We start from the raw sequence: 72089 nt of genomic DNA on the forward strand, positions 1-72089 counted from the left end.
GAAACAGAAACTATGACCAAGGGAAAAGGATATTTTGGAAGTGCTGGTATAAATGGTGATAACATAAGAATGGATGTTATAGAATTAGAGAAACTAGGAGAGTTTCAAGACTTAGTGGGATGTGTAGTTAGGGTAGCCACGACAATCCATGGTCTTGTGATGAATGCTGGTCATGAATGAAATGGAAATTTAGTTGATGAGAATGTGTAAGCAAAATTCAGTCCATTCAGGGAGAAAATCGATAGGCAAGGTGATGAAACATTTGAGTTTGTGACAATTACTGTCAATTACTGACAATTATTGAAATTTAAATATTACATGTGCAGTTTCAAATCAAGAAATGTTGTTGAAATGAAAATTAATTCTGCCTTATTCCTTTTGCAATTTTCCTCTTGCCCAGTGTTTTCTTTTTATATGTGACTTAAACTATGTTTCATATATCCTATTTTAAACTTTTTGGCTCAGTCTGTGGCCTGGTTATCAATTGGGGCATGTTACGTGAGTCGAGGGCTTGGGGGAATGGTTTGATGTTTACAGGAAAAGCCAGAAGGCAGATTCACAATGTTCATCACTTGAACTGGAATTCCGCCTGGGATAACAATTATATTTGGGGTGAAGGGCAGGTGATCAAGTAAGGTATGTCTGATTCATAAATCTTTGGGGGGGGGGGGGGTAAGATTATTACTCAGGGGAAAGGTGGTCTAATCCTAACCATTTACAGATTCTTCACCTACTGTAGATTCAGACCTGCAGTCAATGACCATTCCTTTACCATGTAATGGGTCTCTGTGCATGGGTTTTATGCAAGTTAAGGGCCTGTCCCACTGTACGAGGTAATTCAAGAGCTCTCCCAAGTTTAAAAAAAATCAAATTCATGGTAAGTACGTAGAATGTATGTAGCGGCTACGTCAGAGCTCGTGGATGTCTCGTAGTGGCTCGTAATGCTAACGGCAGGTACTCGGGAAAAGCGGTAACTCATGCAGTTTTTTCAGCATTGTGAAAAATGTCCACGAGAGCCCCAAGTACCTCCAAACGGCTCTCGTGGACGGCTATAATTCTCCGAGTTCGAATCAGGGGAAATTCAGGAGAACTCTTGAATTACCTCGTACAGTGGGACAGGCCCTTTAAGGTCTGCTCATTAATTATGAGGCTTTTCATGATGTGTGACTAGAATGAACTTAGCCAGTAGAGGGGAAGACAATTAGAATATATTAGGCTGATGTTATAACTGTTAGTGAAAGGAAAAAAAAAGTTACATACCCTCCGGCCTTAAGGAAGTGTTCACCTGGATTAAATTTGAAACGAATTACCAGGGAATTGTTAGCATTACATTATCAATTAAGCACAAGTTTTGGCTTGGTAATTGTTTGTAACCAACTGACAATTCATCACTTAAAAATTATTGGATAACAATGCTGCTTATGCAAGTTTTGTGAACGTTGATATCAGTAGTCCTTCTTGAACAGGTCAATTTTAAAATGCTAATCACTGACTTAACTAGGTCCGATATCCTCACACAATATAGGCCAGGTCAAACTGTTTTTCTTGATACAATAACTGTGAGTTATAGTGCCATAGAGTAATTGGCAATTGGTGTATATACTGTACATAGGAAAGAGAAAGGAGCTGAAACTTAATTAATTTTTAAAATCCATTAATCTATCCCAAATGTGTGAAAAGGTAATGGGTCTATGCTGTACTCTGCTTCCATTAGGATGATATTCTGAAAAGGAGTATAATCAGAAGACCCCTGGTTATCAAATGCTGCTGATGAGAGGTGCAAATGCTATATATAAATGTCTATTTGAGAGTACAATACATCATATATTAGGTTATTTAGTCAGAATAATTAATATACTGTATATTAAGCCAATAATTGTGTGATTATGTAGAGCACAATATGTAAGTACCTTCAATGCATTGATTTCTGGAGATGTCCACAAAACTGTAGCTTGGTGAGAGGCAGGGAATCACTCCCAGTCACTCCCTATATGTGTTTCTGTGCATTTGAACCTGTAGTTTCTGTTAGATTTGAAGGGTGATGTAGATAATTCCACACCATTGCAAAAATTTAATTGGGGTCCCAGGAATTGCACCTCTCACCAGAAGATTTCCTATCTCTCTCCTAAATGCTGTTAAAATGTTTATATGTAAAGTTATTTTTGAACACAAGACTGTTAGCTGAGTCCCTGGTCTTGACTTGACAGTTTTCATTTTTATTCAAAGGTAGACAAAAAATGCTGGAGTAACTCAACGGGTGATGCAGCATCTATGGAGAGAAGGAATGGGTGACGTTTCCGGTCGAAACCCTTCTTCAGACTGATGTCGGGGAGGGGATGGGACAAAGATAGAAAGTAGGCGGAGATACTGGGACCAGTAGGGGAACTGGGAAGGGGAGGGGAGGGAGTGAGAAAGCAAGGGCTATCTGATATTAGAGAAGTCAACGTTCATACTGCTGGGGTGCAAACTAGAGACGTTAACGTTCATACTGCTGGGGTGTAAACTACCCAAGCAAAATATGAAGTGCTATTCCTCCAATTAGCACTGGACCTCACTTTGACAATGGAGGAGGCCCAGGCAGAAAGGTCAGATTGGGAATGGGAGGATGAGTGTTGAAGTGCTGAGCAACCAGGCGATCAGGTAGGTTTATGACGGACTGAGCGGAGGTGTTCAGCGAAACGATCGCCGAGCCTGCACTTGATCTTTTTATTCATCGGTCTTTTATTCTTTTTATTCCAGCCACTAAAATCAATTTAGCAAATTGAAGCAATTAGACTTGAAAATAATAGCAATAAAATAACTTAATATTTAATAGCTTTTCACTGTACCTCTGTACATATAACAATAAATTAAACTAAACTAGACTATTAACCAAAATGTCTTGTTATAGAAATAACTATGAGAACACAAACATGAAACAAATTTGTTGTTGGACTATGGAGTCCTCTGCTCCTTCTCCATACACTTGGACATCAAAGCTTAAGATTTTCCACAAGATTATATTGTACAAAATATGATTAATTTAAAATGGCTGTTTTGTTTGAAAAGTGATTTCATAATTCATGAAATGTATCTTTGTATTGCAGGCCGTTTGGAACTTCACCACCTGCTGGTAATTAACACTAATATAAGTGTTTGTATGATGACAGATAGGACTGACAATATAGTCACCATTATTTAAAAATTATTATATTTTAACAGGCAATGTTGTGTTTACTTACTTTAGTGCTATATGCATGTTTTTATGTGCTTTTATTTAAGTGATACCAAAGATTAACAGTGCACAAATAATTCCATGAATCTTTTGCAAAAAATAACATATTTCAAAATTTAACATCGTTTTTTTGAGTTCCTTTACCTCAATGAACACTTGAGGGAAAGCTTTAATAAACACAATATTTTTTCACATTGCGACTTTTTTGCATAATGAATGAAATGCAAAATATTCTGATGTATGTCTGATACCACAGATCCGTGACGACTGATAGCAAGATCAAATTTCAAACTGTTTAAGGAAGAATGTGGCAATGCTTCAGACAGACCATGAAGCATGTGTAAGAAGGAATTGGTTTACACCAAAGATAGACACAAAATGTTAGAGTAACTCAGCGGCTCAAGCAGCATCTCTGGAGAAAAGGAATAGGTGACATTTCAAGTCGAGACCCATGAAGCATTTTTAGTTACTAGAAATCCCAGCAGTCTCTGATGGTGAGCAGCACCTATAGGCTTGCATAAATATATTATATTAAGTTATGCATAATATTTTAATCCCACGGCTTGGTGCAGTTATGTAGTTATAAGATCAAAAGGTCTAATTGCTGTGAATAGGTAGATCCTGCTGTGAGCAGTTCTGCTTGGGAACATCCCAAGGACAATTTTATATTGAGTAGGTTACAATTTTCTAGGGCAACCTCTTAAAGTCAAAAGAAGAAAATAAGTTGCTTTCATTTCTGCATCTTTTATAAAATCTAATACTTTGAAATTTGAGATACACATGAGTTGGGCTTCAAGTTTAAAATAGGTTGAGTGCTAAGATCTTGAATATTTCTGTCCTTTGCAACTATTTCACACAGCTGTGGCATTAGACAATGCTTAATACAATTAAATTGTAATAAAAACATGTTTTTAATTGTGTTAAACAAATTAAATTTTAATTGGTGTTGTACAGTCCTCCCCTGTTGAAGATAATGAAATTTGAATCAACAAATTTCACAGTGCTTTCTTTATTCCTCCAATTTCCAGTACTTAATGTGTAGGTTTTTGAGAACATTTATGCTTTACTTATTATATCATTATGACTAATTTAGCTTCATCCCTATAGATGTATCTTTCTGACAAATCATTAACAACATGAGATCAGTTTTGCTGTTACCACTCATTGCCCCTATATTTTTAGTTTTTAGTTTAGCTTAGAGATATAGTGTGGAAACAGGCCCTTCGACCCACTGAGTCCACACCAACTAGCGATCCCTGCACATTAGCACTATCCTACACACACTAGGGACAATTTACATTTATTCCAAAGCCAATTACCTACAAACCTGTATGTCTTTGGAGTATGGGACAAAACTGAAGATCTCGGAGGAAACCCATATGGTCACGGGGGAGAACGTACAAACTCTCAACAGAACAGCACACTTCGTTGGGATTGAACCCGGGTCTCTGGCGCTGCAAGCGCTGTAAGGCAGCAACAATACAACTGTGCCACCATGCTGCAACTATTTATATGCAAGCTATTGGGAAGCAAAGATATTTTTCTTAGCACTTGGACTTCTCACTTTATTCCATGCTGACTTCAACCTCAAAAATAATTATCTCCAGTTTCGGTAAATGATTGCTTGTCTCCACTTAGACATTCTTTGTGTCAAGAATTATTTTGACATTTCAGGTCAAGACGCCTCTTCAGACAGAAGAAGGGTCTCGACCCGAAATATTACCCATTCCTTAGCTCCAGAGATGCTGCCTGACCTGTTGAGTTACTCCAGTGTTGTGTGTCTATCTGCAGTGTATACCAGTATCTGCAGTTCCTTCCTACACACAAGGTATTTTAATGAAAGATTTAAAAGAGAAGGAGACAATAGCTGAGGATAAAGAACTGCCTGCGAGGATTAATGAGAAATTAAAATGAGAAAGGAAAATATCAGAGAAGGCTAGGTCCAGAGTCACAGCAAAATGGTCCATGGAAATGAATATGGATGAACATAGGCACAGTTACAAGCAAGCTGTAGATTATACAGTCTTCAGAATGCATTGAGCCACAGCATATACATCCAAAGCAGGATATTGATAGAAAGTAGCAATGTTACAACATTTTGAGATTTAAAAAATCAAGTCTGCAATTTATCCCATCAGATAAAGCATAAAAAGAAGTTTATTTTGACACCTAATTCACTTTCATATCTTCAGTATTAAAAAAGTTGGCCATTTTCATACTCGGAAATTAGCATCTTGTTCCTTATTGCTTTTCCATTAACATAAAAGCTGTGATCGAGGACAGTCAAAAGCCCATAACTTTCTTAAAAATTAAGAGAACTGAATGAAACTTTCAGTTATTATAGATTGAAGCATTCTGAAATAAATATAAAACATCTTACTTGGATGACGTGAAATTAAAGCATATAATTAGTTAATTACCTAATTGTACCTAATTACAAAATTAACTGTTGTGACGGAAATAGCAATAAACACCCAGACTGCCTTGAAAATTCAAAAATGTGATATTCTCAAGATCAGAACTTTAATATTATTGTATTATATGCTGTAAGTCTGTAACAGATAGGTAAATAAATTACAATTTCTAGGTGTGTGTGTGTGTGTGTGTGTGTGAGTGTGTGAGTGTGTGTGTGTGTGTGTGTGTGTGTGTGTGCGTGCGTGTGCGTGTGTGTGTGTGTGTGTGACGTATCTTCTCGAAAACGAGACGCAAAATCGCAGATATTTTTACAATTTCGGTAGGGATTGAACTTACGAGTTCAGAAATCCACTCTTCTCTAGATTTCGTCAATTATTTCCCCAGATTTTTAATAAAATTGTTCACAAAACATAAAAAAAAAATAAAATCAAACTGCTGCATGAGTCAGTGCCACCTCACAGATGTCCAATCACAATGGATCTCATTTACATATATGACATCACAATGGGACAGGTGTGGGAGATTGGAACCTTCACATGGTCCCACTAAAACCAAACTGCTGCATGAGTCACAGTGCCATCTCACAGATATCACAATGGGACAGGGGTGGGAGATCTCTCCCCCTCCCTCCCTCCCTTCCACCCCCGTGCCTTTCCCCCACCCCCTTCTCTCTCTCCCCTCCTTCCTCCCTCCCTCCCCTTTCTCTCTCTCTCCCCCTCTCTCTCCCCCTCTCTCTCCCCCTCTCTCTCCCTCTCTCTCCCCCTCTCTCCCCTCCACTCCCTCTCCACCTCTCCACTCCCCCTCTTCCCTCTCCCCCCTCCTCCCCTCTTCTCCCACCTCCCCCTCTTCCCCTCTCCTCTCTACCCCCCTCACCCACACTCCCCCCCCACTCCACCCCCTTCCCCTGTCTCCCCCTTCACCCTCCCCGCTCTGCTCCCCTCCCCCCGTCCTCATCCCCCTCTCTATCCTCATCCCTCCTCCCCGCTCCTCCCCCTCCCCACCCTCTTCCCATCTCCCCCTCCCCACTCTCTCCCCATTGCCCCCTCCCCACTCTCTCCCCATCGCCCCCTCCCCACTCTCTCCCCATCTTCCTCTCCCCTCCTCGTCCACCCTCCCCCCCTCACCCGCCCATCCTCTCCTCCTCCCCTCCACCCCCCTCTCCCTATGTCTCTTGCACTTCTGTCTCTGCCCTTCTCTCTGTCTCTCCCCATTCTCTCTCTGCCATCAATCTCTACCCCCCCCCCTGGGTGTTGGGGGCTATGCGTCAGTGGATAGGGCGGTTATGGGGTAAAAGGAGCAAATTAATAAAATTAATATAATATCAAGGAAGGTAGTTAGCGTGTGTGCGGGGTGGTAGTTAGTGTGTGTGATGCCACATGCCCGCCCCCCATGCAACCGCACGTTGGGGGAACAGACCCAACAGGTCTGCACTTAGTCTAGTAACTATTATAAGACTTGTGTTCGAATGTTCGTTCACAAATTTTGCCATAACGGAGAAATTTTTAGATATTCCTGTAGGGTTTTTCCTCATGAACACTGTGTCTTGAAAATTAGAAAATTTGGTTGATTATTTCCCCACTTTTTCAGTAAAAAAGATAAAATATATCAAAATGTTAAAAAAAATCCAACTACTTCTCACCCATAGAACTTTGAAGCATGTTCCAACGTGTGATGTCACAATGCCCAATGCTCACAGATGTCTCTCTCTCTCCCCCTCTCTCTCCCCCATATCTCCCCCCTCTCTCTCCCTCCCCCTCTCTCTCGCTCCCCGCTCTCTCCCTCTCTCCCCCTCTCTCTCCCCCTCTCTCTCTATCTCTCCCCCCTCTATCTCGCTCCCCACTCTCTCTCTCCCCCCTCCCTCTCACTCCCCTCCCTCTCCCACTCTCTCTCTCTCTCGCCCCTCTCTCTCTCCCCCCCTCTCTCCCCTCCTCTCTCTCTCCCTTCCTCTCTCTCTTCCCCTTCCTCTCCCCCAAACTGCCTCCCCTCCCCCACCCTTCCATCCCTAAACCCCCCTCCACACCCTCCTCTTCACCCCTCCCCTACCCACTTCGCCCCCTCCCCACATTCCCTCTCCTCCCCATCCCTTCCGCCCCCTCCCCATCCCCTCCCCACATTCCCTCTCCTCCCCATCCCTTCTGCCCCCTCCCTTCTCCGTTCTAAATGGCTTACTCCTTATTCTTAAACTGTGGCCCCTGGTTCTGGACGCCCCCAACATCGGGAACATGTTTCCTGCCTCTAGCGGTCCAAACCCTTAACAATCTTATATGTTTCAATTGGATCCGCTCTCATCCTTCTAAACTCCAGAGTGTACAAGCCCAGCTGCTCCATTCTCTCAGCATATGACTGTCCCGCCATCTCGGGAATTAACCTTGTAAACCTATGCTGCACTCCCTCAATAGTAAGAATGTCCTTCCTCAAATCAGGGGACCAAAACTGTACACAATACTCCAGGTGTTGTCTCACTAGGGCTCTGTACAACTGCAGAAGGACCTCTTTGTTCCTATATTCGATTCCTCCTGTTATAAAGGCCAACGTGCTGGATTTTAATCCCCCCCCTCAAAGGTGCCAAAGTCGCGCGCACGGCCAGTGGCAGAACTGCAGAGCTGCTGAAGGTAGGTATTGTAACATCGCTATAGAAACGAAGATTTACTTTTCAGATGTTGATTTTTTGTGACTTGCTGAAAAAGTCTGAAACCATCACAGTGTTTGAGATGTCACCACATCACAGGAATTTACTGTCTAATAGGATCACAGTACATAAGCAGAGAAAATGGTGCATTCCAACCATAAAGATATTGTGTGAAATTTGGTTTATTCTGGTGATAAACGTGCAACAGAGGAAATATAACTGGAGGGAATAATGTAGATTAGGTGGATGAAATAACCACCTAAGCTAACCACTACATTGATGTCCGGTTGTAGGTGTAGTGTCCAGAAGGTACTTGAAGGACATAGCATTTCAAACATTCTTCTGGCCTTGTTGTAAAGCTGCTGTTGGTGGCTCTTCTTCCACATGAAGAAGTGGTCAGTGACACTCTGAAGAACCACTTATTCCTGTGGGTGGAAACTTTGGAGATCATTGCCAATTAATTGAAATGCTGACACAATAAAGCACCATTCCTGCCACCATTGTTCCAACCGTGAAATTGAGAATCAGGAAACATTTCAGTGGAGAAATTCCTATTGATTTTAAAAGCCTGTAAGTTGTAGAATTGTGGGCTGATTCCCCAGGAGTTGCTGTTGGTTGATTAAAAGCCAGGTCAGCAAAACACATTTCCAATCACCTTTGTTCAGATTGCTGGTAAGATAAATGGTGATTTGCGAACTGGTTCTCTGGAGCTTGTTTCTCAGTGACTGTCTCTATTGCCCAGTCTTGTACACAAGAAATATGGTGTTCAGAACACACCAGCTATCAACTCCTGTGGAATGATCTTCCAAGAGTCAGTGCCAAAATACAAACTGATTGTCAGTCCCTTTTGACAACATTCCTGTTGTCTCATTCCTATATATTTTTAATTAATCTTCATTCTTTAAACTGATATGCACAGAATACTTAAATCACCCTTGATATTATACCAAACGTTTCCATGGTCATTTGGTGAGTGATGCAGCAGGGAATTGTTTTTAATCCTGCTTGTTTGAAAGGGTGCAGAAGAGGTTCATCTGAATGTTGCCTGAATAGGGGATTTAGCTACAAAGAGTGGTTGTATAAACTTCTTCATATGGGCAGCACAGTGCCACAGCTCTGAGAACTGCTGCATTACAGCAACAGAGACCCTGGTTCGATCCTGACCTCCGGCGTTGTATGTTTGGAGATTGGACCTTCTCCCTGTGAGTATGTGGGTTTCCACTGGGTGCTCCAGTTTTTATTCTACATCCAAAAGATGTTTATAGGTTAATTACCCTCTGTAAATTGTTGCTAGTGTGTAGGGAGTGGACACTATAGCGAGATAGCAAAGAAGTAGTGTGAATGGGCGATCAATGGTCCTTGGTGGGCCAAAGGACCTGTTTTCATGCTGTTTCTTTAATTCAATCAACCAAACTTGGATTGTTTTCTCCAAAATGCTGAAGGTTGACGGGCAACATAAAATGCTGGAGAAACTCTGCGGAACAGGCAGCATCCCTGGAGAGACGGAATGGGTGACGTTTTGAGTCAAGACCCTTCTTCAGACTGATATCAGGGGAGTGGGTGGGATAGAGATAGAATGTAGTCGGAGACAATAAGACTTGTGGGAGAATTGGGAAGGGGGAGGGGATGGAGTGAAAGGGAAAGCAAGGGCTATTTGAAGTTAGAGAAGTCGATGTTCATACTGCTGGGGTCTAAGCTACCCAAGCAAAATATGAGGTGCTGTTCCTCCAATTTGCGCTGGGCCTCACTTTAACAATGGAGGAGGTGAAACGATCGCTGAGCCTGTGCTTGGTCTCGCCAATGTACAGAAGTTGACACCAGGAACAGCAGATACAGTAGATGAGGTTGGAGGAGGTGCAAATTAACCTACGCCTCTCCTGAAAAGACTGTCGGGGTCCTTGGACAGAGTCGAGGGGGGAGGTAAAGGAACAGGTGTTGCATCTCCTGCGGTTGCAGGGGAAAGTACCTGGGGAGGGGGTGGTTTGGGTAGGAAGGGAAGTGTTGGCCAGGGAGTTGTGGAAGGAACGGTCTCTGCGAAATGCAGAAAGGGGTGGAGATGGGAAGATGTGGCCAGTATTGTGATCGCATTGGAGGTGGATTTGATTATCAAGTCGGGGTTGCTGCAGAGTTAGCCTTGATTGGAGTAAATGAATTATGGGAGACATTGATATGATAGATATTTAGAACCTGTGAAATGTCATAGACTAGAGGGCATAGATTTAAGGTGAGTTTGGTAAAGTTTAAAGGAGAAGTTTTTACATAGAGGATGGAGGATGCCTGTAATGGAGGTGGTGTTGGAGGCAGATACAATTGTGGCATTTATGAGGCTTTTAGATAAACACATGGATATGTTGGCAATGGAGAGGTATCTCTTGTGTGGGCAGATGAGATTGTATATCTTGGCATTATGTTCGACACAGACATTGTGGGCCGAAGAGTTTGTTCCTGTGCTGCACCTTTCCATTTCCTATATTCTATGTTAACAAATCAATAAAAGTCAAGTTTCCAAGTTTGTCTCTCCAGGGATTCCCCTTTGAAGAACTGATATCTTTATCACTTTATTATTTCTACTATAACTAGCTAATTTGTTTCCTATTTGATTCTATAATAATTCATAGGGGAAAAAAACCAATTTTTAGCACTGCGTAACAGCCAAGGATGTTAAAAAATCCATACGATTTAGAATCAGCACTGTTAGGTGACAACAATATTAAGGCATAACAGTTAATATTAGATATAATCACATACTTTTATCCAAGGTTTGTGAAGGATGAATATTATAATTTTTCCTCATTTGTGACTTTCAAAAGAAAGCACACCTGTATTGCTTTAAGTTCTGGGGTAGACACAAAATGCTGGAGTAACTCAGGCAGCATCTCAGGAGAGAAGGAATGAGTGATGTTTCGGGTCGAGACTCTACTTCAGGCTAAAGTTCTGATATGCATTCATATTACAATGCTATTATGCCATAAACAATGATGAACAAAAACTATTTAAGCAATATTAATCTTTATCAATTTACCATTTGTTAATTATACATTTTTAGAGATAAATGAAACAGGATTTCTCCAACTCAATTATTACCATTCAAGTTTGAACCTGTGCATTCAGATGGAAATGGAGACAATTTCTCTTTTGAATGATTCATTCTAGTAAAAGTAAAATCATTTATTCTCTATGAATTATTTCTATATTATTCCCAGACAAAGCAATTATGAAGCTTTTAAAAAAAGTTCTACCTCCTTGGTAAAAAAAAAAGGTCACTAAATTGATTGCAGTTGGAATTATAAATCTGGTGCCTGGAATACAACATGAATTCAATCTGCATATTGAATTTAAAAAAATCTTTTTTATTTAGTTTAGTTTAGAGATGCAGCGCGAAAACAGGCCCTTCAGCCCACCAAGCCTGCACTGACCAGCTATCCCCGCATATTAATATTATCCTGCACATACTAGGTTACACTTTTATATTCATACCAAGCCAATTAACCTACAAACCTCAACGTTTTAGGAGTGTGGGAGGAAACCGAAGATCTCGGAGAAATCTCGCAGTCACGGGGAACACTACAAACTCCGTACAGACAGCACCCGTAGTCGGGATAGAACCCAGGTCGTTGATGCTGCAAGCGCCGTAAGGCAGCAACTCTACCGCTGCGCCACCGTGTCACCCTTTTTCTTCCCTAGTGTGTAGGACAGTGTTAATGTGCCTATTTTGGCTCTGTATCTCTAAACTAAACTAAACTAATTTGAAAGTAAGCATTTTATTCCCATTACAATTGTGCAAATATTTATAGAAAAGTGTCTCGGGCTGTATTACTGTGACCTGATATTTAAGACGTATTGAATATGCCAATTCATATAATGTCTACCATTTCCTTGCTAAATTTTGAAATTTGAAATTTTGTAAGTCATGTATTTGTAAAAAATGTATTTGCAGCAAAGTCAACTTTATGGATATTTTAAATGTCCAGTTTGTGTCTCCCTTCAGCATTGGGTCATTTAACTGCATATAGGTTAAATAGCACCTGATACTAAAGAAAGTGTAAACCAATCAATGCAAGTTGTCCATTAAGTGTGGGGCCTTAGAGATATTGATCTCTCTTTGATGCAATTATGATACAATTTGCAGATTGTAATACATGCAATGAAAATTGGTTGCAATCACGTTACCATAAGCAATACCATTGCTATTTGGTGTAGATAAGAGTATGAACATTGGGTATGGAATACCTCCATTGCCTAACGGAATAACTTTGACTAACAGAAAAATCCATATAGATCTGTTTAAATAAACAACTCATTGTAGCATTTGCCAGATACATTTTGCATCTGCAGTATCAGTAGTGCACCAATTTCTAAGCTGTGACCAGCACTATAAAGGTGAACAATGCCGAAGTATGACTTTAGAGAAAGTAAACATATTTATTAAGATTATCAAGAAAATCAAGTGATCAAGTTTCAACTCTGATCCAGACTTGAAGAGCTGTATTTTTACATTCTATTGTATTTGCAGAGTGTTAGATGAAATGATGCATATGGTCTCCATAAAAATATTTGCTGGTCTGATTAGTGCCACAGAAGGCCACTGGACTTTAATTGTTTAAATTCTGTGTCCTGTGATCTTTTGACAGTATGGCCACCAAGGTCATCTCTGGAATTCTCCAGAGGATGGTGGAGACCAGATCATGAGATATACTTAAGGAAGAGTAGAGGGGTCAAGAGAGATTCCTCTAAAGTAACTGAAGATACCGCCACCTCTCGACACGAGGCTAGATAAGGAAGAATTGACAATTGGAAACATTGTTGAAGGTCAATGATGGGGAGTAGGGAATGCTGAGTTGAAGATATGCTATGTAACAAATTTACTCTCAGGCCTTAAACTTTACCCAATACAGTAGATTTCACACCTCCTCAAATTATTTTATACATGCCATTTGAGCTATGATTAGAATTAAATGTTCAGAAATGTCACTGAGTGCTTAAAGGCCAAAGCTGAAATGTGTAAACTGTCTTACAGACATGTTCATTCCTCTGATCCAAAGAGCAATGCCCAGCACTAACATTTAATGTTAGCTTTAATGTGCTCTTGGCTTTATTATAAGAAAATACCAATGGATTAATTGTAATTAATAGCAGAATATGTTCAAATTATTGATCAGGATTCCGCGCATAAATGCAGTTAATTCCGAACATAGAATACAATCTGATGCAGCATTCATGATCCCACCATTCCTGGCTTGTTGAATAATTGTAATCATTCAGTGACATTTTCAACTGTTAAGATTGATTTCATTTTATTAGTATTCAATCTATTATCAATTGATTATTATAATTAGTTCCATACACCCACCGCCCTTTGAGTAAAAAAGATACCCCTCAGGTTCCTATTAAATCTTTCCCGCCTCACCTTAAACCTATTTCCTCTGGTTTTCGATTACTCTACTTTGGGCAAATGGATAATAGACAAGAGACAATAGGTGCAGGAGTAGGCCATTCGGCTCTTCGAGCCAGCACCATTATTCAATGTGATCATGGCTGATCATCCCCAATAAGTACCCCGTTCCTGCCTTCTCCCCATTTCCCCCCCCCTTTAAGAGCCCTATCTAGCTCACTCTTGAAAGTATCCCGAGAACCGGCCTCCACCGCCCCCTGAGGCAGAGAATTCCACACTCACAACTCTCTGTGAGAAAAATTGTTTCCTCGTCTCCGTTCTAAATGGCTTACCCCTTATTCTTAAACTGTGGCCCCTGGTTCTGGACCCTCCCAACATCAGGAACATATTTCCTGCCTCTAGCGTGTCCAAACCCTTGATAATCTTATATGTTTCAATAAGATACCCTCTCATCCTTCTAAACTCCAGAGTGTACAAGCCCAGCCGCTCCATTCTCTCAGCTTATGACAGTCCCGCCATCCCGGGAATTAACCTTGTAAACCTACGCTGCACTCCTTCAATAGCAAGAATGTCCGTCCTCAAATTAGGGGACGAAAACTGCACACAATACTCCAGGTGTGGTCTCACTAGGGCTCTGTACACCAGCAGAAGGACCTCTTTGCTCCTATATTCAACTCTTCTTGTTATAAAGGCCAACATGCCATTCGCTTTCTTCACTGTCTATTGTAGCTGCATTTAACATTTATTTTCATTGACTGATGAACAAGGACCCCCAGATCCTGTTGTACTTCCACATTTCCCAACTTGACACCATTTAGATAGTAATCAGCCTTCCTGTTTTTGCTACCAAAGTGGATACCCTCACATTTATCCACATTAAATTGCATCTGCCATGCATCTACCCACTAACCCAACCTGTCCAAGTCACCTTGCATTCTTATAGCATCCTCCTTGCAGTTCACACTGCCACCCAGCTTTGTGTCATCTGAAAATTTGCTAATGCTACTTTGAATCAATTCATCTAAATAATTGATGTATATTGTAAATAGCTGCGGTCCCAGCACCAAGACTTGCGGTACCCCACTAGTCACTGCCTGCCATTTTGAAAGGGACCCGTTAATCCCTACTCTTTGTTTCCTGTCTGCCAACCAATTTTCTATCCATGTCAACACTCTACCCCCAATACCATGTGCCCTAATTTTGCCCACTAATCTCCTATGTGTTTAATCTTATCAAATGCTTTCTGAAAGTCCAGGTACACTACATCCACTGAATCTCCCTTGTCCATTTTCCTGGTTACATCCTCAAAACATTCCAGAAGATTTGTCAAGCATGATTTCCCCTTCGTAAATCCATGTTGACTCGGACTGATCCTGTTACTGCTATCCAAATGTGCCGCTATTTCATCTTTTATAATTGACTACAGCATCTTCCCCACCACCGATGTCAGGCTAACTGGTCTATAATTCCCTGTTTTCTCTCTCCCACCTTTCTTAAATAGTGGGATAACATTAGCTACCCTCCAATCCACAGGAACTGATCCTGCATCTATAGAACATTGGAAAATTATCACCAAAGCGTCCACGATTTCTAGAGCCATTTCCTTATGTACCCTGGGATGCAGACCATCAGGCCCTGGGGATTTATCAGCCTTCAATCCCATCAGTCTACCCACCACATTTCCTGCCTAATGTGGATTTTCTTCAGTTCCTCCGTCATCCCAGATCCTCTTGCCACCAGTACATCAGGAAGATTGTTTGTGTCCTCCTTAGTGAAGACGGATCCAAAGTACCTGTTCAACCCATCTGCCATTTCCTTGTTCCCCATAATAAATTCACCTTTTTCAGTCTTCAAGGGTCCAACTTTGGTCTTTACTAATTTTAACTAATTTTTTCCTCTTCACATACATAAAGAGGGTTTTACTATTCTCCTTTATATACTTGGCTAGCTTACCTTCGTACCTCATCTTTTCTTCCCGTATTGCCTTTTAATTTATCTTCTGTTGCTCTTTAAACATTACCCAATCCTTTTGCTTCCCACTCATCTTTGCTATGTTGTACTACGTTGCTACGTTGTACTATGTTGTACTTCTTCTCTTTTATACTCTATTTATATTTTTACTGTCCTTGATGTCCCTTGTCAGCCATGGTCACCCCTTACTCCCCTTGGAATCTTTCTTCCTCTTTGGAATGAACTGATCCTGCACCTTCTGTATTATTTCCAGAAATACCTGTTGTTCCACTGTCATCCCTGCTCGGGCATCTTTCCAATTAACTTTGGCCTCATGGCTCCATAGTCCCCTTTATTCAACTGTAACACCGACACCTCCGATTTACCATAAATGACTGCATTTACGCGATAAATTACTCTCATGATTTTGTACACCTCTATAAGATCACCCTTCATCATTATAAATACAATTATATTAATAACTTTATTTAATTTTTATTAGTTTATAAGGGATGGATTTTGGTGGTTGCCAAATAATGTTGGTGGTGGTCAGCATAGACTGAAGGGGCTGAAGGGCCGGTTTCCACAATGTATCTCTAAATTAAATAAAACTACACAGAAGGAAATGCTACAATAGTTTTAATATTTTTATTTTATACCTCTTTCTATTGTCTACCTCTTTGGTGACTCGTGGATTATCCTTGAACGGACTTTGCTGGCTTTACCTTGCACTAATCATTATTCCCTTATCATGTATCTGTACACTGTAAATGGCTCGATTGTAATGATGTATTGTCTTTCTGCTGACTGGATAGCACACAACAAAAGCTTTTCACTGTACATTTGACAATAAACTAAATTGAACTGCATTAATATTTTGCTTATCTCAGTGCTAATGTGGAATAAATGGTTTACGTTAATAATCTGTTGGTTCTCTTATATTTTATATCCTCAACATCATCATTACAAACTGAATATAGACAAGTAAATTGAATCAAAGCGTCTACCATGATAAATTAATTCTGCAGTTGTTTAGTCAGGTCTACTGAAATTGTTTAGTTATGTAAGGATGCTGTTACATTGAATGACAAATTTACCAGACTGCAGTTTGGAGATTAACTTCAAAACTGTAATTCCAATTTCCCACAATGTGTCAATTGAGCATGATTTTTCTGTTGAAAGCGCTGGTTTAGCCCACTGTGACAGCTGTCTGCCTCAGATTCTCTGCCGGTCATTGATTTTTGTTGACTATTATGGAATGCCTTGTAGTGAATTACTGATTAACTTTGAAAGACCATGGATGGTTTCAATATTAAACATTATGGACATTGGGAAGGGATTAGATGATGTTATGCCTGACCTTTATAAGGCAATGCATGTGGAATGTAAAGACTTCAACAGATTGGGGTTTTCAGGCAGAAGGCAAGTTAGTGAAGCAGACAAAACAGGAGTACTGGCTTGAATCTGATGATGATGATGAGTGGAGCAGTTGTGTATCGAGTGGTGTATTTGGATTCAGGATTCAAATAGACTAGATAAGCATAGAGAAGTAGTAGGATGGTGAAAGAAAGCAAATGATTACAGTAGACACAAATTTGTAACTATAGATGACAAAAGGATTATCCTTGAAAGGTAAATCAACAAACTATTGGAGGAACTCAGCAGGTCAGGCAGCACCTCTCATGATTTTGTAGACATCTCTTAGATAGCCCCTCATCCTCCTGCACTCCAAGAAATAAAATCCCAGCCTGCTCAACCTCTCCCTGCAACTTAGGCCCTTGACTCCTGGCAACAACCTCGTAAATCTTCTCTGCACCCTTTCCAGCTTGACAACATATTTCTTATAGCATGGTGACCAAAACAGAACACAATTCTCCAAATGCGCCCTCGCCAATGTCATACAACTGTAACTCCCAGCTTCTACACTTGATACTCTGACTGATGAAGGCCAAAAGCCTTTATGACCATCCTATCTACCTGTGATGCCACAAAAATTGAACATGTTTCTATAACAAAAGGAACAATTTTCACATCTTCTGTTGACCAGCTGGATGGTCTTCTTCTCTCCAAGTCTTCTATTCTTTTGGGCATGTCGCTAGACTCAGTCGTCTGCCAGTTGATTGTTGAGAGCCACCACATGCAAGTCCTTACTCATCATTAAAGACAGGCTTTGAAGCAGGACTGCCTTGTCTGGAATTAAGCCTTACCCCAAGGCTCAACAGCCATCAGCTGTTTTTTTAAATGTAAGAACAGACCGATTGACCCCCTTTTTTAATTGCATCTCTATAATACTAAAACTCTTCCTATTGTTTGTGCTGATGATGTGTCAATCTGCTTTTCCTATCTTCTTCCAAACGCTAGGCCACGGCGTTCCCATTTTCATATATCCTACTCACATTTTCCCCGTCGTAGCGATAAACATCTTCCCGTCGCATTCCCATCTATATTTCCGATGATATTAATACTTTAAATTTAAAAAACAGCCCCAAAAACTCACACATTTCGAAAAAAAAATCGAAGTGACATCACAATGCACTCGCAAGGCAGGATGAGACACTCCGAGAGGGACGGGCACTCCAGCACTCATGCGGCGGTTGCCGACGCCCGTCACCTGGTGGTGAGGGTGGTGCCGCGGGCCCTGCATGGAGCCGAGCCTGGTGCTCGAGCTGGAGTGAGAGCCGAGTCCGGGGCTTGGGATGGGGCCGAGAAAGAAGCCGCCACTGGAACTAAGGATGAGCCTGGGTCCGGGGTCCGGGGTCTGGGTCAAGCCCGGAGATGAAGTCAGGGCATGCAGTGGAGCCCAGGCGGCAGCCGAGCTGATGGCTGGAGTCTACAGCCAGGGCCGGGGCGAGTACGAGAATTAGGCCGAGTTCCGGGTACGATCTGGGTAGGACTTAGGCAAGGAATGGGAGTGATGGGAGGAGGATGAGGGAAATGAGGTGGGAGATGGGGTGGGGAGTGGGGGGGGGGGGGAGGTAGAGAGAGATGGGGTGAGTGTGGAGGAGGGAGATGGGGAGGGGTGGAGGAGGGAGATGGCCCCTCCCTATCTACCCTCACTCCCACCCTCTCTACCCCCCTCCCACTCTATCCCTTCCTCGCCCTCTCTGTACCCTCCCTCTCCCCCCACTCTACCCCCCTCCCTCTCTACCCCGCTCCCCCTTCCCTCTCCATCACCCCTCCCTCTCTATCACCCCTCCATCTCTACCCCCCTCCCTCTCTACCACCCCTCCCTCTCTACCCCCTTTCCTCTAGGGGCGCTGCACTGGCAGCAGCCTCTGCCTACAGCCTGTCTGTCATTTCTATCTTTTTTAAAATTTTCAGTTAGTCCAAAGTCTGTTTTAGGGGGAAACTTTTACTTTTCTACGTGGGGGAGGGGGTCAGGGTAAGGGGGAAACCGTCTCCCAGTCTCTTCCTGGCGGGGACGCGACTATTTCTCCGAGTCTCGTCCTCGCCCCCCACCTCGCGGCCTACCAGCTGGATCGGAGCGGCCTTTCCTGCCGGGGACCAAGTACCGGACCAGGGCTGCTACAGCGGCGGCGCAGCGCTAGATTCACCGTGGAGCGGGCGATGCCGACCTGGGTCGCCGTGTGGAGGTCCGGAGCGTTGAGCCGCTGCTCCAACATCGTGGAGCTCTGGTGCGGAGAGCTTCCAACGCGGGCGGCGCTGAACAACATCGTGGAGTCCTGGGGCTCCTTGCAGAGGGTCTACAGCAGCAGTCTCCACCCGGCGCGGCCTTCGGACTTTGGAAGCCGCCGACTCCGGTAGGAGGGGGCCGACTCTGGTGTCCACACCGCTGAGGACGTCCCGCAGTCCCGACGTTGGACTTGTATCACCCCGGCGAGCGGTCCTGGACATCGGGCCGCCCGTAGCTGCAACTGCGGAGGGCTTGGGGAGGCCCTGACCACGAGGAACAGTGGAGGAAGAGACTGACTTTGGTGCCTTCCCACACAGTGGGAAACTTTGATTGTGTTCTTTATTTTTATTGTATGGCTGTATGGGAATTTCATTTCACTGTGCCATCTGGCACATGTGACAATTAAATGTATCTTGTATCTTGTATCTCTCTAGGGATTGACGAGGGAGGGTGAAGAGGAGGAGGGGGAGGGAGTGCTGGGGGATGAGGATAAATGAGCCGCGCCTCTGCAGTTGGGGGCTATGCATGAATGGTGCAATATTGCGTTGGGGGAATGGCTTGCGTTGGGGGACCGGGTGAGTGGTGGAATTTTGCGTTGTGGAAGCAGATCCAACGGGTCTGCACTTGGTCTAGTTGCCCTTAAATTTATTTATCTGAAGGAAATATAATTGTTGAAACAGAATTAGAACCTTAGAGGGTTAATTATGGCTTAATCCATTATGGCTAACTTACTTCTCTTATTACAAGAAATACCATTCGTCATTTGTTTTGCAGTGAGAATAATTTATAAATAAATGCTTTTTATTAATTCTTAACTTACTAAACATTACACTGGAGAAGACTGCAAAACAATGCAGGAAACCAAAGAATCACTAATCGTAACGTCCAAATTTCCACATTTAAGCAGAAATTACAAACAGTTTCACAGAGAATGCTTTAGTGAACGTAGTGAATCCATTACTTCAGCCACAAAATCTGGACATAACATAAAAATAATTACTAATAAATTGGATATGTTCAAAACCTTATTGATGATGACTATTAGGTTAAGTTTCAAGGTAGTGGATAATTTAAGGAAAAAGTTACTGCCAAGCTGATATTGATGCAAAATAGCTTTTGATTCCATTGTTTCAAAAGTGCCAGAATGATTCAGTAAACTGTCTAAATCACAACTAAAAGGCCATCTCGTACCAGTGAGCTTATTACAAATGTATCATATTGGTAGCCGAAGGGTTAAACTAGTTTCCAAATGTTCAGATAGTGAAGCACTGAGATCGATACACAGAAAATTGGAAATGTTAGAGGGGCTGCTTTTCTTTGGGACAACAAAATAATGACAGATAATCAGTTCAACCAGGAGTAAAATACATTGAAATTATGACAGAAAGTAAGCCTGGAAGCACATTTTTTGATAATATTAATAGCGACCATAGTAACAAGGGATTATTGGATTCAAAAGTGTACAAGAGAAAAAAATAAAACTTAATGCTGTGGAAAGTAATAGAGCACAATTAAAAAATAGGTGGAATTTTCGAGAGTCAAGTAAGTTTAATTACCACATATACCAGCAACAGAACAATAGAATTCCAACTTGCTGCAGCTTAACAAGCCCAGGAATGCAATAACATATTAATAAATATACTATAATCAATACTACAATAAATTAATAATCAGTAATACTGGGCTACCAGGTCATATTAGTGAAAAACCAAAGTCTATAGTGCCACCAAAACAAAGTCCAATGTTGATCATTGTTGCTGGAGTAGTGTTGTGGTTAATGCTGTGCAGTGTTCAAGAGTTTGATGGTTGCTGAGCAGAAGATGTTCTTGAAGGTGGAGGTCATATTTTAAAGACTCCTCTAGCTTCTTCCCAATGGTAATAATGAGATGAGAAAACATGACCAGGGTGGCATGAGTCTTTGACGATATTAGCTGTCTTTTTCAGGCACACCTCCTGGGATCCTTCAATGATGGGTTGGTCAGTACTTGTGATGGACCAGACTGTTTGTCCACCACATTCTACAGCCTCCTTCATTTCTGGCTGTTCAAGTTAACAAACCAGGCAATCATGCAATTAATCAGTGTGCTCTTTACGGTACCCTTGTAGAAGTTTTAAAGATGTAAATACATTGATGAGTTTTCTTTGTGATATCATCAATGTGCTGGTTCCATGTCAGATCTTCAGCGATATGCACACCCAGGAACTTGAAGCTGTTGACTCTCTCCACTGTTCTGTCGATTAAGACAGGTTCATGGATCCCGAGATTTCCCCTCCTGTAGCTAGCTCTTTGGAAACTAGATTGTTGTCTAGCCTCATGGATTTGTGGCTTCTTTAGAACATGTACCAAGGTACAGCAAAATACTGTTTTTTTGCATTCAACTAAGCAAGTCTATCACCATACAAAAACACAATCCCATGGTTAGTAGAAAATGTACAGCACAGCCCACTGACTCTGAATGCAAGAGGCACCATTTTACAGTCCCAGCTGTAGTCGGTCACAAAGGCCTGTTGCAGCTGTCACCTCCATTCTGGTCATCCTGCAAACGTCATCCCTCTCCTTACATGGCCCAGGAAGATAAGACCCCCACCGGTTCTTCTTACATGGTCCAACATCTCTTTGTCCAACATCCGCTGCCGTCTCCCTCCATTCTCCTCTTGAACATCCCTCTCCGGGCGGGTTCTCGGTTCTGCGGCGGGCGAGCCAGGCCTGCCGTTGGGATACAACCACAGCTCGTGGGAGCCCTTTCACCAGCAGGTCACTGACAAACCTGGTGTAATTCCCAATGTCATAATATAGAGTCATGAGTGCAGAGAGAAAGAAGAGCAGGAGGCTGACCACACAGCTTTGAGATACTCCTGTCCGATGGTCATTGAGGAAGCAGTGCTGTTAATTCACACTGATTGTGATTTGCTGATGAGAAAGTTGAGAAAACAAATTGCATATGGATGAGCAGAAACCCATTTCTCTAAGATAAGTTTAGAGGGGATGATGATGTTTTAGTCAATCAACAACAGCATGATCTTTGTGCTTTTATTGTTCAAATGCTCTAGTGCAGAGTGGAGACACAGCAAGATCGAATTGCCTATTGATCTGTAATGGCCGGAGGTGAATTGAAGTGATCCCAGGTCCTTTCTAAGACAGGAGTTGATATGCATCATAACCAACCCTTCAAAGCACTTCATCACCACAGTTGTTAGTGTCACTGGTCAGTAATCATTGAGGCATATCACCTTTCTCTTCATGAGCACTATGGCCAATATTGGCAAGAGACTATCAGATTAAGAAGAGCAAGGGAAATGCAGTTGATGCTTCTTTTCAATTATTTACATTCAACAGTTCTAATGGTTGCTTGCAGAGATTTTGAGCAGAAATTAAACTAGCATATCATTCACAAGGCTATCATGCAGGGATACATGATTGGATCAAGATGAAGTGCTAGATACATGTTTTATGACTGATTTCAGGATGGTTCAATCGAGAGACAGGAGGGGTGCATAACACAAGTTAAGGGCCTGTCCCACTTCGCCGTCATTTGCAACTCATTTACGCGTCATATGTAAAATAGATCGATGTGTCGTGACGCGTGTGGTGTGCGTGGGTGACGCATGCATTGCGCATGGTGAGGCATGGAATCGCATGCGGTGGCGCACGGTATCGCGCGGCACTCCAGGATTTCAGAGTGTAACTAAATCCTTGTGCTCCACCTGCATGACATATTGCATAAGCATACTGACGCATTGGCTACGCACGCTGACGCATTGGTGTCGCATGCTGACATCCTGACATCTCACATGTATTGCGTGGTGACGCATGGTTATGTCACCGTGCGTCAACGTCCGTAACCATGCGTCGCCACGCGCCACAAGGTATTCAAATAACGCAACGCGCACCAGACGGCTGTGCTGGCACGTGATTTGCCCGTGTCGTCGCCTATCACGATGCGTCCATCTATTTTACATATGATGCGTAAATGAGGCGCAAAGGATGGCCAAGTGGGACAAGCCCTTTGGTCACATTACTATTTTGATAACATCAGCAATGAATTAGCTGTGAAAGGTACTTGAGTGGGACCATTTATTGTAGTTTTCTATCAATGCACCTCAGTACTGCAAAAGTGTAATTATATTTTACAAGGCAGAATAGAGAGTAATACAAGCTGGTAGTGGAAGCTCCTATATCAACGCCTTCAACATTGTTGTGTGAAATGGGCAAACCAGAAAAGGAAGTAAGATCCATCCTGGCTTTTAACACAAGCATTCAAATACATGTAAATCCTTCATGTTTTTGAATAAAATATTACAGGTACATGGAAAAATGTAGAGGGTATAATATGCGTCTGCTACAAATCGCAATAATAGACACACACACTTTAGTTTTTTTAGCCAAATACATTTACAATTTGATATAGTCAAAGCAGAGAATTAGGGGGTGAAAGTTAGCAGCCCATTAATTGTGAATCAAACTGATGGATTTCTATAATCTCCTCTGCTGGGCAGATATATCTTGCCTGAAAAAGGAATCTTGCCAGTCTGAAGAAGGGCCTCGACCCAAAACGTCACCTATCCATGTTCTCCAGGGATGCTGCCTGACATGCTGAGTTACTCCAGCAATTTGCATCTTTTTTTTTATAATCCAGCACCTGCAGTTCCTTGTTTCGAAATAAATCTTGCAGTTAATATCTCACTAAAAAACTGATTTGTCCAATAGTATGACACATTTAGAAGTAATCCCAGGATATAATATTTAGAATGAATCCTCTTTTCTAAAAGTTAATCAAAGAGTCTATATTTACGTGGCTAACTTAATGTGTTATTTTGTGGAATATTTTCAAGACATTAGCACCAGACTTTTATCATCCAATTTCCTGGAAAAATTGGTGACTGACAATTATGGGCTTTTGTTTTATTTTGGTTTGTAATGCCCAGACACCAGACATATGCAATGGCTTCAAACTCATTCTCACTCTATTACAAATCTGTTTGGTCTGTAATTGTACTTCTTCACTACATTCGGTACTGCAACAGGTGACTTTAATGATCTTTGTGATCTTTCAGATGTCAAATATGACAAATTCCAGAACTCCCCTCCACTTGCCTTTGGCTCCAACTTTCTCCCTAACCTCCTCACATGCCATGTTTGCACTATCCCTTTGGATCTTCCCACAGTGGAGGTGTAGCTTTGTTACCCCTCTGTACTCACCTTAGCCTGGCATGACTTTAAACTTTGAGCCATCAGATCCATCTCTGTGCTCCTTTTGTTTTGCCAAGGGTTTTCCCTCCAGAATGTAGATCCTATCTTTTTTTAGTTTAGAGGTACTGTGCGGAAACATGCCCTTCAGGCCACCGGGTCCTCGTCGACCAACGATCCCCGCACATTAACACTATCCTACACCCACTAGGGACAATTTTTACATTTACCAAGCCAATTAACCTACAAACCTGTACGTCTTTGGAGTGTGGGAGGAAACTGAAGATCTTGGAGAAAACCTACGCAGTCACGGGGAGAACGTACAAACTCCCTATAGACATCACCCGTAGTAGGGATCGAACCCGGGTCTCCGGCACTGCATTCGCTGTAAGGCAGCAACTACCGCTGCGCCACCATGACTGCCCATCCACTGTCTCCAAAATTCCTATCCACCTGGACCCCTCCATCTGGCATCATTCTCTAGATCTATTTATTGCTAATTGACGAAGCTACATTGACCACCTTGATTTTTCCACTAACCTCACTTGCTCTAAACTAACATCTAAACTTGCAGAACTCCATTAAATAAGAATAACATATACCATCAGCAGAGCAGCTGTAAAGGTATTGGTATGGTTTGGCAAACCAATCTCTGCCTTGTCATGGCCAAGCTTCAGCTCTCAGTCATCTCCTCACACTTCCCTCTGGATCATGAACAACAGGCTGTTGTCTCCAGGACAGTAACATACCTCATTGCTCAGAATATCCCTCCACCACTGCTTCCAGCCTTGTCGTCTCCCCGTCCTTTACAGCTAACTTTTACTTTTATCCATCGTCAACAAGCAGGACTGTTCCAACAGATCCATTCAATCACAGCTTGCCATACCAAAATAATTTATTCAAGGTGAAGAATTGATTCACTTGCTTTTCTTCCAGTCTAGTCCACTGCACTGCATTCAGTTTACATCATCTGGCCTCGGCTTCATCGGACAAACTAATGTCCAATCAAGAAGACATTGTTGGATGATTACCTTGTAAAACATTTGCATTCTGTCTGCGTGTGACCCTGATCTTCACTTTAATTCTCCATTCTACCCCCACTCTGATAAATCTTCTAAAATTATGCTCAATGATAGCTTGAAAAACACACCTCAACTTCTGTTTTGCATTTGCATCCTTCAGATTCAATGTCAACGTTTGCAGCTTCAGGCAACTTACTTCCTCTCTCTGCATTAGAACGGACCATACCTCCTATTTATGACGTTGATGTAGTTTTTTCTCTACATTAGCACACTAACCTACCAGGCTTGAGCATCCCTGCATTTTGCATTTCTGACATTCCTTTGTCTCACTTCTAACTCTCATCTCATAGCCTTTACAATAAAGGGCCACCCTTGTTCCCACTCTTTATCAACCCCCATTCACCCATCAACCAGTTGACTTTGTCTACAGTTTATCCCCAAGGCAACCTGCCTTATAAAGTAAAGTAAAGTAAAGTAAAGTAGCCTTTATTGTCATTCAGACCTTGCGGTCTGAACAAAATTTTGTTGCCTTGCAGTCCTACATATAGTTAAAAAATGGCAAAAACACACACAAAAAACACAAATTAACATCCACCACAGTGAGGTGAATACTCCTCACTGTGATGGAAGGCAAAAGTCTTAAGTCTTTGTCTCTTCCCTTCTTATTCTCCCTCTGCGCCGAGGCGATCCAGGCTTCGGATGTTGTGACCCCGCCGGGCGATGGTAAGTAATGTCAGTCCCGCAGCTGAATCCAAGCTCCGCGAACGGGCCCGGGGTGGTCGAAGCCGCCGAAGCTGCGGCCCTCCAGTCCAGAGGACACAGCTGTTGTCGCGGGAGCTCCGGAGAACAGGTCACCAACCTGCGAGCTCCCAACGATGTCGTCCACCGGGCCCGCGGCCGGTCCTCCGAGGTCGGATCGCTGCTGCCGCTGCCTCTGCCCCCTCCGAGGTCTGGTGGCCGCTGCCGCTGCCTGCTCCGGGGTAGGGTCGCCACTGCCGCTGCCCGCTCCGAGTTCGGGTCGCCACTGCCCGCTCCGGGTTCGGGTCGCCACTGCCGCTGCCCGCTCCGGGTTCAGGTCGCCACTGCCGCTGCCCGCTCCGGGGTCGGGTCGCCGCTGCCCCAGCTCCGAGGCCGCCAGCTCCACTATTAGGCCTCGGCACAGGCGGAGACGGAGACGGGGGATACGACAAGAGAAGTCGCATCCCCCCGAAATAAGAGACCAAAACCATGTTTACTCCCCCCCACCCACACACATACACAATAAACCAAAAATGAACTCAAACAGGATAAAAGAACAACACAAAAAAGAAAAAAAACAGACGGACTGCAGGCGAGCCGCAGCTGCTAAGGCAGCGCCGCCATCTTAATATGCTATCAGAAAGTCACCCACTGTCTCATACATCCCGTCTCCACCATGTCGCTTGAAAGTCTGGTACTCTTTGGAATGGCAAATTTTCTGATTGCTGGATATTACTCCTATTACTACCCCCAAATAAACATTTAAAATATATGAATGGTACACAATACTACAATAAATTAACTTTAAAGGGAGTTCAAGAAACAGGGCCTCAGTGAGTTTAAATGAAGTGTTGGGGAGGGGATGAGATGAAAGCAACAATGGGAAATGGGTCCCAATAAGTTTAAATGGAGGGCTGGAAATGGTCAATGATGAGTTTAAAAGGACAGGAAACAGGGCCCTATGATTTTTAAAGGATTATAGGGAAAATTGACATATATGTGCCAGATGCTGAACAACTGGAATTTCTGAATAATGGGTTAGCAAATGATGGGAATTCTACTGTAAGTTGACTTGTCTCTTTACCAGTTCTGACAGTAGGGCATCAATTTCAATCATTAACTGTTTTCTCTTTCCACAGAAACTTGCCCGAGCGGTGGAGTGTTTCATGCATTACCTACCTTTATTCCATATTTCCAGCATCTGCATTTTTTTTGGGTTTTCATTGACATAGAATGCACTTCTGGCTGTCACTTCCATGATTTGTATCAGCTTTGGCCTGGCTTGCAACATCTGCCAGTCACTTGTGCAGTATCTCCATTGCATGTGACTTAGAGGGACTTTCCTTGAGCAGGCCCATCCCAACTTAAGAGAACTGACTTTATTTCCCTAATGCATGGACTTTACTTTAACTCCTTCCATCATCCCTCATTAGTACTGATATACCAAGCTCTTACCTCATGCCGATTGTCCAACCATCCACCAATCACCCACACCCTCACCAGCACACTGACCACTTGAGCAGTCTCTCAACCCTCCCATCACCTAACCCAACCCAATCTATCCATCCATTTAACAGTAGACATTCCATTTATCAACCATCTAATAGCCTTCATCCACCTATCCCCCAACCTATTCCCTCATTGAACAGTGACTGAATGCTCCCTCCGCCTTTACATTTACTGACAGACAGATACCAGTTGTTCCTCCCCCTGGACAATCTGTGATTCCTTTCCTCCTTGATTGTCACCCTGGTGACCAATCTTATCCATCAAACATCCCGTCCTCTATCCTCCCTCCCACAAAATCATGCTAGATCCTGGTGCAGCTTGATAAGAGAACGCCTGTTTGATAGCACTCGGTGTCTTGAGCATATGACAACATCTGATTTGCAAGCCGTAGGTCCTGTGCTGAAAAGTCCAAGGAAATTCAAGGTCAATGTTTTTGGATGGTGCATAAATGGTATCACAATGTAATCTCTCACTGAGGGCACCTTTTCCTCTGTCAAATTCTCAATGCTTTATTGTTGATCTCATCCCTTCCCACCCAAACCACCCCCTACTCAGGTACCTTCCCTTCAACCGCTGAAGATGCAACATCTGCCCCTATACCTCCTCCCTTGACTCTGTCCAGGGATCCCAACAGTCCTTTCAGGTTAGGCAGAGGTTCACTCGCACCTCCTCCAACCTCATCTACTGTATCCGTTGTTCATGATGTTGAATCTTATACATCAGCGAGACTAAACGCTGACTGGGCTATTGTTTCGCGGAACACCTTCGCTCAGTCCACCTGAACCTACCTGATCTCACGATTGCTAAACACTTTAATTCTCCTTCCCATTCCCACACAGATCTTTCTGTCCTAGGTCTCCTCCGTTGTCAGAGTGAGGTTAAACGCATATTGGAGGTACAACATCTCATATTTCGCTTAGGCAGCTTACAGCCTAGTTGTACCAATATTGATTGTTCTAACTTCAAGTAACCCCGGCATTCCCTCTCTCTCTCTATCCCTACCCCATCCAAGTCACACCAGTTTCTCATTTTCACCTAACAAACACCTAACAATGGCTTTTTTCCCTTTATCATCGTTACTTTATTACATATTTTTCATTCATTGTTCGCTCTACATCATCATCTATATCTCTCATTTCCCTTATTCCTAAACAGTCTGAAGAAGGGTCTAGACCCAAAACGTCATCCATTCCTTCTCTCCATAGATGCTGCCTGTCCTGCTAAATTACTGCAGCTTTTTGGTTCTATCTTTGCATTATTGTCGATGTCAGCCTTAATCGGTTGGCAGGACCGGCATTTGCGAGTCTGCAGTCTTAAATTATACTTTAGCCTTTATGCTAGCTTATGTTAGAGCACAGAACTAAAGATATGAAATTCAGATGATGATGGAATAAAAGTTTTAGCTTTCACTCGAACGAGAGCTAAACCTCATGGTATAATTTGCAGGAGAAGCAGGGATTATTTCTTGTGCACTCTTCCGTGGGCTGACAGCAGATTTTCTTTCCAGTTCTTGAATAATTGCCTTGTTGATTAATTAAACTACAAAATCATTGCAACAGCTCCTATTCTAACCTTTTGTTATAAAACATTATGTAAATACCAAGGACAAGAGAGACTTTTAAAAGTACAAGTTTTTAATTGTTTATTCATTAAAATTTCCCCTTGCTTTAATGTGCACTCAATACATAAATGTTTGAGTCATGTCCCTTACATTGATGCAGAACTCTATCCATTCTTGATAGGGGAATGGCCTGCAAGAGTAAGATTGCCTTGTGTGAACTAGATAAATCTTTGACGAGGTCACACTTGGATTGTTACATTTATTACGGCCCCCATTTTTAATGAAGGATATGGTTTCCTGCCGTACAGTGCAATGAAGATGCGCTGGATTGATTCCAGTGAATCGAAAGACTGAGTGAACATGAACGTTTGAAAGAGGAACATTTAGCAACCCTGTGTGCTTTCCCCACCTTTGTACGAGATTATATCAGATTTTCTTCCTCTGTGCCTTTCTCCTGAATGTAAGGATAATAGGAATATGAGTTGGCCACTCAGCCCCTCAAGCCTGCCTTCCTATTGATCTGTCCTGAATCATGTCTTCTCTGCTGGTCCCCAATAGCCTTTATTTCTTTAATCTTGCACAAGATTCCCAAGAAGGCTTAGCTGGAGTGAATGTGGAGAGGATGTTTCTACTAGTGGGAGAGTCGAGGACCAGAGGGCACAGCCTCAGAATAAAATAACTTACTTTTAAGAAGGAGATGAGGATGAATTTCTATGGTCAGAGGGTGGTGAATCTGTGGAATTCATTAGCCACAGACGGCTGTGGAGGCCAAGTTAATAGTAAGATTAAACGAGAACTTACCAGTTTGAAGTTTGATCTTTATTTTATGAGGAGTAACGTTGAGGGAATACGTGAAGAACCCCGCCAGGACGCATGCGTGTCATTCTTCAAAGCAGCGGTGTGAAATCACAGATAACTGTAATGACTAAACATAGTAAGATTAGAGAAGAGATACCAGTTCAGGATATGATCAAGGGTGGGAGCGGAGGGCACGTATTCCCTCAACGTTACTCCTCATAAAATAAAGATCAAACTTCAAACTGGTAAGTTCTCATTTAATCTTACTATTTTACTTCGGAGTCACGTGAGTGACTACGTGAAGATTTTAAAGCTCTGTGATTTCATGCCGTGGAATGAGTCCATGCATCCCATCTGCCTTGATTTTGGGGAGAATAGAGTTAACATCATTAGACATCAATACGATATTGAAACCCAACGGTAAAAATATTAACACCAATTATTGCCCCTATTTATGGGGTAAATTATATTACAGAACTTAAAGTTGTTTCTGCAAATGTTCCAGGTTCAATGACTGGTTTGTTATAAAGTCGTTGGAAAGTTTCCTCCGTTGACCATCCTGCTGTCTTGAGGATTTGGTCCATAGGTACGTCCAACTTCATAGCTGCCAATGTAGCTGCAGCCTTGGTGGAGTGAGATTTAAAATGCTAGTGTCCACTCCAGCCTTTGTTAGGACCTGTTTTAGCCATCTAGAGATGGTCTGGACTGTCACTGTTTTGAGTGGCTGTTAGTAGCTGATTAAAGTGACATTTCTTCCCTCTGATGATCTTAGTATACTTCATATATGATAGTAAGTGTGTTACAATACAGAGACGGCCATCTGTAGGGTAGGCCCTGAATTCTGTGTTTTTTTTTTTTATGCCTGCTGACCCCTGTCTGTTATGTATGACTATTACATTGATGTGAAAAGTTAAATTCCAGATGAAATAATCATGTTGTCCAAACTTATTTTCTGTAGTGACTGGACCCTTTGTGCCATGACCAAGGCCATCAGCATGACTGTATTCATAGTCAGTTTCTGTAGGGACAGAGCTGTAGCTGGAGACCAGTTTCTTAACATGGTCAGTACAATGCTCACATCCCACATTTGGGAGTACCTGATTCTTGGGGATTAATATTAAAATGCCCCTCATGAGTTTGGTTACCAGGGTGTGTCCCAACAGAATGCCGTTCTGTTCCTTGCGACAGGTATGTTGACAGAGCACTTCTGGCGCAGTTGATGGCACTATGACTGAGTCTCTCATCGTAATGGAGGCTTGCCAGGAATTCCAGAACAGACGGGATGTTCATAGATCTGTGTGTGATAATTATTGTTGTGACAGTACTTCCCATTTCTTGATGACACCAAGTACTGATGTTTAGGTGGACTGTCTGTGGCCCGCTGAAATAATTCTGCATTCGGTCCGTCAGTCCCAGGTGTAGAAGAGGTGCTTTCAACTCTAAAAATTAATAGGTTTATATATAATTGTGACATGGGTAACTCCCCTTGTAGCGGGAAGAACCAGTAAGTTAGGTCTATGATGGATGGTGATGTATGGTTCTAAACCATGTTGATATCACCAGGACCCATGGTTGAGTAGGCCAATCAGGTATTATCAAAATACGAGACGCGGAGTCTATAGTTTCTTCGTAAATACCCGACTGATGAGGCAGAAGGAGGGAATGCATAAATGATCCCCCAAGCAGCGAAGATACATCTGAACCACTGCCCCAGGTTCTGGTTCTCAAGAACATAATTTGATAACTGGTAAGAGCATGGATGTGAATAGGTCGTAATCTGGTGTTCCATACCATGCTGTTCCAGCAATACATTTTTTATCCAACATCCATACAGTGTTTCTAGGCTTAGCGTGACCTGTTGTCTGCCACTAAATTCAGTTTACCTGGTAAGTTGGTAGCTGATATCCAAATATCTATCTGGATACACTATTGCCAAATAGTGTTGGCCAGATAGTCACATGATGTCGATATGTTTCTACCCATATGGTTGACATATGCTACCACGGTGGTGTAGTCAATTTGTAGTCTAACATACTGGTGATATAACCCAGAACAATATGACTTAAAGCCATGGCATGCACTCACTTCCCCAGGTATTTATGCCCAACGTTAGTAATGATGCCTCCTGTGCATTCCATCTCCCCCACAGCTAGAGATGGAATTAGTAGCATCCCAATCCATGGCCCATCAGTATGTGGTTCCATAGACGGGTAACTGTTAGTGTTTGGATTGGAACAATGCCTAATGTTATGTTTCCACCATTTGTGTACCATAATGGCCTCTGTTGGTAGCTTCATTGGTCTGTCAGAATGACCCCCCCATAAATTTTTGAGTGACGCATGATTGCGCTCAGTAATTTGATTATGTAAAGGTCCGATTTATGTGGCTGGAACACAGCCACTAATGCCAATTATTCTACTACCAGTCTGATGGATGGTTTAGTTTCCTGCAAGCCTCCATTAAGGCTGTACCCTTTCTTACGGCAAAGTAACTGCCATGTGAACTGTGTTAAGGGTGAACCGCAGATGATCTGTTGTGTTAAATACATTTGTGGGCACCTCCAATGAGTGCTATATAGCAAGCATATTTTAATACGATGCTTGCCATGTAGTACCCTTGGATCAATACCTTTGCAGTAACAAAGGTTCCCATCTAGTAATGAATATAAAATACGAAAGTATTCAAATTAGTCAACTCTATGATGATGTGGCAACCACCATCTATATTATGATAAGGATTTTTTGGACACAAATTCCTGTGATTCTTGTTGGATGTCCTCCATCACTCCTATTTTATTTGGGCACTGTAGTTCTGTATGCGCTTTTGTTTATTTATTTTCCTGTAAGCATGAACATTCAGTTCGGTACATGCTGAACTGGAGGATAATGTTATGAATTATTCAAAGGTATACCCCTATACTTCTGAAATTTAAGTGTCAGTAGTAATATATTCTATGCATCCAGATAGAACTGTAAGCTCCCACCAACCTCGTAAGGAGCCAAACCCACCTTCCTCCATGATTACTATTAGTAGGTTTGTTACTATTTCGGCATCCTCCGTGTTCGTTGAGGTGCCGGTGTCTGTGATGAGGGTTAGCGCATTTCCCAGGAAGTAGTTTTTTAGACGTTGCTTAATGTGCCCCAGAGTTTCCTTCTATGTGAAGTTCTTTACCTGTTAAGATAAGATGCCTCCAAATTTTAATATTGGAGGTTAGGAGGTTCCAGGTTAGCATATAAGGCTAGTGCATCCTGGTGATCTAGTGTCATGTCTTTTTATTTATAGTGCGGCCGACCCCGTCCCACTGTTAGGACTTTAGAACATTATTTCGTTTCAATTCCCTGCCCTACCATGTTTTCAAATACACTGGTTGATACTGGGAACATTCAGTGTTTTGCAGTTCCCTGATGGTAAGTGTCTTCCAATAGGTTTTCTGCACCCTATGTGTACTAGGGGTATGTTCTGCTCCCCTGTTCAAGTGCAGCCCAGAATTGACCCCCTATACTCCCCTCTGATGAGGGAGAACACTGTGCAGCCCTACAAGAGGTACTGCTGTAGGACTTACTAGCTGCCCCCCCTGTGACTAGTCTCCATCTCATGGAGCCTGCCACTTACCTGCTCCAACAGCCGCTCCAGCTGGCTCCGATGCTCTCGGGCACCCAACCGGCTCCTATGCACATGGTCACTGGCCATCGCGGCTGCTCCTGAAGCCGCTACTCCTGAGGCCGCTCCTGCTCCAGTTCCTGCAGCCACTGCACCTGGCTCCAATGCTCACGGGCACTGGCCGTCACGGCTGCTCCTGAAGCCGCTCCTGCTCCAGCTCCTGCAGTCAGCCCAGGATTGACCCTCAGTGTTCCCCTCTGATGAGGGAGAAACACTGTGCAGCCCTACAAGAGGTACTGCTGTGGGGCTTACTACCTGTCCACTGTGGCTAGCCTCCATCTCCTGCCACTTTGGGGTATTTCCTCCAGCAGCCGTTCCAACTGGCTCTTATGCTCTCAGGCATAGGCCACTCCCGGCTGTTGTTGACCCATCCTGCAGCCGCTCCAACCGGCTCCCGTGCTCACGGGCACTGGCCGCTCGCGGCTGCTTTGTTCCTCCTGCAACCGCTCCAACCGGCCTCCATGCGCACGGTCACTGGCTGCTCGCGGCTGCTTTGTTCCTCCCAGCCGCTCCAACCGGCTCCCGTGCGCACGGGCACTGGCCGCTCGCGGTTGCTCCTAAAGCCGCTCCAACCGGCTCCCGTGCGCACGGGCACTGGTCGCTCGCAGCTGCTTTGTTCCTCCCAGCCGCTCCAACCGGCTCCCGTGCGCACGGGCTCTGGCCGCTCGCGGCTGCTCCTAAAGCCGCTCCAACCAGCCCCCATGTGCACGGGCACTGGCCGCTCGCGGCTATTCAGAGTTGGACTCCTCGGAGTCAACGACTCTGTTAGTTGCTTACCTCTCCCGACCGGCCGGGGCCGGCACGGGAGCGAAGTCGGGAGCGAAGTCGGGCACAGCTGTTCCCATTACGGGAGATTAGCGTGCCTTTGGCTGCTGCTGCCGGCTGCCCGCAACTCCGCGGTTCTCCCCCGCCAGCTTTCCCGCAGCCTTCGTGGATCCGGTCCATGTCTCCATCTAAAAGGTAAGTGGAAGGAACGCAGAGCCTTCTTACCTACTGTTCCCGACTTTCAAATTCTGGAACGCAGAGTCTCCTTACCTGCTGTTCCCGGCTTTCAAATTTTGCCACTAAGGGAACGTCGGTCCCCCTGCTGTGACTCATTGCAATGCGTGTAGCGATATGACACGTATGCATCCTGGCGGGGTTCTTCACGTAGTCACTCACGTGACTCCGAAGTAAAATGGATATTTTTATGGCAGAGATTGACAGATTCTTGATGGGTGTCAGGGGTTAAGGAGAGAAGGCAGGTGAATGGGGTTAGGAAGGAAAGATAGATCAGCCATGATTGAATGGCAGAGTAGACTCAATGGGCTGAATGGTCTAATTCTGCTCCTATGAATTATGAACTTATTATCTACTTCCTCTTCAAATACATATAATGACTAGCCTCCAAAACCTGTTGGGATCGATTATTCCATAGATTTGCACCCTGCGTGATGGATGCCTACATACCTCAGTTTTGAATGATCATCTGCTAATCTTGAAATTGTGTTCCCTGATTTGAGATTTTTCCATGCATTGAAACATATTGACATATACCCTGTGGTGGTCACTCAGGAGCTTATATTTTTCAATAAGGTGTTCCCTCTTAGGTAGGCAACTGTCATTGTCTCGGTGAACAAATTTCTAAACTGAGCACATCATTTTGAGACTCCGCTGCACAGTTCTAGGTGTCCAACCAGGGGAAATATTTACCTTCATCTGCCTTCCAAAAAAACTTTAGCTGTTTAGAACATTTCAATCAGATCAACTACACAGGCCTATAGATTGGAATCTCGAAAAATGAATGGTGATCTCATTGACATTTACAATTCTGAGTGTTGTCAGGTTGTATTCATGAGGGTGTTTCCTAATCTAGGATATCTTAGAATATGGAGGCACAGTCTCAAGGTAAACGTTTTTCAATTAAGACTAAAATGAAGAGGATTTTATCTAAGAGGTCTGTTTGTTGTATCAGTAGTATCTTCAAGGCAGGCATGAATGGGTTTTTTTGCCACGTGAATTAAGGGTTTGAGGCATTGGACAGGAAAGTGTTATAGGCAAATATCAGATCAACCATGATTTTGTTAAGTGGTGGAGCAAGGTTAAGTGCTTGTACTGACTTCCCCTGTCCTTTTGTTCTTAACTACAGACCACCTACTATACTGCTGTCACAGTAGCAGAACCAACTTCACTGATGTCAGCAGCAAGTGTTAGTCTCCCAGGATTCAAGCCAGTGATGTGGACATGTAATAGCACTGGAGATAGCAGTGGTATCCAGCATCAACGTTTTCCTTCGCAAATATATAATTAATAATTGAAGAGAAGCAACAAAAGTACTAGGTATTAAAAGTAAAACATGCCAGATACTGTAAATCTGAATAAAAACAAAGCATGTTAGAAATACTGGAATAAGTCAGGCTCCTTCTTGGGAGTAGGAATAATTTCAGGATGATGGTCTTTCATCAGAAATAGGAACCATTAAAGATAAGCTGCTTTTAAGATGCAGAGAATGTTGGAAGCAGGGAAAAATGAAAGGGGAATGGTATAGTAGAATATAATACAAGGAGAATTGATTATCATAAAGAATGATTATGCAAGGTGAGAGGAGGTCGTAATGGGACAAGTAAAAGATACAAATCTTATTGTGGAGCAACTTGGAGGCAAGAACAGAATTATTATCTGAAATTATCTAAAATTCTATAAATACTGGAAGGCCTGATTACCTGTTGAGCTCAAAGTTCAGTCCGGAAGGCTGTTCTTTGAGCTCAGTGTTATCTCTGTTTTCCTCTCCAAGAACATTTGTCTCAAAATCACAGCCCCTTTACAGTTCCCTTCAGCCTTCAACTGCCCTTGTTCAGAAGGTGACATTTACGTCAGCTATTACATTTGTCCATTGATGCAAAGAGGTGTCTGATTCATATCTCTCTGTAAATGGTCATGTGACTCACGAGGTAGGTCGGGTCAGCTACACAGCTTCGGATCCCACCGAGGCAAGATTTGTGAGGCCACCTCTAGTATACAGTCACCTTTAGAATTCATATCACATCTAAAAAACATTCCCTTGTGAGTTTCCACAGACTTAGACAGAGATTGTACCGTAGATATTAGTTTCAGGTCATTTAATGTGATACGCAATAAATTTTACAATCCTTCATATTAATTGTAAGATATAATGATGAATTTGATGAGATTGCCCCAAGTATAAAAGACTCTGCACAATTTATACAACCTATCATAGAAGCATGCATCAGTTGCCGGCTTGGTGATGGCACTCTTTTTTCTAAATCATAAAAGTTAACTATTAAAATCTCAATCCAGAAACACGATCCATATAATCCAAGGTAATACTCGAGAGCAGAGCTGAGAGAGTGCTACAATGCTGAAAGTGCTGCCATTCATTCAAGGTTCTGAGCTGAAACAAAAGCAGAAAATGGTGAAGCACTCAGCAAGTTAGGCAGCATCTGTATAAAGAGAAATAAAGTGTTTGTTCTTCACCAGTGGGCAAAAATCATCCAACGGTATAATTTTAAAGAGGGAAATTTACAACCCAACCCAATGGCTGACCACTAATAAATAAGAGAAAGATTAAGTTACAGCTCACTTAAAGCTTCACTACAACAAGGGGTCTAATTTAATTTGTTACTTAGTACAAAAGAATATTTGCTGCAACAAAAGGTAGGGAATGTATTTGGTTTACTGTCTTTCAAATACAAGTTCATGACAGACAAAAGTGCTGGAGAAACTCAGCTGGTGCAGCAGCATCTATGGAGCGAAGGAAATAGGCAATGTTTCGGGCCGAAACCCCTTATTTCCTTCGCTCCGAAACCCTTTGGGGTTTCGGCCCGAAATGTTGCCGAAATTTCCTTCGCTCCATAGATGCTGCTGCACCCGCTGAGTTTCTCCAGCACTTTTGTCTACCTTCGATTTTCCAGCATCTGCAGTTCCTTCTTAAACACAAGTTCATGACAATTAGTTTAACAGTCAATTGGATCGGGTCCATGGAAAGGAGTCTGTTAAATAAATCAACTATATGAAATAGGATGGGGGGAGGGGGTGTAGCCTCCCTTGAACACCCATGTTTTTCCATCAGCAATAATGGCAATTCAAACACTTGTATATGTATCAGATTGTCAAAACAAGGGTTTTGCTTTTGTATCTTTGCAACGAGAATATTGTCTAACTTCATCCATGGTAGATGGTATCTTTCAGAAAATATACTAACTGTATCACATTCTGAACAAACATTTGTTTAACACAGGGTTCTTTTGGAACCTAACCGCTCACTTGGGAAAATCTATATTTCTTTGTTTTTGCTTGTGGAAGATAGCTGTGTACAAATATACTCACGTGACTCAGTTTCAAAAGTAGTTAATCAGTTACAAAATGCCTCAGGCTGCTGAGATTATGAAAGAATTATACAGATGCAAGGTTTTCCTTTTTCTGTTGATGTTAACATTTACAATGAGATGATATACAAATGCACAATAATTTCAAGTTTAATTTGTTTCTATTGCTGCTGCTAATAGAACATCCATTAATCCAACAGCCAATATCATAATGTATTCATCATGAACCTGTGCATATTACATCACATCAAGATCACAATGACAACAAATAAGATTTATAGACCCAGTTGTAATGCACAAATACATCTCAAGGTATTAATTCATTTGTGCGCAGAAATTAGAAATGAATGCAGAGCCAAATTAAGTATTTCTTGGGAAGGAGAGCCTCCAGCATAAAAGCAGTGGGGAATTTTAAGGACAAAATGAAGAAATGAAGGTGAAAGACCAACAAGATTTAAGATGGAGATCTCGAGTTAGAATGACGTTTCAACAAAATAATAGAACAAAGTGAGGGGAGGCAAACGGTGCAGAGCTCAAAAAGGGAACTCTATACATCAGATCTATTGCTTAGTAAAACTATACCCATCAAAAAATTAGCAAAAGCATTTTTGTGCCCAATCACCGTACTATGTCAGACATTTTACCAATGTCAGTTGTGAACTGAATGGATCATGCATCACAATATTTCTCTCTTCCTCGTGTTTCTGAGCGCATCTGTCACTTTCAATGAACAGTAAAAAACAAAAGCCAGGATCTCGTCTCCATGAGATTACCAATGATATCTTCATCACATCATTTTCCAGTCTCAGTTTTCATTGTTTAGGATGTTATAAGCACCTCATTACTTGTTGATCCTTTACTACATTGATGGATCACCAATTAATCATGTATGGCATGATAAGCAAGTTTGCAGATTACACAAAAGTGGGTGGAATCGTAAATGGTGAAGAAGGTTATCAAAAAGGTGAGGCAGGCATGATTTATAGGAACCTGAGTGACAACATTTTTACAAAAAGGGTGATAGGTGCATGGAACGAGCTGCCTTGTAGTTGAGGCAGGTACTATCACAACATTTAAAAGGCATTTGGGCAACTACATGAATACAGCACACAACATTGGGTATAAGACATTTAATTATTTTTATGTAATTTTGATCAAATTTCACACTTTTGCAGTGGGGAGGATCTGATGAGTTTTTACGGCTATTGGCAGAACAGATGGTGAAAATGGTGAAAGCCAATTTCTAGGCAGGTCATGAAGCAGAATGAAGGCTGTACTGGGAATACAGAATGAGGAACAGGTGAACCCTTTTAAAAGTTAAAAAAAAAAAATTAAAGAAAGTAATTGATGCAAGATCCCTTGCTTATAAGCAATGATGTGCCACATTTATTTGTTAGGTAAATACAAATAAATCCTTGATACATTATTTCTAACTGAGAATACATTTTACTTTATTCTTACTGACACATACAGTATAATCACTGCTCATTAAACTGTTACTAATCTGAAGAGTCTGTAAACCGACTTCCAGTTTAGATGCAGGTTTATTCATATTTACATGAAACAATTCTTCTCAAAATCTTTTTCTGTTACTGCTTTGCATTTCCAAATAATTTAATTTTGTGCCATTTGAACAGCGGTGATTTTGTAAATAATGCACTTACACATTAGAGCAGATTTTCCTCCCTGGAACATTTCATGTTACAGATTAGTGAGGAGAAATAAGGATAAAGATGAGGAGGAATTATAACAAAAATGTTCATGCACTTGTATTTTGTCAAAGTGCATAGGATTATGCAGGACTTAATCAATGTAATCTGATTTCAAAAAGCATTGAAGCCAAGATTTCTAGGACTCTCTTCTGTAGAACTACATGAACTTTGCTGCAGTTTATAATGTTTCAAGCCCAAAGCTATGCCACATTTCAAATGTGATCAAGATATCCTTTGCTCTTCACAAAAACATTTAGATATTATTTTCTTTCAAAATGTTGACTGAATAAAGGGAAATCAGTTTTATTTCAGTCAGTGCAGTCAGTCAATTAACATTACTAAGAAATGATGAACAGTTCATTATTAGTTACTGACGTCAATAGGATATTGAGTTAGCTGTAATTAGTAATAAGATAATTCATTCCATAGCTAACAGTACCAATCTCTTAAGTATTAAGTAAGTTATTATCAGTTTGAAGTCACTACATGTGAGCTTCCATGCATCAATTCACATTGAATTGCATTTTTGTGCAGTCAGTAATTTTAGGCAATTATCAGGCAAGGGGACGTTGGAACACATCCTGAGCTGTTGCCCAAAGGCTCTTGGGCAGGGCCGGTACACATGGCGTCACGACCAGATTCTTAAACCCATTGCAGAAGCCATCAGCATGGGAATCAGCAGCTGCAGACGGGAACGCCCCACCACCCAGATGATCACCTTTGTGAAGGCTGGAGTGCAGCTGCCAAGAACCACAGCAGCCAGGAATCAGTCAGGAATCCTGGCGACTGCGCAGGACTGGCAGCTTTCCATAGACCTGGTGAAACAGCTGAAGTTCCCAGATATCCTCCTGGGTCTCAGTGGCGACCAAAAACATCGTCTTGTTGGAACTGACAGTGCCGTGGGAGGAACGTCTGGAGGAGGCCCACGAGAGGAAGATGGCCAAGTATGAAGAGCTGGTCATAGACTGCCTCAAGCAGGGCTGGAAGGCAAGGTGTATGCCCATCGAGGTTGGCTGCAGAGGTTTTGCAGGGCAATCGCTCTACAAAGCCTTGAGTGCACTGGGCATAAATGGAGTGGCGAGGAGAAAGGCAATCAAGAACACCACAGAGGCAGGTGAGAAGGCCTCAAGATGGCTCTGGATCAGGAGAGGAGGTCCATGGGGAGGAGCAAATGCCACCTGAACACAAGTCGTGGTCTGATCAACCACGGCTGGGTCGCCTGGGTGAGGGTGTCTGATGTTGAAAGACCCGAAACACCCAATGACCCCAGGTTACATCACTGATGATGTGTTCATGAGCATCTATCGATGTATTTGTATCAATATTTCAATTTCATAAGTAAAGAAAACATTGAGGACCTAAAAATCTTTTTTTTTGTGGGTCCCTGTTCATCTGATACACAAGGTACGATTACCTGTTTTGTTGAGAAAGTTGCATTCTATTATAAAAATAATTGTGCCAATGGAATAAAGGGAGTTAAGGACTAGAGAGTATCAGACTCGCTATAACTAAAATAATTTATTTGCAGGATTTTCAAAACTAAAGGTCTTTTATTAGTTAAAAGTTTATTTTGTTACCACAACCTAAAATACTAAAGGCAGTTTATTATACTGTTTAGTAGAATATTGTTGCACAAGCTTTGATGGAAACAATTGCTCACCAATGTCAAAGAGGAATCTGCAGTGAAACTAACATATTGTGTTCTTAAGAGACAATTGTGTCCAATCACTGAGAGAAACTTACATGGAAGCAGCCATTTTCCTTAGACTCTTTTCCCCCCCAAGACATATTTTTTTTCTACTTGTCAACTTTCAAAGTCAAATTTAAATTGATTTTCTAGTTCTTGATCAAAATCGTATCGTTAAAGCCCCTGTCCCACTTTCCCGAGTTACTCACAAATTCTCCCAAGTTTTCCCCTTGTTTCAAACTCGGAGAATGTCCATAGCGAGTCCGTAGGTGTCCGCAGATATTTCATAGCGGCTCGTAATGCCAGCAGTAGGTACTCGGGGTGGGACGCTTTTTCAGCATGTTGAACAAATGTCCACGAGTAAAAAAAATAGCCCCGAGTACCTACGGCTGGCATCTCCGAGTTTGAATCAAGGGGAAAACTCGGGAGAATTCGTGAGTAACTCGGGAAAGTGGAACAGAGGCAAACACCTCCGTTGCCATGCTGTGAGAATGGAGAGGGTGAGAAGGAGTTTCTTCCCAAAGGCCATTAGGACTGTAAACTCCTATCTGTCCAGGGACCAACTTTACCGTACCATTTTACTGTTGTGTGGTGTCTTTTTTAAATTGCTGTTTTTTCCTTTTTCTTCCCTCCCACAAATATGTAATATGTGAAAATGTGATTCTGTTCCATTCTGTTTGTAGTTTGTTTGTTTGTTTTTTTTGCGCAATTTGCGAGCATTGCCACTTTTCATTTCACTGCACATCTCGTATGTGACGAATAAACTTGACTTGACTTGTTTTGACTTAACCGATTTGGCCCATGTAATACAAATATTGTTCCCTAATTCATCAATCTTGTTGTATCCAATTCAGATTATAGAGTCATAGAGCAAAACAGCACAGAAACAGGTCCTCTGGCCCTCCTTGCTTGACCATGCAGGCCAAACTTGCACATAGGACTAGTTCCATTTGCTTGCATTTGGCCCATATCTCTCAAACCATTCTGATCCATATATCTGTCCAAATGTCTTTTAAAAGTCTCAGGTGATCTAAGATGGCGCCTGCCTGCGGTGACTTTTTGCTAACAGCCAAACAGAAGAAGATTACTTACAGCAACAAGCAACTTAACTGAATCGGAAAAACGGCAGAAATCGGCGCCGTAACAGACAAGCTGCTAGTGCATCTGAAAGCACTAGTGATTTTGCAATCTCCCGCAGCTGTGAGAGCCTCCAACTGCAAGCGTTCCCTGGACCGCTGGAGAGAACCCGACCCATCTGGAAATCAAAGGGACTTTCCACTGCGGGGAAAGGCATCAGAAAGTTCAGTCCTCTTAATCTGTGATCACCCGAGGTCGGGGCCTATTTGCGGCCTCCGCAGCCAGTCCGATGTTTTCAGGCCCTCTTTCCGGGAAGATGGAACTCCGGCTTTGGGTGAACACTCCTCAGCGGCTTGGAATGTCTGGAGCGGCCGCTTCCTCCCCGGAGACCACAGCACCCGAAGTCCTCAGGCCGCGCTGGTTGGAGCCCCGACTCTAGCGATCTTGGATCCAAGGCTCCGCGGTGTTCCAAATCCAGCGCCGCCCGCGGCTGGACGCCCGCAGCCACACCTCCTCAGATGTTGGAGTCGGCGGTCACAGCACTTCGGAGCTTACCGCACAGCGACCCGGGTAGGACATCGCCCGCTCCGTGATGGTGCCTCAGCGCTGTGCCGCCGCCGCCGAAGCTGAGGTTCCGGCCTGTCCCGACAGGAGACGCCTCTCCAGTCCAATGGTAGGCTGCGAGGAAGGGGCGAAGAAGCAGCTCAGAGTGAAGCCGCCTCTCCGGCCAGGTAGGGATGAGGAAATAAAGTTTCCCCCTTCCCTTCCCCCCACCCACCACATAAAAGAAGACCTCCAACAAACATTTTGTTTTTGACTGGACTAAAAATAAAAATAAAAAAGTGTGAAAGGACGGACTGCAGGCAGAGCAGCCATACACAAAGGTGCACCACTCCTGCATTAATCGTGCATTAATAAAGAGACTTTATTGTCATTTCTCATGCACAATGATTTTGCTTGCATTTGTTGAAACGAGAGATGCAACAACCAGGGGTTTTAAAATTTTCACTTTTTCACCAAATGATAAATATTAGTGTATCTATTGTTATGCTGGTCCTATATGTTATTTTGATATCAGCGAGTGGATGATGATGAGCTATCTTCAGAACATCCTGTAAATGGAACTTTGTGATAGAAATATCGAGCTCAATTTTTCCATGGAAACCGGATAGTTTAGTTCATAGATTTATATTGACATCTGCGATTTTCAATTATTTAAAGTGACTTCAATATAAGTATAAATAATATTGCATTTTTAATCCTACAGTAATTAAGGTGACTAGAGGATTAATCAAAACTGAATTTCTAGATATTAGTTGTTTATAATTGTTTATAATTAGTTCATCGCTCACTCTGAGCAAACTATTTTGCATTCATCCATCTAAAGTCAAAAATATTTAAATCTAATTGCTGAAAATATCCAAAATAAATGCCAGGAATAGACACATCTGACAGGTTTTGATTCTTAAAAATAAGCTTTGATATACACGTTAGCCATCCAAGAATCATTCATTATATGTCTAAATGTTACTGGAGCAGCTGTAAGCAAAAATGCTGGAGCAGTTGTAAATGCTTAAAATTAGTGAGCTATGAACGAATCTTTGTTACAATATATGGAAGTTGGAGTATCTAGAGAATACATTCCCTATGTGAGTTTTGAAGATTTTTTTTAGTCTAGGCCGCAGATGTCTTCAATTTGACTGTTGATGCTACAAAATTAATATGCAAACTGTGCTCCAGGCCATTTTGGTGTTCTTGCTTCCAGAAGCGGAACATTGCAGTTAGACATAAGACATTGACTTAAATGACAATAGAAGAAACTTTGCTGCTCAAAAATGGGAACTAGTCCTGAGCAGCCAGTTACTCCCTTTCTGTTTAGGACTCAGGATTTTATATTTACCTGGTCCTATAATTAACTGGTTTTTAACCTGTTATGTCAAAATGTGAATGTTTTTGTAATGATTACGGTGGTGCAGCAGTAGAGTTGCTGCCTGACAGCACAAAAGACATGGGTTTGATTCTGACTACAGATGCAGTCTGTATGGAGTTAGTACGTTCTCCCCGTGATTTCCCCGAGTGCTCCAGTTTCCTCCCACACTCCAAAGACGTACAGGTTTGTAGGTTAATTGGCTTCAGTGAAGATCGTAAGTTATCCCTAGTGTGGAGGATGGTGCTAGTGTACGGGGATTGCGGGTCAGTGTGGTCTCGATGGGCCGAAGGGCCTGTTTCTGCATTGTATCTCTCCAAATTAAATCGTCTTTTTTTTTTTACCTGAAATAAAATGTTCCAGGGCTATTGATATTACAGAATTACCACCCACATCTCTTCTAGTTGTTTGTCTTAAGCTCCAGTGTAGGTTTAAATATTCCTGAATAACAATATTGAAACACTCCTGAGTGGCTGATCTGTATGATTCATAGATCATTAAGATGGTGTTTTTAATTTGTGATCTTTAATGTCGTTCACACAAGCTAATTGGTTCCTAATAAAGGAAGCGGCACTCATGAGCATTATGAACATATAATTTTTGGTCAGCTTCATCTCGGAGCTGCAAACTTTAAAATGACAATTGGCACAATGCTGCATCGCACTGCTGAAAATTTGCAGAGAAAGAGAGAGAGGGAGAGACAAACAGACAAACAGATAGAGACAGAGATACAGACAGAGAGATAGACAGAGACAAAGTGAGTGAGAGACAGAGAGAGGGAGAGAGAGAAGAACGGAAGAGAATAGGAAGCATTCACGAAGGGCACAGACAAGCATTGGGAGTTTCCAATAGATAAAATAGATGAAATTTACTCCCAGAGGGTGGTGCTATGTTCCAGAGATCTCAGCTCTTTAAGTCCAGCTACACAGAAGAACTACTGGAGAAGAATGGAACAGGTATAATGTGTTCACAATGTTTCTAGTGGTGCCACAATGATCACTTCCACTATTCAATTACCTACCATCAACTGCCAGTTTAATTCTCTTCAGATGCCTAACCACAACACTCAAAGACATGAAACAAACACTGCCCACAATATTCCATCACACTCCAAACATTTTGCCAGATATCCTAACTCTAGCCATGCACAGACAACATTTGGATACATTCAATCACTTGGTACCCATTCTTATACATTGAAGGATGAACACTGAACTCAGGTGATGAGGTCACATTGTTGGTTTTCTTGGTGTAAGTGTCTAAGGCACCATTTCAGCCATGGTCGCCTACAATCACACGTTGTCCCAACAGAGAAGGCTGTGGCATACTCAAATCTTGGCCGGGATGCCTGCTCTCCCCACATCTCTTACGTTACAGTTCTGAATCATGCACAATGGACCCAGAATAATGTGTGTTTTCAACTCAACTATGAAAATGAGATTATCCAATGACTGATTTATTTTAGAGAAGTGTGATCTCCTTTCAACTGACAATGCTTCAATGTTGTGTTGTGCAATATATTCACACATTCTGTACATGGCTGACAATGAAAATGCATCGGCCACACAAGTGTAATTCTCCATAGTTTAGTTTAGTTCAGGTTAGTTTAGAGATACAGCATGGAAACAAGCCATTTGGCCCACCGAGTCCATGCCCACCATCGATCACCCGTTCACACTTTCTCATCGACTTATTACACTCTAGGATCAATTTACAGTGGCCTATTAACCTACAAACCCCCATGTGTTTGGGATGTGGGGGGAAACTAGAGTACCAGGAAACACATGAAGTCACAGGGAGATTGTGCAAATTCATAACATATATGTTACACTGAAAATAAAAAAACAATTATGTGATCTAATTCTCGGCCTTAGTCATTTGCATAGATTTCCTTCATACTGTTGCGTACTGCAAAATTTTTGTGTGTGTGTAAAATGTTTAAAATGAATCTTAAAAAAAGAATGACTTCTGTGTATTTGACACAAATGTCAGCATTTTAATCTTAAATTGTAATTACTTGGATGCATAATAGCAAATATCCACAGATGTGAAGAGATATGCTTGCCACTCAGTGTGACTAATTTGTGTGTATTTATGTTTTTCTTTATTTAATTTTTTTTCATGTTTATCAATGTGCAGATTATTTAAAGCTGGCAAATCGCTCCAGGAACTGGATTCAACATGAAACAATGTGTTCAATTTCAATAATGCTTTCGCAAATAATTGTCGCGAGACAATTTAATCATTATATTAAAATAAAAAGCGACTTCTAACGCCGTCAACGCCTACAACGTGACGGATCTCAAGTACGGGACAAAACACGGTGCAAGTTGGTTATTTTACATATAAACTTGCTTCTTGGGATGATTTTAATCAATCCTCTATAAGCGAAAATGTGATTTGGGCCCCATACGAACCAGCAGTGTTTTTCCTGCCGATATGGGGTTCAAATTCACCGCAAATGCAACGCTCCAATCGATTGCGTTCCACAAGCAAGATGATTAAAATGCCCATTTTTTTTGGAGATAAGCCGTCTAAATTGTCTATATTTTGTGTTATTCTCTCTCTCCATGACCATTATTTTTAAACTAAATATTCACAGCAGTTTGAGTCACATGTATTGTGCAAAAAATAATAATTTGATTATATTTTGGGTGGATGTTTCTTGATTAATTTATGGGAATTAAACATTAAATTCCTTCCATCTGGGATATAAATTCATGACAGTGAGATTTAAAAATCATGTTATATTGTGAATTCTTGTGTGAATGGGATTAGTTTGTTATTTGGATATTTAGGCTATTTTTTTAAATTATCCTTTTCTTAAGAAATGGAATCTACAAGACATTGTTAATGGGAAAGTAGTGGACAGAAAGGCATGTCATGTGTGGTTTGAAGAGCAAAAACTTGTAGTTTACAATGCCAAAATTGAAAAGTTGAGGTAAAACAAGGTGTACAGAGTTGCTTTTTGGTTACAATCTGAGGAGAATGATGATGCTACTGAGTATGATATGCCATTGTACCAGTCAGCAACTGAACTTCTCCATAAAGACTTGGTCTATTGCTAAAAATTGTAATTTATTTACCTATCTGTTACGGATTTACAGCATATAATACAATAATATTAAAGTTCTGATCTTGAGAATATCACATTTTTGAATTTTCAAGGCAATCTGGTTGTTTATTACTATTTCCGTCACACATTTATGTAATTAACTACAATTAGGTAATTAACTAATTATATGCTTTAATTTCAGGTCATCCAAGTAAGATGTTTTATATTTGTTTCAGAATGCTTCAATCTATAATAACTGAAAATTTCATTCAGTTCTCTTGATTTTTAAGAATGTTATGGGCTTTTGACTGTTCTCGATCACAGCTTTTGTGTTAAGTCAATGGAAAAGCAATAGGGAACAAGATGCTAATTTCTGAGTATGAAAATGGCCATAACCTTTTTAATACTGAAGATATGAAAGTGAATTAGGTGTCAAATTAAACTTATTTTTATGCTTTATCTGATGGGATAAATTGCAGACTTGATTTTTTTAATCTCAAAAATTTGTAACATTGCTACTATATACACAATATATTTTCAGTCTCTTACATGGATTATCCTTCAGCTGGAGTCATTCAAATACCTGCATTATTGCCATTAGTATAGCGGGTTTAGTGTCCAGCAGGCTTAAGGGGCTGTCCGACTTGGGCGATCCAATCCGTGTGTTAAGAAGAGTGTCTTCGAACTTAAAGCTCGAGGGCCCTCGCCTGGAAAGCCTCGAGCTGGATCGACCGTCCGCGTTCAAACCGCGAGCTAGATCGACCGACCGCGCACACACACACACACACAAATACATTGCAAAGGCGGGGCCCAGTGAAAGCGGGAGAGCGCTGTCTGAAATTCACACCCGCGATGAAGAGGAAGGTAAACGGCTGCACAGTGTAAGGTAAGTCCTTTAGAGAGTGCAGTGGGGCAAGAAGGGGGGGGAGAAGGGGGCAAGAAGGGGGGAGAAGGGGGCAAGAAGGGGGGGAGAAGGGGGCAAGAAGGGAAGAAGGGCAGAAGGGGCAAGAAGGGGGCAAGAAGAAGGTGGAAGAAGAAGGGGGAAGAAAGACGGGGGGAGAAATGTGGACCATCCCCCTTGTTCCTCGCCCCGTTGTTCCTCCCTCCTTTTTTCCTCCCTCCTTTGCCCCGCCCTTCCCTGGTGTTTTCCTCACTCTTGTTGCCTCCCGTTTTTTCTCCCTCTTTGTCCGCCCCCTTTTTCTCCGTCCTTGACACTCCTGCAGCCGGATTATAGACCCTCTTAGTTAATAAGTTTCGCGGCATTTTCCTCGGTCCTGAAAACTCCAATAAGCCAATCAAAATGCCCGGTCAGCGAAGGAGATTGCCTACGGCTGCCCTTGATTGCCCGTAACAAAGCAGCGACCCCACTCCACTGCACTACGAGTTGAAAAGGACCATGCCGACCAAATTTTACTTGCGGATTTTACTCAAATGTTACTCAACATGTTGAGGCCACGAGTATTCGGGAACTTCCCTCGAGCAAGAAGGAGAGTTCCAGCGACCTCATAGGACCTCCTCGGACCACGTGTCGACCATGCTGTGAGTTTGAAGGTCGAAGACACTCTTCTAAACTCACAGATTAGGTCGCCCAAGTGGGACAGCCCCTTAACAATGTAAAATCTAGAAATTTGCATGACTTTGTCTTATTACTTACATTATCATTGTCTTAAGAGTAAACATACTTTAAGTTACTAATAAAGGAGTTTTTTTAACACATTGTCATATCCATAGTTTTCTCTTTGCTTTGTATAGCTTTTCTTATTCATCTTGTCTCAGTTGTTTCCAATCACTTTTCCCATATTGCAAAGTGGGTAACTGATCTATTTATTTGAATGGTTTAGTTTCTGTTCAATGTAAAAAACAATGGGGTGGCATGGAGGCACAGAGGTAAAGTTGCAGCCTTACAGAGCTTGCAGTGCCACAGACCCAGGTTCGATCCTGATTACGGGTGCTGTCTGTACGGAGTTTGTATGTTCTCCCGTGACCGCGTGGGCCTTCTCCAAGATCTTCCTTCCACACTTTAAAGACGTACAGCATTTGTAGGTTAATTGGCTTGGGTTTGTATACTTGCTATAAGTGTAAATTGTCCCTAGTGTGTGTGTAGGCTTAAGTTAATGTGCGGCAATCGCTGGTCAGTGCAGACTAGGTGGGCCGAAGGGCCTGTATCCGCGCTGTATCTCTAAATGAAACAAAACTAACTATCATTTCCTTTGTGACATATTAGTCGCAGTGGCTCCATAGCAGAAGTATCCACGTCACGGGGCTGGAAACTGGAAGTATCCCGAGCTATTTCTGCTACCACCATCATCTATTGCAACGTGATGGCTCCCACTGATTGTCGCCGGAAGCATGCGTCCTTTTCAGGACGGACGATGACAGCGATGTCAACATTTGAAACATGGAAGATGGACATAAAAGAAGAAGAGTTACAGTGAGCACCAGCGTGTGATGGACCAGTTATCAATGCTTTGACTATTAATTCAGTTAAACGCTATTAATTTTGTTTTCTTTCACTTAATCAAGAACAAGAGTGCATGGAGAACGCAGAAGAATGGGCTCCCGCAAGGGTCAGTTTTAGCCCCAACCTTGTTCAACCTTTACACAAATGACCTACCCACCACCAAATCCCGCAAATTCATCTATGCAGATGACATCTGTTTGGCCTTCCAAGCACCAGATTTTGGTACATTGGAACAGGTGCTCAATGAAGACCTTGCTAAACTGGACGAGTACTGCAAAACCTGGCGCCTAAAACCAAGTCCAGCAAAAACGGTCTCCAGTGTGTTCCACCTCCATAATGCAGAAGCCACAAGAGAACCAAACATCTATCTGAGCAGGACCAAACTGAAGTATGCCCCCACTCCAACCTACCTCGGAGTGACCCTTGACAGGACCCTATCCTTCAAGGAACATCTCAAAAGAACAGCAGCTAAGTTGAAGTCCAGAAACAATCTCCTCAGTAAGCTTGCTGGCTCAAAGTGGGGGGCAGCAGCCCCCACACTGCGCATTTCAGCACTAGCCCTTGCATTTTCTTCAGCCGAATATTGTGCCCCTGTTTGGTCCAGGTCATCCCACACACACCATGTGGACACCCAATTGAACTCAACAATGAGGATCATCACAGGAAAAATCCGCTCATCACCACTCCCCTGGCTCCCTGTCCTATCCAACATAGCCCCTCCACACATCCGACGAGTAGTCCTCACTCAAAGGATGCTCCAAAAGACCAAAAACTCCCCTCACCTGCCAATTCACATGGTGTTGCCATCTTCAACCCACCCACTGCTCGACTTCCATCTAGACGACCAATTGAGAAGAACCCACCACCAGCTGATTTCACCATCCAATCAGCTTGGAAAAAGGAATGGGAGTCCAAGGACGTCCCACATAAACATCTGGTGTCAGACCCCACCCTACCGGTCCCTGGCACCAATCTCCCAAGGAAGCAGTGGACGACGCTGAATAGATTCAGGACTGGACATGGCCCCTGCTTGGCCAGCCTTCACAAATGGGGCAGCAGTCCAACCCCACGGTGTGTTTGTGGAGAGCAGCAAACAATGCAACACATCATTGAAGCATGCCCTCAACAAAGACTCAGAGGAGGACGTCACCCTTCATACAGCAGATCAAGAGGCAACTGCTTGGCTAAAGGACTTTGCATTTGCTAAATAAAATCAATTAAAAGTCTGTGTCAGCCATTCAAGCAACACTGCTTCCAATCCAAAAAGAGACCTATGTATTCCATCTGTTTGTTTTACTACGACAGACAATTATCAAAGCATTCTCACACAGTTCCCCAAATACCATGGGATTTAAATTTCTTAAGTGGCACCTTATCAAATGGTACTTTCTTTCCATAGACAAAGCTCTGCAGTGTCTTATTTCTAGCTTCTCAGGTGCCTTTTGCTAAATATTTTACATCTACTCATACCCCTCTATCATTTTTCTGTTATATCCACAAAAGCTTCAAGCAAATTTTTCAAACATAATTTACTTGAATAGGTTTAATTATGTATAGTTTTCTTAAATGATTAGCTATTTCCTCTATCATTATTGACTTGCGCATCATGCCAATAATAGCTATTATACTAACTGTTCTATACTTCCCTGTCTTCTGCCTTACTCCTTCATTGAACAAGGGAGCCACATTGTCTGTTTTCCAATCTTCAGGTACCATCCTGGAGTTTAACGACTTATTAAAATGTCAAGCAATGGTCTATTATCTCTGCAGCCACTTCCTTTAAAATGCTAGTGTGCAGACTATTAGGTCCTGGCAACTTGTCTGCCTTTAACTTCCTGAGTCTCTCCAATGCTATATTCCTTTGATTGAGATTGTTGTTTGTTCTAACGTCTTATTCTACATCAGATCATCTGATTTTTTAGGGATATTAGAAATGTAGTGCAGACTGATGCAAAAAAATGTATTCAACATATCTGCCATTTGTTTGCTTGCTGTTATTAACTCACCAGCTTCATCCTCTACAGGTCGCAGAGTTACCTTAGCCATTCTCTTCCTATTTATATAGCCATATCAATTTTTAATTTTCGTTAAACTACATCCAAATATTCTCACAAAATAAATGTATTCCATTCTTATGACGTTTTTAGACTTCTGCAGCTGGAACCTGAAAACTACCAAGTCTGCTCTTCTATCATTAACCCGTGCCACTTAATATCCGTTACATTTCATCTTGACATTACCCTCTCCCCAGTAGCACAGTGGCACAGGAGCAGCATAGTGGTGCGGCAATAGAGCTGTTGCCTCACAGGACCAGAGACCCGGGTTCGATCCTGACAGTGTAATTAAGCTCTCTACAGCTTACCCCTTAGTCTAGTTCAGTAAAACAATGAGTCAAGCACTGGATCAACTCATTCTTTATTCTCACTCACAAACAAACTCTCCATACGATACCTAACCAACCGCGGGTTCAATCGTTGTCTCTACTTGTCCAAGCCCTTCAACCTCGTGCAAGTAGACACCTCCAGCGGGTCACATGGTCCCAAGTGCACCTCCAGAAGATCGACCGATCCATGTGGTGTCCCCTCTTTTATACTATATTGGACCAGTGGCACAAAACTATATGGGGGGGGAGTAACCCCTACAAGCCAATCACAGGTAAATATCACATAATACATTTATTGACAGCTCCATAACCCAATCACAAAATACCTCATTACATTGTTTCCACAGAAGGTTCTAGTTAGGAGACAATTCAACAAGTAAAGAAACATTTCCCCCAGGTTGTATAAACAATTTGAACAAGATTTCACACTTTAACCAATCATCAGATAACAGCACAAACACTCTGCAACATAATTAACAATACCTTTATACACACCCCTCTATAACCAATCCGAATCATGCATTTGCAACCCTTCTTTCCTCTTTCTGCAAAACCCTCATACATATTTACAATAAAGAGAACATCTGGCCATTACTTCCATCCAGGGTCAAGACTCTCTGGAGCCACCCCTAGCCCTACAGCGTTCACAGAAAGAGGACAAGCAGGCCTTGCAAATGCAGAGATTCTCCATTTTGTGAACACATTTATTTGGCCAATATTAACAACAGCAGGTGCTATCTGTGCGGAGATTGCCTGTTCTTCCTGTGACTGTGTGAGTTATAGAGAAAGAGTCCAAGCAAATTGTTCTTTCTGATGAATTTAATGCCTGCAGAGAGTAAAAGATTGGCGGCGCGACTCACCCGTTGCAGCGGCCCCTACAGCCTGTCTGTCTTTTTTTTATTTTTTGTCTAGTTAAATGTAGTGTTTGGTGTTTTTTAATACTGGTTTTAAATGTGTATATGTGGGGGGCGGGGAGGGGGAGGGGGAAACTATTTAAAATCTCTTCCCTGTCCGGGAGACCCGACTTTTTCCCTGTCGGGTCTCCGTTGTCGTTGGGGCCTAGCACCGTGGAGCGGCCTCCAGCCTGAACGACCCGGGGGCTCGGGAGACTGCGGAGCTGCGGAGCTGCGGAGCTGCGGACTACTCACCATCGTGGGGCTGGCCGGCCTCGGAGCGTGGGGAGCGGTAGTGACTCGCTGCTGCGACTCGACTCCTGGGGCTCGGAGGCTCCAGCAACGCAGCCGCAGGTCCGGTGGACTTTCGGGGACATCGGGAGCTCGCGGGCCCGGGGGGAGAGAGAGACCGCTTCCCGGGGCTCCCGCAACGCGACTTCTCCAGCCCGTGTCGCGGGGTTGGAACGACCTGGAGCGGGGACGTACATCACCTGGCACAGCTTCATGGCCGTGGGACTCACCAGCGCCCATGGGGGTTCCAACCTTGTACTTTCAGACCGGGAGCGGGGCCGTAAATCGTCCGGCACGGCCTAAAATGGCCGTAGGACTTATCATCGCCCGCCTGGGGCTTGGACATCGGGAGAGACATGGAGAACAGGGGAAAGAAAAGACTTTGCCTTCCATCACAGTGGGTCCACTGTGATGGATGTTTGTGTGAATTTAATTGTGTGTATGTCTGTAGGACATTGTCTTTGTTTGTATGGCTGTGGAAACGAAATTTCGTTTGAGTCTCACTGGGGCTCAAATGACAATAAATTTGTATCGTATTGTAAACCAATAAAGAATGCACACTTGGCAAATGCTCAAATGTTTTTGTAATAAAAATTAAATGCGGATGCTGGTTTATTCCAAATATAGATACAAAATGCTGGAGTAATTCAGCGGTCAGGCAGCATCTCTGGAGAAAACAAATAAGTGATGTTTCGGGTCGGGACCCTTCTTCAGTCTTTAGATTTAAACTTTTAGACTTTAGAGATACTGTGCGGAAACAGGCTCTTCAGCCCACCAAGTCCAGCAATCACCTGTACACTAGCACTGTCCGACACACTAGGAACAATTTACAATTTTACTGAAGCGAATTAACCTAAAACTTGCATGTCTTTGGAGTGGGGGAGGAAACCAGAACACCCCGAGAAAACCCACGTGGTCACAGGAAGAACGTGCAAACTCCATATATACAGCACCTGTAGTTAGGATCGAACACAGGTATCTGGCGCCATGAGGCAGAAACTCTACCACTGCACTACCATGCTTTCCAAATGACACTTAAATTATTTTGTTGGTCACATTTGAGAATGACATGTGATCTCAGCTGGCAATCCTTCTGCTCTCCACTAAAATTCACACAAATCATTTCCCATAATTAAGCTGAGAAAACATTTCAGATCATTGAAAGAGATTACTGACCGTTAACCATCTCAATGAAGTATCACTCTTTCACCTATACTTTACCAACAAATTGATTGAATTGCAGGAAACCTCGGCAGGGAATGTCCATTTCAAACTGCTACTAAAATGTTTGTGGAACAGCTTCATTTAAATGTACTGGAAGAGCTGCCTTTCCATAGCGCATTACTTGGATATTTGTATCCACCATGGTTCAAAGCAGATTCACAGCATCATCAGGTTTTTTGTCAATATGTCATCTGAAACTCATTCAAACCTCCTGATGCTCTCCCACCTGTTATGGGGATGTGTGCTCAGGCTGAATTATAATTCCCTCCATCTTTCAGTTGTTTAAAAATTAATGATAAAACATGGAAAATAACATATTTGTTACAACTATCATTGCCTGTAGAATTGAAATAGCATGCATTGAGACTTTGAGAGAGTTGAAAATCACATATATTGTACGTAATAGAATAATAGTAAGAATCCAGTAAATCTGATTTTGTGCAGCATTAAAATGCTAATTACAGAACAGAGATCGAACATGTTGGCACCATGACCTTTCATCATAATCATAATCAAAATCATATTTTATTAGCCAAGTATGTTTTGCAACATATGAGGAATTTCAATTGCCATACAGTCATACCAATAAAAACCACCAGTACACACTAAATACATTTTTACATAAACAATCACCACAGTACCTCCTGCACATTCTTCACTGAGATGGAGGGCGAAACAATTTCAATCTCTCCCCTTCTTTGTTCTCCCGCAGTGGGGGCCTAGAACCTTCCGTTGATGGGGCAATCTTGGCTCCTGTAGCTGCTGGCATTTGGGCCCCAGCACCGGGGCGATCAAGTTCCTGCATCGGGGGGAGGGGGGGAATCTCAGCTCCCACGCGCCAGGCGATCGGACCCCGGGTCGAATCCTTCTGCCTCATTTGGAGCTTCCCGACATCAGTCTCTACCCGAGATTGCGTGCTCCTCGATGGTGAAATCCATAGGCCTCAGTTGGAGCATCGATCCCCGGCAAGGGATCGGCTCTGATGGTATGTCCACATTCCCCCGAGCAAGGCCCCCAGATCCATGATGTTAGGACGCATAGCGACCGGAGATACGATCCGGAAAACAATCGCCTTTCCGGCAAGGCAAGAGATTGCCACCTCCCCCACTTATATAACCATATACCAATTACAGCACGGAAACAGGCCATCTCGGCCCTTCTAGTCCGTGCCGAACACTTACTCTCACCTAGTCCCATCTACCTGCATTCAGACCATAACCCTCCATTCCTTTCCCGTTCATATACCTATCCAATTTATTTTGAAATGATAAAATCGAACCTGCCTCCACCACTTCCACTGGAAGCTCATTCCACACAGCTACCACTCTCTGAGTAAAGAAGTTCCCCCTCATGTTACCCCTAAACTTTTGTCCCTTAATTCTCAAATCTTCCCACTTCCCACATAAAACAAACCAGAGAACATTAACACAAACTTTTAAAACACACTAAAAATAAAAAATAAAAAACGAAAAGACGGACAGACTGTTGGCGAGGATGCCATCATGTGGCGCCCCTGGTGGTCCTCAGAGTCCTCCTTCATCTTATGGCAAATAAAAAGCCTTGATACATAAACTTTTCACTATGATGCAAAGCCATAATTACAAGATTATGCTGGCAACACATTTTGTTCATCAGTGTTTGTTTTCAATGCATTTGGAGCACCCTTTGAGCTGTAAAAGCAGTATCTGTAATATTTATGGAATAAATAATGCAGGACCACAGTGGTGGGAGAATCAGCCCATTCTGTGAACATCCACCATTATATGCAGAGTAGGCAGGTCCTGATCTCTTTCTGTGTGGAACTGCCTTTTTGTAGCTTAATGGCCCAGTTAAAACCTCTTTTCTTTGTATATCTGAATAAAAACAGTGCAAAGGAACGACCCACCAGTGTTATTTAAAGGGATCATTAACCGCCTAAAGGTTAGTTGTTGATTGATTTCTTGCAAGATCATGATGCATTATATACTCATATCAAGCTACAGAATTCTACCGGCCATGGTTTGATATATGTTAGGTTTTACACTTACCAGTCTTGAGCAAGTCCATTGATACCTGATGGAGGTAACTCATGGGCTACTCCAATGGCATTGAGCATGAAGGGAGAATTATTAGACGTTTTGTGAAATAGGATAAGCAGCAGGAAGACAGAAGAAGAGGAGGTGGAAAGGAAGTGCTCTGAGCAGGAGCCCAAACTGCCCTGGGTGTTCAAGGAACTATTCTCCCACTTGAAACTCCATAGGAAATCTGCATATTCTCACAGAAATCTGCAAACTCCCACTGAAAGTCATGTGCACCATCAGCCATTATTGAGGGACTAAGATCGTAAGAATGGGCAATGGCAGTCAGAAGGCATCCACTATGATTCTGAAAAATGAGGAAGGGGATCATGCAGCTTTTCATGTGACCATTCTGTGATCTTTTATGGTGACCTTTATTTCGTACTAGACTAAGTGGGACCCGTTGGGTCCCATGATCATATGGGAGGGCTGGTCTCCCAAAGCAATATTCCACCTCTCCACTAATTCCAATATTGGTGGCCAGTGGGGTGGGGGAGAGGGGGGGGGGGGCTTTCTGAAGCGCTGGTATGGGTGTTGTGGGCCGAAGGGACTCGTTTCCAGAGGGCTAGTATGGACATTGTGGGCAGAATGGATTCTTGGGCTGGCAGCTCAGTCACTCAGGACTGGTTTGCTGGCAGCTCAGTCACTCAGGCCTGGTGGGCTGGCAGCTCAGTCACTCAGGCCTGGTGGACTGGCAGCTCAGTCACTCAGGCCTGGTGTGCTGGCAGCTCTGTCACTCAGCAGCTCAGTCATTCAGGCTTAGAGGGGCAGCTCAGTCACTCAGGCCTGGTGGGATACCAGCTCAGTCACTCAGGACTGGTGGGCTGGCAGCTCAGTCACACAGACCTGGTGGGCTGGCAGTTCTGTCACTCAGGGCTGGTGGGCTGGCAGATCAGTCACTCAGGGCTGGCAGGCTGGCAGCTCAGTCACTCAGGGCTGGTGGGCTGGCAGCTCAGAAACTGCCAGAAATTATGTCAAAACAGGTGAGAGACTGTGAGACAGAAGGGGGAGAGGGTGGAGAATCAATTTTAGACATGTTTCATCTTTTTCTGCAGATCACAACAATGAAGGAGGAATGTCTGTCCTGGCCTGGATCTCGGATGGAGCCAATGAAGGGAGGGAGAAAATACTGGGGTGAGGTTTAATGCTTACAGGGGGAATACTTACTGATGGGCCAAAAGGACTCCTCATGGGCTAGTACAGGTCTGATGGGCTGAAGGGAATCTTAAAAAAAAAAAAGCGTGAAATCTCAGTGATAGGCATTTTGTCTGGATTTTTCCTGGCCTGGCACAGGCCTTTTGGGCTTAAATGCTCCTCCTGGGGTAATATGGGCATTTCAGGTAAAATGGACTGGTTTTTGGGCTAATAGGGGACATGTGGGCCGAATTGAGTGGTTTCAGGTATGCCAAACAAATCATTTCCTTTCCATTTCAAGCACAGGGCAGCCCAACATCTCATTTAAATTTCAATTTCCTTTCCATTTCAAGCACATAGCAGGCCAACACCTCATTTAAATTTAAATTTCAATTTCCTTTCCATTTCAAGTACAGGGCAGGCCAACACCTCATTTCAATTTCAATTTCAATTCCATTTCCATTTCAAGCACAGGGCAGGCCAACATCTCATTTTATATCTCATCGATCGGAAAAATCCTCAGTGTTGCCTCAGTGGAGGAAGACTGTGAGTAAGATGGCCAAAAATCATAGTGATATATAGTAGCATTGTTTCTAAAATCAATATACAGCGCAGACAGGAAGTGGTCAAGATGAGACTTTTAGTTATAAAGATTGTCACTGAGAAAATGCTGTGACAAGGACAGAGAAAAGGATGAATGTGGAATTGGGTTTGTGTACTGGGGAATGCACCTGTAGGAGTTCCTCATAGATTGTTGTCAACCTGAGACCCTTGGCAACCCTGTCTAGACTCCATATTACGGCATGTGCAGCTTGGCTGGTGGTTTTCAAGGTGCCATTGCACCTTTATGGATTTGGCTGCTTCCAAACTAGAGTTGGAGAAGTATTTTATACAGCTCGTAGCTTACCGATCAGCAAATAGTGAATCAAAAGTCAAGGGCTACTTCTGGATTCCTACCAGAGATAGGGCCTAATTGGAATGTAGGCTTTCCCATGACACACTTAACTGCATACTCATTGCTTCTCCTGTGTTACACATCCATCTGCGCTGCATTAAAGCTGAAGGTCAACTGAATGACAATAGATGCAGGAGTAGGCCATTCGGCCCTTCGAGCCGAATTCGTGGCTGATCATCCCCAATCAGTACCCCGTTCCTGCCTTCTCCCATATCCCCTGACTCCGCTATTTTTAAGAGCCCTATCTAGCTCTCTCTTGAAAGCATCCAGAGAACCTGCCTCCACCGCCCTCTGAGGCAGAGAATTCCACTGGAATGACTAGTGCATGTGCAACTGATGCAGTAAATCACCATCTCACCATCCAAAATGCTTGCAGCATTTTGTAGAAGTCCATTGTTCTAACCACCATGGCAAACCAAAGTGTGGTTACTAACCACAAGGACAATCCAGTGCCGACATAACTGATGGTTTCAGAGTGCAACGAGTAGATATGAATGGTATGGAAAGAATGAAAATAGTTTTGTGATCCAAAGTTGGCTGAAACTAAATGCCAGCTTCCTGAAGCAATGTCTCTGTCAGCTCTGCCCTAGAGGAGTTCTGTAACATTTTGAAAACCAGGTGTCAAGATTAATGGTGGCCTGATACATTCTGCAGAGCCACAGCATCACACATGAACTGTTGCTCTCACCAGCTACATGGCAAACAGATAATAATTAGGAGGAGCAGGAGAGGAGGGGGTAAAATGGCTCTCTAGAATTTAACTTTCTGCACTGGCATTCTTTGAAGAATTTAAACAGGTGTGTTTCTTAGAACCAACATTTCCATTCACCACTTAATAATTTTCTCTATCATTGAATATGATCATTTTTAATCATTCTTCTTCTTGCCTATGGCATTCACAGCCTAAAGTTGAAGGACAACTTGTTCTATTGGATCTTATTTGATTGTGCATGCCAGGTTGATTGCATTCATTGAAACAGGATGAAACATGTGAAGGTTGCAATCTCCTACCCTATTTTTAATCATTGACAATAGCAAAGTAAAGTAATCGCTGAACAGTGGCAAAATAGGCTGAATGCTTTCCTTCCTCATTTTTCATTGCCATTGTGGCTATTTTATAAGAATCAATACCTATTCTGAGGGATTATTACTGCGATGTCGGTAGCATGGCTTGCAGAAAGCGCATGTGACTTGACAGGTGAGACTGCAATAGTGGACATCCTCAAACAACTCTCAGGCTGGGAACAGAGTCATGACACTGAACATCTTAAAATGGGATGCACAGTCTGGTGGCTAAATACATCATTGGCAGTGATACGATAACGGCAGAAGAACAAATTCTGTCTTCTAAAGAAGTATCAGCGGGATCCTACTCCCTTGACATAGGTCTGGTTCCCAGAGGCAGTAACTCAGCATCTTTGCAACAATAATCAAGTATCAATTAACACAACAATGATCCTGTATGACGAAAGTTTCACCTTTCAACAGTTTCAACTTGGGCAAAACACAGAGAGCTGAAGTAACTAAGTGGGTTAGGCAGCATACAGATGGTGCCTGAGCCGTAGAGATGCCCCAGCACTGTGTTTTTGCTGAAGATTCAGTATCTGCAGTTCCCTGTGTCTCCAGTAGCCTCCACTTCTATTGCAGCACTCAGACATCAGGAAACTATTGCCTCAGCTGCAATAAAGCTGCCACTTCAGCATTTAGACTGTACAGCATGGTAGTGATGATGACACTACAGGTACACCACTGATCTTCAAGTACCCTTGGTTCCAGAGCTTTGCTGGATTATCCATCTTGCCAGACCAATAGAGGTCACTTCATGATAATTCAACAATCTGACCCACTAATTATACCCCTCTAGTGTCTCTAAAGTACCATGGACTGCTAGAAACTAAAATTAAACAAAAATTAACTTTCGGAACGGAGGCACATATCCTGAAAAAGTATGTGCCACACGCAGTGCCACCTGTGTCCTCCCAGTGATCTAGTTATTAGATCATAGGTGACAGGAGCAGAATTAGGCCATTTGGCCCATCAAGTCCACTCAGCCATTCAATCATGGCTGATCTATCTCTCCTTCCTAACCCCAATCTCCTGACTTTTCCCCATAACCCTTGACACCTGCACTAATCAGGAAATTATTAGTGTTGGTTTAGTGGTTGCATGAATTTCAAGTGCGCTCTCGTAATTTTGTCCGGATTAGAGGAGGCGCCGGACCATCAGTTACCGGAATGTCGGTGGTGTAGCTGTATTGAAATTGACAATCGGGAAAATATAGGACAAAGATGATCTCGGAGTTTTGGGAAAACCCTTTGCCAAACTGGAGTTACAGTATATTCTTCTGTCTTTATAATGCACTTTCTAGAAATTCTTTCAAACGTGTTAAGCACATCATTCATCAGCTTTCTATTGTAACGTAGGATCAAAGCCCTCGCATGAATCTTCTGTGGCAGAAATTGTCTATGACCTATCCCTCTGGGGTAATGGCACCATATCTCATGCCTTCACAGTCATCCCCCACAACACAGAGCATACAAGGTTTCAGCACCTGAGTGACTGGTGGGATGTAGCATTTCGAAAAGGCATTTGCTGGTTTTAAACACTCATTAAATGCATTGCATTTTCATCCAAGAGCTTGGGGCAAGAATTCAGGCATTGTTCTCCCTGGCTGCCCACTCCTAGTGCCCTCAATAAATGTTTCTAGAGGGATTCCTGCCTCCAGTGTGGCAGGACAAACTCTTAATTATCACCGGTTCACTTAAGCTTGCAGCAAAGAATTTTGAATTTTTGGAGCCCATATTCTGCTATATTGAGTTAATCTTCCTTGTTTCTCATGCCAGGTTCAATCTCTGAACACCTACCAGAACTGGCATGAACTGCATAGTATTCTCCTTTAAAATGAGAATGCTAGCCTTCATTATATTGGTCCCCTGCTAATACATTTAGCCAATCAACCACTCTGATGGTGAAATCTTTAAAATATGCAAGCAGCACAATGTCAGCATGCTGTCTGCATTGCAATCAATGGCATTTGCTAATTAAGATTCATGACTTTCCTGTGCCTATTTACAGGGGCATTTGAACTAAGACTTCTAGATGTACACAATCCACTATGACTATGTAAATATGAAATTTGAACTAAATTATATTAAATTTCTTAAAGAGAAAACTTGGAATTAGCTCTGAAATAAATAAACCACATCGACGACCTCACAGCAATATGAAAAGGACTTTGCGCTTTGCAGAGAATTATTTTGCAAAAATGTCCAAGCTGATCATTTGGACACTTCAGAGGGACACTCATGCCATCTGTGGAGTTCTGAAACATTGTGAAAGGTCCTTGCTGTGTCATTTTGACAATGTTCCAATGTTGTACTCCCATACATTCTTGCAGTGGAGCCAAACTTGCTCACAGTTTGCCAGCTATCACACCAATAAATCTGAGGTATAGGTTCAGTTACTCCATTAATTTCAACAGAAACAGCTCGAAGGGAGCTGTATCAGGTAATTTACATTTTTATTTCAATTAATTGAGTTAGTTTAAATGGATTTAATTATTAATCAGCTTGATTAATTGCTTGAACTGTATTTTAGTCATGGAGACATAGAGCTATGCAGAAAGGAACCAAGCCCTTCAGCCCACCTTGTCCATGCCGACTAACGGCATGCTGGGCTACTCCCATTTGCTTGCATTTAGGCAATAGCCCTCAAAACCCTACCTATCCATATATCTGTCCATATGCCTTTAAAAAGTAATCATTCTATTTGCATCCATAGCTTCTTTTGGCAGCTCCTTCCAGATATGGACTACCCTCTGAGAGAAAGTCCCTCTTAAATCCCACCCCTGTCACGGTAAACCTATTCCCTTCAGTTTTAGAATTCTCTATCCTGCAAAAAAGACTGTGTGTGTTCATTTTATACATGCCCCTCATGATCTTGTACACCTCATTATGGTCTTCCATCAGCCTCTGGCACTCCAAAGAAAAAAATCCCAGCCTTTCCAACGTCTTCCTCTAACTGAAATCTGCAAGCCCAGATAACATTCTGATTAATCTCTTTTACCCTCTTTCAAACTTAATGACATCCTTCCTTTAGCTGGGCAACCAAATCTGCACATGGGTAAGGCAACCACGAACCGTGTGACTGAAGCTGGCCAAAAGCCACAATCTCTAACAGACTGAGTGATGTTTAACAGCTTAGCTGGCTGCTGAGGATTTCTGGGGAGTAACACCTTTAACGTGTGGCAGGCAGATCTTCTACCCATGAGGACTCGTCAATTAGGGGCAACACCAAATTGCAGATAAATGTTGACAATGAGAAAGTTGAACATGGTTAGCCGACTCCTCGTTTGCTGTGAACATTTATGTTCTATCTTGTAATGATAATATAATGTGGCATAAGTATAGATTATGGTATTTGTAAAGAACATAATTAGTTGTCTGAGAATGCCATCAGCTGGAAAATGTGAAGTAGGGGCATTCCATTTAGAATGTTCTCCTTGTCATCTTTTGGTGCTGGAATTATAATAGCCACAACTTTAACTTTGTACCACTCTCCAACAACTAAGAGACTCAAGAAAGTAGGTGGGAGCATTGTAAGTTTATAAATATTTATACGTCAGACCCCTATTGCAAAATTAGGATCCTGATTGAACTTAGTAGTTTGACTTGAAGTGGAACTATTCAACCCAGTTGAAAAAGTCAATGGCTGTGGGAGACTTTCCTCCAGTAAAAATCAAAAATATTTCCTCAGTAGATCCAAGAAGATCTGGACCCATCATCCAGCCTACCCTGCCTGGGGATCTTCATTCCAAAATTCACCTCTGAGTAACTCAGCTCTGCTAGTGTGGTTTTAGCTGCTGGCATATGACCTCTAACTGTTAGATGTCCAAATCAGGCAGCAGTCCTGATGTGGCTTCTGGCCTGTTTGAGAAATACAGTCGATGGGCACCATGCAGAGGAGACAAGAATGTTGAAATACCTCTGGACTGAAATACGGCCCTCTACCAATGAAATACTTCAAATGCTTATCGTGTTTCAGCTAATATTTGCTGTAGTTGAGGTATTTCTCGAGCATTTCAGCTGAAAAGCACCATACATGGGGAACTATAGCGTCCCTCCTGCTGGGAAGATTTAATCACAGATTCTGAAGTTTCTGGATTCAATTTCCATTTGGAGGTTTAAATTCAATTACATTTTCTTGTATTTTGGCCCCTACGAGTTCATAGCCTCCACAATTACAAAATACTTTTTTTTTCTAGGATTTATATTATGATTTCATATTAGATTTGATTAGATTTGATTTGTTTATTGTCATTCAGACCTTTCGGTCTGAACGAAATTTCGTTTCCCTGCAGTCATACATATAATTAAAAAGTGACAAAAACACACAATCAACACAAATTTAACATCCACCACAGTGAGTTCACCAAACACCTCCTCACTGTGGTGGAAGGCAAAATCTTAAAGTCTCTGACTCTTCCCTCTACCCTCTTTGTTCTCCCTCTGCGCCGAGGCGACGGTTCAAACTCCGCGGGTGGTCGCTGCCGCTGCCACAGCTCCGAGTCGGGTCTCCGCTGCCGCCGCCACAGTTCCGGAGGCCGAGTCGGGTCTCCGTTGCTGCTGCCGCTGCCGCCGCCGCCGCCGCCACAGCTCTGAGGCCAAGTCGGGTCACCGCTGCCGCTGCCTCCGCCACAACTTCGGGGCCGAGTCGGGTCTCCGCTGCCTCCGCCACAGCTTCGGGGCCGAGTCGGGTCTCCGCTGCCGCCGCCACAGCTCCGGGGCCGAGTCGGATCTCTGCTGCCGCTGCCGCCGCCACAGCTTCGGGGCCAAGTCGGGTCTCCGCTGCCACTGCCGCCGCCACAGCTCCAGGGCCGAGTCGGGTCTCCGCTGACGCTGCTGCCGCCGCTACAGCTCCGGGGCCGAGTCGGGTCTCCTCTACCGCTGCCGCTGCTGCCGCCGCTACAGCTCCGGGACCGAGTCGGGTCTCCGCTGCCACTGCCGCCGCTACAGCTCCGGTGCCGAGTCGGGTCTCCGCTGCCGCTGCTACCGCTGCTACAGCTTCGGGGCCATGTCGGGTCTCCGCTGCCGCTGCTGCCGCCGCCACAGCTCCGGGGCCAAGTCGGGTCTCCGCTGCCGCTGCCGCCGCCACAGCTTCGGGGCTGCGTCGGGTCTCCGCTGCCGCTGCTGCCACCACAGCACTGAGGCCGCCAGCTCCGCCATTAGGCCTCGGCGCAGACGGAGACGGGGAATACGACCAAAAAAAAAGTTGCATCCCCCGAAGGAAGAGACCGTTACATGTTTCTCCCACCCACCCACACACATACACAACTTAATAAAACAAATTTAACTAAAACATGACAAGGAACAAAAAGAAAGAAAAAAAACAGACGGACTGCAGGTGGGCCGCAGCTGTTAAGCCAGCGCCGCCATCTTACAGCTGTTCATCGCCCTTTTTTAGTAAAACCTTCCGTGCAATCCTTTTAGGGCAAGGGTACCTTTTCCGAAAATGATTACTTGTCATACATTAATTACAATCACATAAATTCAGTTTAAAAAAAAATAATGTATGATGTCAGTATGGCAGCTTAACAAATGGCAAACAAACTCAAGTGTAACATTAGCCATGTAAAGGGATTTAGTATCAACAATTGAATCCAAATATACTACCTGCCCCTTCTCTCTTCCCGCTTTATCTACCTCCCCTCCCACCTCCCCCAAAATAATTAGTCTGAAGCATCCTAACCCAAAACATCACCTATTCATGTTCTCCAGAGATGATGCTGCCTGACCCGTTGAGTTTTTCCAGCCCATTGTGTCTTTATTGTAAACCAGCATCTTCAGTTCCTTGTTTCTACTGTAGGAATTATTCCTGTTTTGGAATGGAATTTGGATAAATTGTAGCATACCTCCTAGTTGTGGGATGAATTTCCATATTGCACAATTGAATACTAATTCTTAAGAATGGTCTGTATCTGCAGACTATACCCAATAGGAAAGGCCTCCAATTATAACTAAAATTTACAAAATAAAGATGGAAATAGCCATAATTTAGAGGTACAGATCCACCACCGATTTTCCGGCACCCTTGTTTCCAGAGCCTTGCCCGATTATCTGTTTTGTCAGACCAACAGAGGTCATGGTCTCCAAGAGGAGTCGAATGGTACTGGAATTGACTGCCTAAGCCACTGGGGGAACGAGAAACTGGCCTGCAAAGTCGGCCCCATTAGATGGCAATGGGAAGCGATCCACTGACTCTGGCTAGGCTGGAGTTCCAGTGCCCCGGCCGCAGGTGGCAAACTCGACCCGCCAATCACTTGTGGCAGTCACCTTTGGGAACAGATCTGTCGGCTCCAGCCGGGCCATGGTTCCAGAGTCCCGGCTGCAGAGGGCAAATTTGACCTGCTGATTGTCAGTCCTGCCGTGGAAGTCCTGATGGGGTTGAGATCAGTTGCCTCACCCAGACTGGGTGCCACATTATTGTGGGATCTTCCAGAGGGAATTCAAGTGCGCTCTTGTCCAGATTAAAGGAGGAATCGGACGATCAGTTGCCGGAAAATCAGCGGTGGACCTGGATTGGAATCAGGAACTATTAGCTTCAGGCTGTGGAATATAAGTACATTGAATTCTAAAGCAGCTGATCATTATGCACTGATTAAATTTGGGCTAATTACACTCTATTTTTAAATCTACACAAACAAAAACACGTTTAATTGTCGCATCTGATGTATTGGTATTTCTTAAATGTTTACATTGACAAAAGACAATAGACAATAGGTGCAGGAGTAGGCCAATTCGGCCCTTTGAGCCAGCACCGCCATTCACAGTGATCATGACTGATCATCCACAATCAGTACCCCATTCATGCCTTCTACCCATATCCCCAGACGCCACTATCTTTAAGCACTCTATCTCTCTTGAAAGCATCCAGAGAATGGGCCTCCACGATGAATTCCACGGATTCACAACCCTCTGTGTGAAAAGGTTTTCCACATCTCCGTTCTAAACCCCCTATTCTTAAACTGTGGCCCCTGGCTCTGGACTCCCCAAACATCGGGAACATGTTTCCTGCCTCTTACATGTCCAAATCCTTAATAATCTTATATGTTTCAATAAGATATCCTCTCATCCTTCTAAATTCCTGTGTTCAAGCCCAGCCGCTCCATTCTATCAACATATGACAGTCCCGCCATCCCGGGAATTAACCTCGTGAACCTACGCTGCACTCCCTCAATAGCAAGAATGTTCTTCCTCAAATTTAGAGACCAAACCTGCACACAAAACTGCATAATACTGGCTTTGTATTTTATTAATAAGAGTTTCAGGAGCAATCTTTGTGTGAGGCAATGATTGATAGCAAATTCTAACATCAGCAATGGCAAAAATATAAAAAACACATAATTTAGTTATTGCATATTATTTGTATTTTTCAAGTTACCCTTGAAAATAATGAGTTGCAAGCGTAATCTGGGACATCCTCTCGTCCATCACATGTTGAAAACATATTACTCCTAATTTTCACTGGCAATGGTTTCCCATTCAAACATACCTTTAAATTATATTTTGAATATTAAATCGAGACAATAATATAAAGGTAAAGGATGTAAAACTATGCATTTTAATTTGTTCTTGGCATTTGAACATTGCTGGCATAGATATCATTTATTTAAGAGAACCTTGATGAAGGAAATAGCAATCATATATAAGATGAATAAAACGATCTGCTGAAGAACCAGGAGTTTAGCCTGTCTGTCTCATGTTTAAAATATATTGCTCTATTATCCATTGCTATTGGTTTCAAATTCAGCGTTGGTCTTTTTAACATATTTCAGGTATCTTTTCTTACCTCTTGAAAATAATACGTTTTGCAGTTGGTTAATCTGGAAAATCCTCTCAGCATCCCATGTTTAAAATATATTGCCCCCAGTCTTCCCGAGGTAATGGTTCCCTGCTCAAATTCTATCTCCTCTTAACTCCTGAGATTAATTGTATTCCAAGACTTTTATATCCCTGTGAATATTATAATCTCTTATTTTCTCGTGTAATTATAAAACCGAGTTAGAAATTAGGTGCCCCCATCCATGCTGCCTTCTCTGCCTCTGTGAACATGGGAACTCCTGTGTGCTAAACACTGATGCTAGCTGTCCACTGCTTTATTATCATGTGGCAATTTGATCTATTTGATACATATCTATTTGATACATATTGTAGTTCAGTTTAAGCAATAGCGGAATGGGGGTGTGGGGAGGGCAGAGATCTTGCAACCAATTAAGTGCATATTTGTAATTCTTAACTGTACCTGGTATGAAGTATGATTGTTTACTGTTGATACTGTCCTCTCTATCTACATTTGGACAGAATTCTGGAACTTCCTAATTATGTAATATTTTGGGCATATCCTGGTAACTGCAATATGAAAAGGTCATTTTAACTGTGAAAAGGATACTGAGGTGGCCAGCTAGGATGATTGAAGGGATAGCAGGGAGATATTATGAGAGGTGATGATAGTAATTGGGCATGTTCTCAATGGAAAAGAGAATGCAGGGTGATATGATTGCAATGTTTTATGGTTCTAAAGGGATTAGATAATGTGGACCATGACAAGTTATTGCACTTAGCCTAGATCAGTTGAATGAGAGATTGTAGCCTGCAATTGAATGAGGATGTATTCAGAATTAATCTCTGAATGTAGTGAGTGACTGGTCAATCCATGAGCTGTCTCCTCAGGGAAATGTTAAAACCTGTTAGTATCGATTCATTAACATGATGAATTTCTTTGAGAACATAATGTTTTGGAATAAAATATGAGAGTAATTTGAGATGTGACATGTGGTAAGTGTACATAGTAAAAAGTGGTGATCTATGGACCCCTTATATTTTTATAATTTTTATCCCAGTGAGGTGAGATGGCTCCTGTGGGATCATTTACTGCCATGACCTCTCGCACTACAGCAGCTGAGTGGGGATATGCAAGACCCAGAGATGTACTGGGATTGCAGCAGAAAATTCCACAAGGATCTTGAAGATGAGACTTTGTTGCCACCAGTGATCTGCACGCACTTTGCAGTAAGATCAAATAAACTTATCAACATTTAAGATTACATAGTTGGTAGCTGCTGCTGGAAGAAAGTCAATGAGCTCTGGAACCTCAGGGCCATGAAATGGAACTTTGAGATCAACAGGAGCAAGGGGATGAGTAGGGAGAGGAAGATTCCCAGCAACATATCACTGCAACCTCATCTCCCAGCCTAACAGTACAGCAGCTCTTGGATACATGAGTATAAGGTAACACCTAATGGAATGTCACTTTTTGTAAGAAGCCTGCAGAATCAATGTAACTTATTACAAAGTGAGTGAGTTGCTCCAGACACCAACCATCACCAGTACTCAAACTGAGGAGCTCAGATGTTAGTTTAGTTTAGTTTAGAGGTACAGTGAGGAAACAGGCCCTTCGCACTGACCAGCGATCCTTGCACGTTAACTCTATCCTACACACACTAGGGACAATTTAAAATTATACCAAGCCAATTAACCTACACACCTGCAGTGTGCGAGGAAACTGGATATCCCAGAGAAACCCCTCGCAGGTCATGGGGAGAACATACAAACACTGTACAGATAGTGCCTGTGGTCAGGATGGAGCCCGGGTCTCTGGCGCTGTGAGGCAGCAACTCTACCGCTACGCCACTTTGCCACACTTAATGCATCATATTACTTCATATCTTGCTTTATACATCTAACTGCAAGTTTATTACAGGAATAATTGTGGCCCTGATCTAGTTCAGAAATGGCTTGCTACAATATATATATAGTTTTTCATGATGTCACATATAGGATTCTGTTGGTCGCTCGGATTGCATCCCACATCCCAAAGATTTGCAGGTGGGTTGAAGCCCTTTGTCCAAGTGAATGGCAAGTGAATAAGGGGTTAACGGACAGTGGGGAGTTGATGTATATGTGACAGAGAATGGAATATTGTCTATTGTCTATTGAATATAGAGAAGTGAGTAGTGAGTGGGAATGATGGGAATGCTCTGAGAGCCAGCAAAATTCAAGTGTTAAATATGATCATAAGAAATCATGGAGCTGACTCAACTGACAGATACTGATTAACATTAGTCCACGTAGTCTTCCATAGGTTATCCATGCAACTTAAAGGCGGCATGATGGAGTAGTGGTAGAGCTGCTGCCTTACAACACCAGAGACCAGGATTCAATTCTGACTACGGGTGTTTGTTTGTACGGAGTTCGTACGTTCTCCCCGTGGTCAGCATGGGTTTCTCCGAGACTTTCGATTTTCTCCCACACTCCAAAGACGTGCAGGTTTGTAGGTTAATTGGCTTGGTATAAATGTAAATTGTCCCTAATGTGTGTAGGATCATGTTAATCATGATCATCACTTCTCCTTGGCATCAGCTCCACCTACATCAACCGACTCCAACTGGTCCAGAACGCAGCCGCCCGACTCATCACCCACACCAAATCCTGGCATCACATCACTCCAGTCCTCAAACAACTTCACTGGCTTCCCATCTCCCACCGGATCACCTACAAAATCCTGATCCTCACCTACAAAGCCCTCCACCATCTGGCCCCCCCATATCTCACTGACCTCCTCTCCCCCTACCAACCCTCACGGTCCCTCAGATCCACATCAGCCGGTCTCCTCTCCATCCACAAGTCCAACCTCCGCAGTTTTGGGGACAGAGCCTTCTCCAGGGCAGCTCCCAGGCTCTGGAACTCCCTCCCCCAACTGATCCGCAATTCCGTGTCCCTCACCATCTTCCAGTCCCGCCTCAAGACCCATCTCTTCACCTCTGCCTATCCTTAGCCCCACGTCCCCCTCCCATTTCATCTGTGCATTAATTGCCTCATATTGTGTTTTGAATTGAATTCTGTCTTTACTTTGTGTACTTTGTGTACTAGTCATGTCTCTACTATTTATTTCATTCCCCTTACATGTTTTTCCTCTACCTGCTAAATTTTTGTAAGGTGTCCTTGAGACTCTTGAAAGGCGCCCATAAATAAAATTTATTATTATTATTATTATTATTATTATTATTATTATTATTATTATTATTATTATTATTATTATTATTATTATTAATGTATGGAGATTGCTGGTCGGTGTGGACCCTATGGGCTGAAGTGCCTGCTTCCATGCTGTATCTCTAAACTAAACTAAACTAAACTAAATTAAACTAAACTAAACGGTATGATGCCCACAATGAAGAATTGTGTGTTGCTGTTGATGTTGAAGAACTTCAAGCTGTTCCTATGAGGCAAATTTCAGACAAGTGGATCAGCAGTGAAGTGAAAGACTTTGCATGACCCCTCTCTCTCTCTACTTTCGTGGGCTGTGAGACCTGAGAGCAGTGGGATCCTCATTAGATCCTGCCAGAGAAGTGCATACCATCTGAACAGGCAGTAGTGGCTCCGCATAACATTCTGTAGGAGCTTGGAAATGTACTCCTCCAAGCCTATTGTCTTCTTCTATATTCAACCAAGCAAGCCTGTCATAATTCTCGACATCCCAGTGAGCATTCATTACTTCTCATCTAACTCCTCTGGATTCCTGGACTCTGTTCCCTTTTTCCAGCTCCCAACATCTAGCAAGCCCCATACTTGATTATTTTTACCAGTTGTTCGACCGCAGCCCACAAGCACCTGATTATCTCCTTGTGACAGACATCCCTTGAACCCAACATTCTTATCGCTCATGTTGCCATTGTTGTGCATGGCAGCTGTAATGATGTAACTTGGTTAAAATCTTCTTCATCATTGTTTTCTCCAACACTTCTCTATCCCATCTTCCCTTCTACTGCTCTTGCTTAGATTTACGGTGTTCTACCAAGGAGGAATGAGAAAGCTTTTCATGATAACCTCTAATGGCAAAACTGAAGATAGATGTTCTTCTAAGTTTAGTTTAGTTTAGAGATACAGTGCAGAAACAGGCCCTTCATCCCACCGAGTCTGCGCCGACCATACACTAGCACTATTCTAAACACCAGGGACAATTTTAATCACTAACAAAGCCAATTAGTCTATACACCTGTCCTTCTTTGGAGTGTGGGAGGAAACCGAAGCACCCGGGGAATATCCACACAGTCACGTGGAGAACATACAAACTCTGTACAGACTGCATCTGTAGTTCAAATTGAACAGGTCTTTGGCACTGTAAGGCAGCAACTCTACTG

The sequence above is a fragment of the Amblyraja radiata genome, chromosome 12 (genome assembly GCF_010909765.2).
Source record: "Amblyraja radiata isolate CabotCenter1 chromosome 12, sAmbRad1.1.pri, whole genome shotgun sequence".
NCBI classification, from domain to species: domain Eukaryota; kingdom Metazoa; phylum Chordata; class Chondrichthyes; order Rajiformes; family Rajidae; genus Amblyraja; species Amblyraja radiata.